Source organism: Chrysemys picta, chromosome 1 (assembly GCF_011386835.1).
Source record: "Chrysemys picta bellii isolate R12L10 chromosome 1, ASM1138683v2, whole genome shotgun sequence".
NCBI classification, from domain to species: domain Eukaryota; kingdom Metazoa; phylum Chordata; order Testudines; family Emydidae; genus Chrysemys; species Chrysemys picta.
This window is the reverse complement of record NC_088791.1, coordinates 145,314,385-145,386,473: the sequence shown is the minus strand read 5'-3', so window position 1 is coordinate 145,386,473 and position 72,089 is coordinate 145,314,385. Positions and strand designations below refer to the sequence as shown.

The window sequence follows — 72,089 nt, the reverse complement described above, 5'->3', positions numbered from 1 at the left end:
GATAAAATAGGGGACAGTAGCATCATGCTTTGGCCTTTCTCCTCCCGCACCTATGCTGGAAGCAACAAGGACACTGGGAAGACAAAGCCTTGAACTGAGGAGACTGGTCCCAGGCTTAAAGGGGAAGCCTGTGTAATAAGAACTTAACATCTAGTGGGGTGAGGAAACTGCTTAGTCCAAATACTGCCTAGTCTAATAAAAGATTTAGACTGTGTGATTACCTTTCATTTTCTTTGGTAACTATCTCTGACCTTTTATGCCTACCACTTATAATCACTTAAAATCTATCTTTCTGTAGTTAATAAATCTGTTTTATATTTTACCTAAAGCAGTGTGTTTTGCTTGAAGTGCCTGGGAAATCTCAGCTCAGTTTACAAAGGCCAGTGTGTGTGTCCTCTCCACATTGAGGGAGGGGCAGACTGGATAATAAACTTACACTGATCAAGTTTCTGACCAGGACAAGACAGTATAGTTCCAGGCTGCAAGGCTGGGGGCTTGGGAGATTTGCTGATGCCTTTCTCTGTGTGATTTGTGAGTGGCGCAGGGAGCATTCATGCAATTTAGCTGGGTGTGGAGGCTCCATGTGCTCTTGTGCTGAGTGATAACAGTGCCTGGAGGGATTTGCTGCTTGTCAGTACCAAAGCATTGTGAGAGACAGCCCAGGCTAGAGAGTTAAGAGGGAACAGTGGTACCCCAGTTCCAGGTTGTATTCTGGGGATCCCATCACAGTGCCTAACTCCAGACTGGAGTTAGATACCCAAGTTCCTTTGAGGGGAAGTACTCAGGACAGACACTGCTCTCCTCAGTATTTCCTATTGGCTAGGTTAAGCATCTCCTCATTCAGTGTGCATGCTTTTGTGGATCCTGTTCATAGGCTCCAAACTTTCCACATCCATTGTGTAGGGAGGCTGAACACCTAATTCAGGGTTTGTGAATTCCAGTGGGTGACTAAGCACCTAGAAGTTAGGGGCTGCAATGGCCACCTACCTTAGAAACCCTCTCTATCCATGTCCCTCAGAGAGCTGCTCTCACTGGCAATCTATTGGGAAAATGTCAGGTGCAGGAGGCAGAACGTTCCTAACAGATGGCCCTAAATGACTGAAGTCATTGCCACAAGAGATCAGAATGAGACCTGGGCTGGGAGTATTCATAGCACAATGAAAACCCAACTCCTTCTCAGCTCAGGGGATTCTTAGTTAACAAAGAGCTTCCTTTTTTGTCCCTACTTCCCTTGCCCGAAATAAGCAAACAGAAAACAACAAACTAGTAACCACTTTGTCTGTTCTCCGGCCACCACACTTAAAATCACTACCAGTATCTCAAAGCAATCAGCTGTGCACAGATCCTGCCGACTACGCCACTGTGACGGGTTGGATCACAGAAACCCCCTTGGGAGCTGCCACCCGATGTGCCAAGACTACCCCTGCTTCTGTCTTCCCTGCCAGCTCAGGACTCCAGCACCCTGTCTTGCTGAGCCAGACACTCCCGTCTGGCTCCAACACAGACCCAGGGTCTGAATCACTTGTCCCAAAGCTGCAAGTTTACCTGAAAACAGCTCACAGTAGTGTGCTTGTTTTTAGCACTCAGATGCCCAACTCCCAATGGGGTCTAAACCCAGATAAATCCGTTTTACCCTGCATAAAGATTATGCAGGGAAAACTCATAAATTGTTCGCCCTCTATAACATTGATAGAGAGATATGCACAGTTGTTTGCTCCCCCAGGTATTAATACATACTCTGAGTGAATTACTAAATAGAAAGTGATTTTATTAAATACAGACAGTAGGATTTAAGTGGTTCAAAGTAGTAACAGACAGAACATCTTCTTGCATCTGAAGAAGTGAGGTTCTGACCCACGAAAGCTTATGCTCCCAGTACTTCTGTTAGTCTCAAAGGTGCCACAGGACCCTCTGTTGCTTTAGACAGAACAAAGTAAGTCACCAAGCAAAATAAAATAAAATGCGCAGATCTATGCCTAATCAAACTGAATACAGATAATTTCCTCACCGGTTCCAGAGTGCTCCCTTTTACAGGCTAATCTCCTTTTAGCCTGGGTCCAGCTATCACTCACACCCCCTGTAGTTACTGTCCTTTGTTTCAGTCTTCTTCAAGTATCCTGGGGTGTGTGTGGAGAGGCTCCTTCTTTAGCCAGCTGAAGACAAAATGGAGGGGTCTCCCACAGGTTTAAGTAGACTCTCTCTTGTGGGTGGAGACCCCCCTCCTCCCTCCTATGCAAAGCCCAGCTCCAAGATGGAGTTTTGGAGTCACCTGGGCAAGTCACATGCCCCTGCATGACTCAGTCTTTGCAGGCCGACACCATTGTCCACATGGCATCTTGCATGTCTCCAGGAAGACTTCTCATGTGGATTGGAGCATTCCAAGATGCATTGTTCCCTAAGTATCTCCTGATCAGGTACTTAACCTGGCGAATTCCTTCCTAAAGAAGCTGACCAAATGCCTCACAAAGCTTACTTAGAAATCAGGCAAGCATACAGCCCATATTCTTAACCTCGAGTAGAAAATGATATATATGTACAAATAGGATGAATAGATATAGTAGATCATAACCCTTACGGAGATATGTTACATGGCACAGGCAGCACAAAACATATTCCAGTTATGTCATACATACATTTATAAGCACCCCCTCCCCATAAAGCCTTATGGGGTACACTGTCACACCCTCCCCCTGAACTTACTGCCAGAGACTTAGACACTGTCCATGGCGGAGGCAGTACCTGTAAAATTTCTGTTTGTTTCTGGTCACACTTCCTTTCAGTACCTTGAAACCATATGATGTCACTCCTAGGGGTTCTAGCCCGTTTTGGGGTTCCTGGTTCCCAGATTCTTGCAAACCGGTTGGGCTGTAGTATTGCTAACAGAATGCAGGCAGCAATATCCGTTAAAGTGGAGGTGTTTTGGCATTTAGCCACCAACGCCATGAGGCGGTGTGCCTCAGTTTAAGATTTTATTTCCTCTCGGGCACGGAGACGGCAGGAAGGAAAAGCCATTGTTTTTCCAGCCTGCCCAAACAACAGCTAAGGCCAGCTCTGAGGATGACAGTTGAGAAAGCAGTTGGAGAGTCTTGAATGGAGAGCACCCTCTTGGCAATCCTAAAATTTTACAATATATAGCTGAAAGAATGTGACTCATGCTTTATACATACTAAGATAAGATTTAAATGAGATTCACAAAACAAGCTGTTTATCTTTTCTATTTTTGGAGCGAAAAGCACCCGACAGGTGCTGGCTGGGCACTGCAGAAGCAGATGAGGGATACTCCCTACCTTGATTAAAAGTCATATTGGGATCTTTTCCTGCAATGTTTGTTCACTATTTGAACATTTTGCTTTAAGGCACTCAAATTATACCTACGTTCTTCTTCAACTAGAACACTTAAGGAATGATGGAAAAAGTGGGGGATTTTGCTGAGTACTGACCTTAATGAAGTAGTTTGTTCCAGCAACCACCTGAGTTTTATATTTTATGGCTACAAAGACTGGATATGTCTTCTTGTCTTTCTCTTCCAGCTGTGGCTTCACCTGTAGAAAAAAAGAAAGAGGGTTAGGTGGTGTAATGGGGTCAGTACACCCCCTTCTCATCATTTGTCTACTGCCTCAGTTACTTCTTCTCAGCTTCCCACAGAATGCACATAGACTGACATGCAGCACATAACATTTCCCTTCTTTGAGCCTTGCTTATTAACAAACAATTCAACTCAACTCAGATCTTCCAGCCTCATTCCCTAGGCTCCACAGTCCCTTGCAGCCAGGCTTCACAGCCCTGTGAAAACTAGGATTGCTGCCTGGCCTTTCCTGAAATACCTCTTGCCTGAAGCTCCTGCTTTCTGCAAACATCTCCCCCAAAACCCCTGACCATCCACTGACCTCAGAGTCTGTCTGGCCCAGTTCCCTCTTAAAGGAGGCACCACCTTCAGTTTGCCATCACATGACACTTGGGCACTGTGATACAGAAGCCCATTGCTGTCTAGTGGCAAAGAGTTCACTGTTCTCTACAAGCAATTCCTGTCTAGACCTGACAAACTCACAATACCTAACAAACTGCTTTCTTGGTATTCACCCATGAATGGTAGCATCTGAGGTCTCTGGTGAAAACTTGTAACTTATCAATACCTATAATCATTGTGAGATGTGTGTACGGATGATATTTAAGGAATAATGTCACTGTATTGAAAATTATGCCTTTATGGTCTTGGAGGGAAAGTGAGTGACTAGGGAATAATATGTCTCAGTGATGGACAATTCAAGCAGGAGGGAGTTGTCACCCATCCTGGGCTAGCCGATTATGTATTGCATTACTCATTGTCTGCCTTGGCACCAACCCAGAAAAATCAATGGAAAAACCATCAAAGAAAAACTAAGCATTGAAACCACCTGAATGTGAAAAGGAATGATAGGAGAATGAATGGATTGCCCTGTTTGGTGACTAAAGACAAAAGACTGATTTGATATATTGCAGGGTGGAGAAAGACACTCTGTATATGTTAAAAAGAACAGGAGTACTTGTGACACCTTAGAGACTAACAAATTTATTTAAGCATAAGCTTTTGTGGGCTACAGCCCAGTTCTTCAGATACATACTACTCCTGTTCTTTTTGCAGATACAGACTAAGGCCTGGTCTACGCTACGAGTTTAGGTTGAATTTAGCAGCTTTAAATCGAATTAAGCCTGGACACTACCACACGATGAAGCCCTTTTTTTTGACTTAAAGGGCCCTTTAAACCGGTTTCTTTACTCCACCTCCAATGAGGGGATTAGCACTGAAATCGGCCCTTGCGGGTCGGATTTGGGGTAGTGTGGATGGAATTCGACCTTATTGGCCTCCGGGAGCTATCCCACAGTGCTTCATTGTTACCGCTCTGGACAGCACTCTCAACTCAGATGCACTGACCAGGTAGACAGGAAAAGCCCCGCGAACTTTTGAATTTCATTTCCTGTTTGCCCAGCGTGGAGAGCACAGGTGACCATGCAGAGCTCATCAGCACAGGTAACCATGATGGAGTCCCAGGATCGCAAAAGAGCTCCAGCATGGACCGAACAGGAGGTACGGGATCTGCTCGCCATATGGGGAGACGAATCAGTGCTCCTGAACTCCGTAGCAGTAAACGAAATGGCAAAATATTAGAAAAAGTCTCAAAGGCCATGAAGGACAGAGGCAATAACAGGGATGCACAGCAGTGCCGCATGAAAATTAAGGAGCTAAGGCAAGCCTACCACAAAGCCAGAGAGGCAAACGGAAGGTCCAGGGCAGAGCCGCAAACATGCCACTTCTACGCGGAGCTGCATGCCATGCTAGGGGGTGCAGCCACCACAACCCCAACCGTGTGCTTTGACTCCATCAATGGAGAATCACGCAACAAGGAAGTGGGTTCGGGGTACGAGGAAGATGATGATGAAGACAATGAAGATAGCTCACAGCAAGGAAGCGGAGAAACCGCTTTCCCCAACAGCCAGGATATGTTTATCACCCTGGACCTGGAACCAGTAACCCCCAAATGCACCCAAGGCATGCTCCCATAGTCTGAGGGCACACAAGGGACCTCTGGTGAATGAACCTTTGTAAATATTACAGATGGTTTAAAAGCAAGTGTGTTTAATGATTAATGATTAATTTGCCCTGGCAATCGCGGCCAGTACAGCTACTGGAAAAGTCAGTCAATGTGTATGGGGATGGAGCGGAAATCCTCCAGGTACGTCTCCAGAAAGCTCTCCTTCATGTACTCCCAAAGCCTTTGCAAAAGGTTTCTGGGGAGGGCTGCCTTATCCCGTCCACCATGGTAGGACATTTACCACGCCAGGCCAGTAGCACGTAGTCTGGAATCATTGCATAACAAAGCATGGCAGCGTATGGTCCCAGTGTTTGCTGGCATGCAGACAACATCCATTCCTTATCTCTCTTTGTTATCCTCAGGAGAGTGATATCATTCATGGTCACCTGGTTGAAATGGGGTGATTTTATTAAGGGAACATTCAGAGGTGCCCGTTCCTGCTTGGCTGAACAGAAATGTTCCCCGCTGTTAGCCACGCGGTGGGGGGAGGGGTGAAGTGATCATCCCAGAGAATTGTGTGTGTGTGTCGGGGGTAGTTGGGTTTGTGCTGCATGTTAACCGCAGCCCCTCCTTTTACATTGCAAACCCATTTTAAATGGCCAACCCAATGGGTGCTTGGTATGGGAAATGAGGGCGCTGCTGTTTGAAACCATTCCCACATGTTATGAAGGTTAAAAAAGCCAAAAGACTGTGGCTTACCATGGCTGCGTGCAATCCAAATTCTGTTGCCTGGCCCTGCGTATGTGATCTCTCACACCAAACCGGCAGGCCCTCAATATAAGAGGAAAAATGCGACCTTGTACCTAAAGCACATGTACTGTGTAATGTGAACAGCAAAATTTAACATAAAAGAGTGTACCCACTGTTCTCTAAAATGTGTCTTTTTTAACCACCTCTCCCTTCTCCTCCACCAGCTGCAAATGTTTCTCCTTCACAGAGGCTAGTGAAGATTAGAAAGAGAAAACGGCGGACTTGAGGTGATATGTTCTCGGAGCTCCAGATGTTCTCCCACGCTGACAGAGCACAGCAGAATGCATGGAGGCAGTCAATGTCAGAGTGCAAAAAAGCACAATATGAACGAGAGGAGAGGTGGCGGGCTGAAGAGAGCAAGTGGTGGGCTGAAGAGGATAGGTGGCGTCAGCTTGCTGACAGAAGGCAAGAGTCGATGCTCCGGCTGCCGGAGCATCAAACTGAAATGCTCCAGCATATGGTTGAGCTGCAGGAAAGGCAGCAGGAGCAGAGACCGCCGCTACAGCCCCTGTATAACCAACAGCCCTCCTCCCCAAGTTCCATAGCCTCCTCACCCAGACGCCCAAGAACACAGTGGGGGGGCCTCCGGCCACCCAGCCACTCCACCCCAGATGATTACCCAAGCATAAGAAGGCTGGCCTTCAATAAGTGTTAAAGTTTTAAAGTTTTAAACTGCAGTGTGTTCTTTTCCTTCCCTCCTCCCCCACCCTTCCCGGGCTACCTTGGCAATTATCCCCCAGTTGTGTGATGAATTAATAAAGAATGTATGAATGTGAAGTAACAATGACTTTATTGCCTCTACAAGTGGTGCTTGAAGAGGGGAGGGGAGGGTGGTTAGTTTACAGGGAAGTAGAGTGAACAGGGGCTGGGGGGGGAAAGGGTTCATCAAGGAGAAACAAACAGAAATTTCACACCGTAGCCTGGCCAGTCACAAAACTGGTTTTCAAAGCTTCTCTGATGTGCACCGCACCCTGCTGTACTCTTCTAACCGCCCTGGTGTCTGGCTGCACGTAATCAGCGGCCAGGCGATTTGCCTCAACCTCCCACCCCGCCATAAATGTCTCCCCCTTACTCATCACTCTCGTCTCCGCGCAGCAATCACTGCAATCGCCTCCTCGCCTGGTTTTCCTTTGGCATGTTCTGGCTCTGCATATACTCCAGGACAATGCACGTGGTATTCATAGTGCTCATAATTGCCGCGGTGATCTGAGCGGGCTCCATGGTCCCAGTACTATGACGTCTGGGCTGAAAAAAGGCAGGAAGAAACACAAACAACTGTCACACAGAATGGCCCTCCCAAAGATTGAACTCAAAACCCTGGGTTTAGCAGGCCGTTGATTTCACGGAGGGACGGGGAAGCAAATGAATACAGAACAAATCTGGTCCATCTATTTTTTACATCTTAAGCTGGCAGCAGACGGTGCAGCATGACTGATAGCCATCAGCATCTTCTGGGTGCTTGGCATAAGATGCTGTATTATGACTGCTAGCCATCATTGTCAAGACAGTTCAGTAGGACTGCCGGCAGGACTGAGTCTCCAGGAGATAAAACATGTCTGCCCAGGTGCCTCTGACCGAACTCACTGAGGAATACGACGACGATGGATACCAGTCGTTATATACCATCCACTGCCAAAAGGCAAGGAGCTGCTCCTGTATAGCAATGCAGCCCCACGTCTGCCAGCACCCAGATAGCCGATGACGGCTACCAGAATTCCCATGGGCGGCAGAGACTGCAGGAACTGTGGGATAGCTACCCACAGTGCAACGCTCCGGAAGTCGACGCTAGCCTCGGTACTGTGCATGCGGTCCGCCGACTTAATGCACTTAGAGCATTTTATGTGGGGAAACACACAATCAACTGTATAAAACCGATTTCTAAAGTTCAACTTAATTTCATAGTGTAGACGTACCCTCCCACCGCTTCTACTCTGAAAACCATACACATTGACTAAGCAGGGGGGCTTCATGAAATCATAGAATATCAGGGTTGTAAGAGGCCTGAGGAGATCATCTAGTCTAACCCCCTGTTCAAAGCAGGACCAATCTCCAGACAGATTTTTGCCCCAAATCTCTAAACAGCCCCCTCAAGAATTGAACTCATAACCCTGGGTTTAGCAGGTCAATGCGCAAACCACTGAGCTATCCCTCCACCTGTATGTATAAAGCATGAGTCACACTCTTTCAGCTGTATATTGTAAAATTTTAGGCTTGCCAAGAGGGTCCTGGCTCCTTGGGGCTAGCAAATGCAGCAAAAGACTGAAATGTGGGCTAAGAATCTACACTATTAGATAGGAAAGGTAACTGAAGTGTAGGCCCTAGTTGCAGTTAATATGGAACCATTTGTTTCCATCACTCACACTTGTTTCCATTTAATCTGTTCTTTCTTAAATAAATTTTCTTTTGTTTTATTGTAAGTGAAGTGAAGTGTTGGGTGTGCTACAGGAGCGGTGATCTAGTAAACCTGGGGTCCACTGTTCCTTTGGGAATGAAGGAACTGGGATTTCTGTGGAGTCCAGGGATCAGGGGCTGGATACCACAGAGGGACACTTCAAAGGGACTCCGAGGCTGGGGTGCACCTATGTTCAATCTGCAGGGCAAAGGCAGGGCTGGTACAACCCAGAGGAGAGTGCCTGAGTGGCTGACAGGCTGGTTGTGTTAGGGAGCTAACACTCAGCTGGCAAAGGCAAGACTCCCTCATGCTGGAGGCAGGTTTGGGTAGATGTGTTTATGCAGGGGAACAACTTTAAACACTGTGGATTTTTAAAATGTATTCAATGCAAGTACTTCAAAAATATGATGTAGAACAAGGAGTGTTTCCCATTGTAACATACATCTGAAGGGAAGGGAAGTTTGGGGCTCATCAGTGAATTGACAGTGACATTATCAATGACCTTTTCAAAGGCTAAGTACCCACTGTCACAGTTCAGGGCAACTGCACCTGCAGTCGCCCCTTATGTCCACCAAGGGGAGGCCCTCAGCTTTTCAGCCATCAACTGTCTTGGACAAAGGCAATGTCTCTCTCCCTCCTGACCAGGGAGTTCAGGCTGCACAGCTTCCTAATCTACACTGTGATATCTCCAGCAAGCCAGACTGCCTAAACAGGCCAGCACCTGTGCTGCTTTCTCTCCACAGGCTCTGGAGTGCGAGCAGGGACAGGTTATCACACAGATCTTTCTAAGCAAGCACATTTACTCTTAAGGTAAAAGCATTACACAGGAAACATTAAGACAATAAAAACCTACACACATGCTAGAAATTTACCAGAGGTCACCCCAGCTCCAACCTAGGGATCTGGTAGGTTAAGTCCTTCCAACCTTTCCACAAGGATTGGACAGAAGGTCCTGTCCATTTGCTGGATCAGATAAAAGGCCTCAAGTCAGTTTAAACTATTTATCTAAAAATCCTTTGAACCAGTAAATGAAAGTCTCTCTCCAGGTGGTGATACCTCTCTGGAGGTGTTATAATCTGACTGAATTTGCCTCACCTCCCAAACACTGTTTTTAGTTCCTAGAGGGCTGTGGTTCCCCTCCCCCACGGAATTACATACAATCCCTCAATCATACATACATTTTTGCATTTTTAATTCAATGAACTCCTATAATACTAATTTAATTCAACATGGTTTGTCCAGGATATTGCAGGTTAGTGTTATATCTGTCACAATCAAGTGACTTTTTAAATTTTCCATAAGACTATTGTGATCACACTCACCTGATGGGGTCATTGGAGTGCTATGGTACATCAGCCCTTCTCAGATACAGATGTATTGTGTCTCAGAGGATAGCATTAAAGAAACTTCAGCTGTGAGGCACCATGGACTGCACAGCTAGTGGGTCCCAAAAAGCTCTGATACACAGCACAAATGAAATACTAATTTACTAAGGCTGCAAGAAAAGGACAAATATCCTAGGCTCACTAAACAGCTCAGAGTAGTTCTCAGTTTATCCTTTATGGGACAGTTCAAAAGAAGGTTGGGGTCCTCAGGCTTCACTGTCTTAATATCTTAATCCATTCATGCAGTAGAGGTAATTGGTCAGAGTTCAATTCCGCGGTATGACTCATTGGGGGCCCCTCTGCATTCCTCTTCCACACTGATGCACCACATTCTGCTTGAGTGTCAACTCTGGAGCAGCTGTTCCAGTGTGTCACATGCTGCCACTCTCAATCCAAATGCTGCAATCACGACGCTGCTCCCACAATCCCAATACACCCACTCTTGACTAACTATTCTCCCAGTTCCCATGGAACCTTTCCTTTCTGCTGCTCTCAGCAGTTTCACCACACCACACCTAGACTTTCCACTTCTTTGGAAGTGTTTTATTAAGTGTCCCCTCAGCGCCAGCTGTCCTTGTCTCAGAGAAATAAATTGCCATCCCCCACTGCAGCCATTCATGAGCTTCCCAACCTCCAAGCACTATTTACCTATCAGTTATTTATTGAGAGGGCCCATCCCTTCGAGGGAGGTCAAGCAGCCAGCTGCCAAGTCCCCAAATGGACAGTTTGAAGCCCTTGGCTCATGCCTAACAGATGTAGGACAAGGAAATTTAATAAGTAATACATTCCTGATCAAATGTATTGTTGGTTGTTTCTGGACTCAGGTAGGATAAGGGCAGAAATGAAGGTAACGCTCAGGGGTCAACAATGGTACAAGAAAACCTCCCCAAAATTGAGAGGACTAGGGGCTGCTGGGGCTAGATTTCACCAGGGATCTTAGGCACCCTGGAATTCTTACCCCTCAATTAGGCACCCAGGTTCCCCTGTATTGTATGGGGACACTTAATTGCCTAAGAAAGGGATTCCCAGAAGCCAGTAGGCAGAGTGGGGAGCCATCTAAGCTAGCCAGAAGTAAAATGGAGGGAAGAGGGGCAGGGCCCAGGGCCCAAATCTACAAAGGTACTTAGGCACCTGACTGACAGGCCAGAGAGAGGCACCCATGTCTGCTTGGGATTCGTGCTTTCAGATTGCCAGATGAAAAGTGCCTTGTACTTAATGAGGAAATCAGGGTTAAAATCATTTCCTCTTAGAAGAGCTTTTGGCAAAGCATCATTTCCATTTGCTGTGATTTTAATTGTCTGCTTTGGAGCCTCTTTTAGGAGCATTTGGATACTACAATGAAATCCAACGTAATGACAGCATTATAGATGGGGAAACTGAGGCAGAGAGTGCTGAAGTGACTTCCCCAAAGTCAGGCCATACAATGAGTCTATGGCTGACACAGGAATCACATCTGTCTCATGACTACCAGTTCCATTGCACTGACCACCAATCCATTGTGCTTCATTCATTAGCTAACTGGGAACTTTGACCATTTCTTTAAACGCATGTAGTCAATAAAGACAGGTATATGCATCCGAAGAAGTGGGCTGTAGTCCACGAAAGCTTATGCTCTAATAAATTTGTTAGTCTCTAAGGTGCCACAAGTATTCCTGTTCTTCTTTTTGTAGTCAATAAAGGCAATTCATGTATTTAAGCCAATCAACAGTGACATTTTTCTGCTGGCAGACACTTTCCCTTTCCATAAAGAGGTGCATGAATGGTGGGGTGAGAGCCACCACGAGTCTTCTAGTCAGCAGTCTGGTAGTCAGATGATGTTTGTTGCTAAAGAATACCATGGAGCTCCCCGTTGACTGACAAATGCCAAATACTATTCAAAATCTACCTCTCCAAGGCACACACAAATCTAAGCACAAGACAAACATTTCACCTTTTAGAAAATAAAGAGCAATGAATGATTTTGTTGACATTTTTTAAAGATCACTGAACACGTTAGTGCTTTAAATGAGGGGTTTTCAACCTTTTTCTTTCTGACGACCCCCCAACATGCTATAAAAATTCCACAGCCCACGGGTGCCACAACTGTTTTTCTGCATATTCAGTAGATTAAGATCCAGGCCCGGTGGTAGGGGGTGGCAAGCGGGGCAATTGCCTGGGACCCCAGGCCACAGGGGGCCCTTCAAAGCTAAGGTGCTCAGGCTTCGGCTTCAGCCCCGGGTGGCAGGGCTTGGGCTTTGGCTTTCTGCCCTGGGCCCCAGCAAGTTTAATGCTGGCCCTGCTCTCTGGTTTATTTAGGCAGACCCCCTGAAATCTGCTTGCAGCCTCCCAGGGGGCCCCAGACCCCTGGTTGAGAACTGCTGCTTTAAATCATTCCAAGTACATGACACTTTACTGAAAGTAGTTCAGGTATCGTAGATATCTGCCCTCCGGAGGCTATATTCTGGTCTCACTTAACAGGGGAGTAAATTTAAAAACCTCAATTGACCCCTGTGTGAATGAAAGCAGAATCTGACTTGAAGATTCACCTTTTGCGCCATATTTGTGTCCACTGAAAACTAAGCATTGTGGCTTCAATTCTGACACATTCTGGGTGCACACTTAAACTTGGATTCTCAGATTTTTTGGACAGAGATCATCTGTTATGTTTCTACAGTGAGCATACACACAACAGCAGTAATATTTTGTAGTTCTATAGTGCCTTTCCTAGAAGAATCTCAATGTGCTTTACACAGCAGAGCCAGGCAGGCCCAGGACATTTCCCCCTCACCCCTCACCCCAGCCCAAATAACCTTCAATGGGACCCTGGAGCCAGCCCTGGCACCAGGCTTTTGTTCCAGGAGGGGAGAGATGGGAAGAAAGAAACAAAACAAAAAAAATGCAATATTGTTAATAGTATAGTTAATAGTTAAATATCACTATGTGTAAAGTGCTCTGTGGACAGAGGAAAAGCGGAAAACAAATAACACCCAACTCCCATAGTTATGGTAATTGGTTCAGCCTGAGACGGTAATTTCTGGACTTACCACCAGTTTAAACATATGCAGTGGGTGGGTGACTGTTCTTGTGCTTAGGGAAGTGATTGTAAGCACTGAGCTATGCCCAATTATATCTGAATATTAGCCTTAAAACTACCACACGCTCTCCCTCGCTTTCATTGCAACAATTCATGTTTAACTTAAAATGTGGTTTTCTCAGTATCTTAAATGTGCAATGGCAGCAGGCCTTTTATTTTAATTACTTTATTTTTCTATTGTTTATTACAAAGCGGAAAGATTTTCTATCTGTTTAAAGGATAGAGTTAAGAATGCTGGTATATGCTGCCTCCTTACCTCTCCCCTCCCCCACATCCTTTTTTTCCCCTGTGTTGTAGTTTTTATTTGAAGAAATATGACCCAGTCTTCAAAAGAAGGATGCAGGTAAATTTTTCTTTCAAACTTTTAACAAAACCTATGGACATTTAGCAATTAGTCGTCTTTGTTTTCAATTTTGAACCAGGAATAAAGTGTTCTTTTTCTGCATAATTCCTTTAGCATTTGTCTAACTGGTAGCGAGACCCCAATGAAAGAGGTGCCTAATCTTTAGAACAATTTCACTTATTTCGTTTACTCAAAGTAATGTATTTCTTCACAGCCTTTTATATTTATTGGAAATTAGCACCTATTGGCTTACACTGTATCAGAGGCTTCTTAATTTTAGTAAAGTTTTTGAAGGACAGATAAATTTATAAGACTATTTTAGCAAAACATACAACACACAAACACAAAACCCGCCCACCCCGTATTCTGCCCTATTTCCTAAAACAATTCAGCATGCATTCAAGCCAACTTGTGTTCTATTTGATAGATAAACCATTGGAAATACACATTCAAAATAGCTGTATATTATTAGTAGTGGCTTAGAGAGGTTCCACGAAGGGAGGCCATGCCGCCTCGCTGCGCCACCTAGCAGCTGAAGCCAAAGGACGGGGGATTAGCACGGTAAGTGTCAGCAAAGAGTGTTGGGCCCTGGCCCCTTGGGGTAAGGCAGGGAAATTGGCAGTCTTTAGCCCAGCTCCCTGTCTGGGGCAGACAGCAAACACAGTCAGGCTCAAGCCCTCTGGATGGGGCAGACATCAGACAGAGGCCGTCCGACCTAAGGTGGTTAGCCAGCCACCCCAGGGGTAGGGTTGACAGCAGGGGGTAGAGGGACCTGGGCCCTATCAGTGGTGGGGAATCGCCAACACAACTGGACTAATGTCTGGTTTCCCTACAGTGACCAGACAGCAAATGTGAAAAAGAGGACAGAGGGTGGGAGATAATAGGTGCCTATATAAGAAAAAGACCCAAAAATTGGGACTGTCCCTATAAAATCGGGACATCTGGTCACCCTAGGTTTCCCTGGGCTACTTCCTACCCTTACCAGTTTGTAGGGCTTCATTGCTCCTAGGTTCTCAGCAGTGGCGTAGCCAGGTTCTAAGAGCAGGGGGAGCGAACACATAAAAAAGACGCCACCCACTGTGAAATGCTTCAAGATGCTCAGAGAGAAGCATAAGTTGAAAGTACTATGATGAAGGACCCGTGTCATATCCTTGTAAGTGCCCCCTGCTGGCCACCCACTAAGATTGCTCTGAGGGGCATTAAAGCCTATGAGCTCTTTATCCCTGGGATAAAGAACAGAATCCAGCCACTGCCCCAATCTCGGGATCCCTAGGCCCACTCTTAGGGCACAGACTTTGGTGCATGTTGGAAGCTGCTATCCAGCTACCTAGTCCCTCGGTTGCATCTCTGACCCCTCTGACTTCCTGATATTTAAACACACCTCTCTCCCAGAACTCCAAAAGGTGTGATGCTTCAGTTTTAGCATTTAACCCCTCATGAGCATGCAGTAGTTGTGAGGAGCGAGACACTTTCCTGAAAAAAGAACAGGAGTACTTGTGGCACCTTAGAGAGTGTGCCAGTCCTTTAAAAAAAATGCACTTCCATCCTTAAAAAAAAAAAAAAAAGTACTGGAACATGCTTCCAATTCCACCGCTAAGTGATACTGGCAGTACCCAAATGCCATTGCAGCTCCTCAAAAATGTGCTAGAATGGCGTTCTGGAGTGTTCCGGCGCAATTCAAGCTCTGGTGCTGAGTGACCTCTCTCTCTGGAGGCCCGTTACCTAGCTTCTGTAACCTTGCTCTTTCCTGCCCAGTGCTTTCTCTTCCTGTATGACTCCTATTTGTTCTCCTCCTGGTACAGTTTTCCAGGGCTCCTACCTTCCCTCCCTCTCCCTCCTAGAGTCAGCTAAACTGGTTTTCTAAGGGCTTGTCTATACTTACGCGCTGGTTCGGCGGCAGGCAATCGAACTCAGAAGTGCTCCCCGTCGACTCCGGTAATCCTGCTCGCCGCGAGGAGTACGCGGAGTCTACGGGGGAGCCTGCCTGCCGGGTGTGGACCGCGGTAAGTTCGAACTAAGGTACGTCGACTTCAGCTACGTTATTCACGTAGCTGAAGTTGCGTACCTTAGTTCGATTTGGGGGTTTAGTGTAGACCAAGCCTAAGGGAGCAGCTCACTCATTATCCCAGATGTTTACATCTGAATAGGGTCCTTAAGTCCTAAGCACCTTCTTAATGCATGTGTTGGGTGCATACATGCTCCAGGGCCTGTCAGCAGTACTGGCTCCACTTGTAGAGAGACATTCATAATACAGCAGTTTTGCATAATCAGCTTCACAATATCAAGCAGAATTCATAAGTTGTACAGATCTAGCCCTAATCCATCACAGGAGGATACTATGGGACACAGTTGATGCACAAAGGATAGCTCTTCTATGGCCAAAGAGGAATGAGAAGCAAGCATAGCCATATAAAAAGGTACACTAAGTACTAAAGACTAATAGGGAGTGATATTTAGAAAAAAACAGGAAATCAGCAAGACTTAGGGCCAATAAGCCCCGAAGTCTGCTTTCAGGTACCCCCATGCCTCCCCAATCTCATGTTTGGGAATATGGAAGAATAACCAGGGCCGGTTCTACCATTAAGGCAAACTAGGCGGTTGCCTAGGGCGCCAAGATTTGGGGGCGCCAAAAAGCAGTGCCCCCAATTTTTTTTTACAGCGTTCCTCCCTGAGCGCGCGGTCGCCGCTCCACTTCTCCCGCCCCCCAGGTTTGCAGCGCCAATCAGCTGTTTGGCACCGCAAGCCTGGGAGGAGAATTAGAGCGGGGGTGGTGTGCTCGGGGAGGAGGCGGAGCAGAGGTGAGCTGGGGTGGGGAGCTGCCGCATGGCTCCCCGGGGGTGGGGGGAGCTGCCAGAGGGGGCGCCCCAGGGCAGGGGGGGAGCTCAGGGTGGAGAGGGGAGCTGCCGCAGGGCTGGGGGCGTGGGGGGCACAAGGTGGAAGTTTCGCCTAGGGCGTGAAACTTCCTTGCACCGGCCCTGAGAATAACCACTTCAGTGTTACACCCCACAATGTAAATACCCCGCTGACCTGGGCCAAAGAGGGCCATGCTTCCGGAGGACCTAGTTCGCTGTGTCACCAGGGGCTCAGGGACGCAAGCGGGGGCCAGGCACCTCCCACAAACTCTGCAGCCTTGCCTCAGCATGCCCAATAAAGAGCTCTCCCCCTCCCTGCCCCTATTGGACCCCTTCCCAAATCCCCACCCCCCTGCCCCACGTAGACTCCACCCCCTCCCTGCCCCTATTGGACCCCTCTCCAAATCCCCGCCCTGGCCCCACTTCTTCTCCAGCACGCTGCATTCTCCCTCCTCCCCCCGCTCCCCCCGGCTTGCCGCGAATCAGCTGCTCAAGCGTTGGGAGCCAGGGGGAGAAGCAAAACGCTGCAGCGCCCTCAGGGGAGGAGGCGGAGGTGAGCTAGGTGGGGGACTGGGGAGCTGGGCTGCCTGTGGGTGCTCCAGCCCTGGAGCACCCAGGGAGTTGGCGCCTAAGGCACCACTTTTGGAGAATGTGCAGTGGGGGAGCGGCCGCTCCCCCTGCTCCCCCCCAGCTACTCTCCTGGTCCTCAGTCTCCTCAGGCTACTTGGCAGCCGGCAGTCCCAGCAACTCCTCAGGGTACTCGATGGCAGTCTTAGTAGCTCCCCTTTCTCAGGGTCCTGCTTTTGGGGCAGAGGTTGGCACAGCTCAGTCCTTAGTGTAGGGACCAGTATCAAGGCAGAGGTGTCTGGCTCTTTCCCTCGCTCTGGCTCAACTGAGCTGGAGGTCCTGCCTCTTATACTTCCTGTTCTGCCCCTCTGCTTCCAGCACAAGGGGCAGGCCTGGCCTGGTTCGGCCCACCAGAGGGAAGGGGCTGGTTCCTCCCTGTCAGCCTTGGAGGGAGGCCACTCCACCTCACTATGTATTTTATAGATAAGTCACCCATTCACACACACACATTCATACTTGTTTTTCAACATTATTTTATACCAAGCATGCATATACAGACAGCCTAACTTAAAAGAAATCAAACAATGTAAAATTTGCTAATACACCCCATGCAGACAAAATGAAGGCTTAGTTTAAACTATTTTATGTAAAATAGTTGATTACACTTTTTATCCCCCTCAACACACACAAGTGCTACAAGTCTGTTCACTCTCCCAGTCATTTCAGTGATTCTGTCAGTGCAGATGAATTTTCATAAATTCCAACTCAAATCATGTTCAGGAAAAGAAAAAAGTCAATTAGTTTTAAAATGGCCTCTCTGATTGAGTTTTCCTTTATACTTTGGGAAAACAGTATGTGCTCATTAATATCAGTTGTTTCAGGGTATTGAATGTAAGCAATCGGCTGACTTCTCCATTAATATCCGGGGACTCATCAAGCTAAGGGGCAAATGTTTTTGCCATTTTAAGTTTCTCTACAAGTTGAGAGACAATATCCGCAGCCATGTCTTCAGTTGTACAGCACACAGTGTCATTTGATACGGGAACTTTCTTGAAAGTATTGGCTGCTTTTTATCAAGCACGTGTTCTGCAAGCTCCCCAGCAACAGGCAGAATCAGAGCTTCTTTGGTTTTGCTCCAAGAAGGGAGAGAGCGTATGAAGCTTTGAAGCTTTTGTAGAAACAACTGAAGCTTTTTTCATTTTAGCTGGCAAGTCGGGACCCAGAAAGCTTTCTTTGAAAAATTTCTACTGGCTCACTCGCATGCACAGGGTGTTTATCTTCAAATGTTGTTGAAAATATGCTGGCTTCATACTGTTATTTGATAGAGGTTTTTCCCTGAAGGAAACACAAAGCTCCATGTGGATTGCTATTTGTAGATGTGAACCCAAAAGCAACATGTTCCTCGCAGAACTGACTATGGAGGGGTTTCAGTCATTTTGAATTTCTTAGAATTCTCACTGTCACCAGTACTGTTTATCCACTTTTACATCCTAACCACATACGCACCATGACAACTTCAACCTCAGTAAAGTGTTTGCTTGAATCAGGAAATGACATAAAATGCCTGTCTACTGCAGTGTGCATACACAGGTTACCATATATAATATAGTGCACTGTTTAAATGTAGTGGCTGTGTGTAGAATATTTTTGTATTTATTTGTCTTATGGTAGGGCAGTGTTTCTCAACTTGGGGGTCATGCACCCCAGAGGGTCATGGGTCTCTAAGAGTCAGAGCCCGAGGTTGTGGGGCTGATAGCCTGAAGCCCTGAGCCCGCAGTGGTGGCGCTAAAGCCCGGAGCCCCAAGTCCCCGGTTGCGGGGCTGAAGCACAGAGCCCCAAGCCCAGGGAGGTGGGGCTGACAGCCTGAGCGCTGAGATAAGTTGATGTACTGCTGGGAGACCTCTGGGTACCCCCAGGGGTACATGTATGTGATGCTTTGTACCTCAAACCAGAACCTTGAAACCCCCATATTCACCATGATGATATGATTATGATATCTTTTGTCCAAAGTGTGCTTTGTGAGGTATCATTTTAAAAGTCTTGACATGTTGAACATTAGTAGCTTGCTGGACTGTGTGCAATCATTGTACGTGAGGCATGAAGTATTGCTATATATGTTTCAGAAATATGTTGTGAAGTTGGGAACACTCACAACCAGCCTTTCAGGTACAACAGTGGAGTAGCCAGACAGAAGTTAATGGCTCATCAGCACCTATCAACAAAAGAGTCCACTATCCCAGAAACTCTATACAATGGATACTTCTCTGAGAGATCTCGTAGACAATGGAGACTGCTTGACCAATGGGGACTGCCTGATCCCCACATACCAGCAAAAGATCATTCCATCAAGGTGGAAGAAATTATAAAAGAGGGGAAGTGACATCATCACTTGGCCTCTCAACCCCCCACCCCCAACCCAGAGGAACATCTAGAGGGGCAAATGTTCTAAAGACTCTGAATGGGGCAAGGGGATCCCAGTCTGAAAAAGAATCCTAGCCTGTGTATTGAGGATCTGTAGCCTGCTTATACTATCTGCCAGGGTGAGACACTGCTTAATTCAAATCCTGCTTTGTTTTTAGAGCTTAGACTGTGGGCTGAAGACTCTCTGTTTTTGGTTCACGGGTGGCTGGGAAAGCATTCATGTAGCTCAGTTGGGTGTGACCCTGCCTGTGGATATCCCTGTAAGTTCAGTGCCTATCAGAGGATCGTACCTTGACATCAGCATCACTGTGTGAGAGGGAGCCCAGGTTGGTGGGCTCAGCAGTCCCACAGTCCTGGTTGCACCCCAGAGACCCTGTCATAGCGTACCCCTGGTTGAGAACCACGGCTCTCTCTCTCCTTTAGTGCTAACCCAGTCTAAGCACTGGGGATCTTTTGCTTATGCTTAGTAATTCTTCACTCTCAGAATCCAAGCAGCATAAAGATACAGTTCCGCCTTCTTATGGCTTTTTATTCCTTCCACCCCTCCCCCCCTTCTGCTTCGAGTTGCAAACTTCGCTGATGGGAGGAATTCAGTTCCACGGCTCCTCTTCATGGGTATGGAAGGGAACAAGCAACAAAATCTTTTGTTCTCTTATGTTCCACAACAGCTCGCCTGGCGTCGATGGGCCTGCTTTGTAGGGCAGGACATAACAACTTCTGTTGGAGACTAGTATTTACCACTAGTTAATGTTTCTCTCCTATCTGGTGATTTACACAGTTAGAGAGTCTTCCAATGCAAATGTTCAAATATTACCTATGATATGGGATAGAGATGTTTTAAGGGAGATTAATGCAGGCAGCAACTTACAAGCATTCAATAAAGCCTAAACACTAGGCACTGAGCAGGAGAGGTGGAGACAGTCTGTCATGAAAGATGACATCCCCTGTGCTGAGCAGCAGATCTAGGACAGGATCACATGCACAGAGTGGTGGAAATCCATCACCATGGAGACCTAGGATGCCCAGAAGCTAGCCCAGAATTTCATAGGAAGGCCGTGTTCCCTGAGCTGTCTGAAGAGCTCACCCATGCACCTCAGGACATCAGATGAAAAATGCAATGCCAGGCCAGAAGCAGGTTGCTACAACTCTCTGGAAGCTGCCATCCCAGACTGTCACAGATCTGTGGGTAACCACGCTCAGGTTGGCAAGTCAACTGTTGTTGCTGTAATGATGGATGTTTGCCAGGCAGTTATTGCTGGGTTGCACCCACATGTGGTGAAGGTGGGCAATGTCCTCTGTGAAAGTGAAATGAATTATATTAAAGAAATAGAATGAATTAAAGAATGCTGTATGTACCTTTAAGTAGAAATGAGAAATGCTGCAAGCCAGGGGGGCAGGAAAGCAGACATTAACTGCTTAACTTGCCACTTCAGGGCAATTGGTGAAGCATTAGTCTTAGATCGATAAGAGTTAACAAGGAAGCAGGATATGCATATTGTGCTCCATGCATATTTTACAATTTTGCTCTCTCTGTCCCTTTGTTTAGTACTCACCCTTTTATCTGTATAAATAAGACTGTTTGAATCTTGCATGGAGGCTCACATTATCTGAATGTATTAGCAGAGCGCTGTGCTAATAAAACAGAGTGGTCTGACAAACTATGAGTCCTGAGTCTAACTTTGACACCTCTAAATAACTGCTGGCTTTGAACAAAGAGAGTTCCCAAACTGTGCTGCGGCTATCAGTGGCACACACATGCCTGTTATCTGGGCCCCTCAAGGTGCATGAGTCTATCAGCAGAAAAATTAATTACTCCTTGTTATACAGACCTTAGAGGACTATCAAGGGACATTCATGGACGTATACTTTGAATGCGTCGTCAAAGTGCATGATGTCCAGGTATTCCAGAGATCTGGCCTGTCTCAGGGCTGGTCTACACTACCACTTAAGTCAATGTATCTTATGTCACTCAGGGGTATGAAAACGACGGGCCCCTGAGCAACGTAAGTTACATCAACTTAAAGCAATGTCTCCACCGTGATATGTCAGCAGGAGATGCTCTCCCACTGACCATACTTCCTCCTCTCGCGACGGACACTACAGACAGTCACTTTCCCCAAGGGTGCTGTATTTGCTCCTCCTTCACCTGGAGAACTCCCTTGCGAAACTCCCTGTTAGCAGCCCCTGTTTGCATATGTCCATAAGTTCTTATGTTCTTATGTAGAACCAACAAACTCAGGATGATCTAGGAGATGCATTAGCACAACCTATGAGTTATTTAATGACTGGCAGCAAAATACAAGCTCATCCACTGGTGTGGCACAACAGTGGTAGGTAATCTGCTGTCAGCTCTGCGCTTGTCTCACATTGTGTAAAACAAAGCCTTCAGCTTGTTTGCATGCTTGAAAATGGCCCCGAATAAAATGATGCATGATTTCACATCTTTCATTTCTTCTGTAGCAGTAACTGCTAACAATGCAATGTTAATCAGTTCAGCAGGACAGGTAATACATAGCAGCTTTCTTCAGTGTTCACATTACTGAAATTACACACCCTATACCAGAGGTGGGCAAACTATGGCCCGCGGGCCACATCCGCAGCCTCAGTTTGCTCCGCCGCTGGCGCAATGCTCTGGGCAGCAGGGCTGTGAGCTCCTGGGGCAGCACAGCTGCAGAGTCCAGCCTGACCTGGTGCTCTGTGCTGCGCGGTGGCGAGCTGCCTGTCCTGGTGCTCTGGGCGGCGCAGCTGTAGCGCCGCCTGCAGCTACTGGTGCTCTAGGCAGTGCAGTAAGGGGGCAGGGGGGGTTGGATAGAGGGCAGAGGAGTTCGGGGTGGTGGTCGGGGGTGTGTCTGTGTGGATAGGGGTCGCGGCGGTCAGAGGGCGGGGACCACAGGTGTTGAATGGGGGCAGGGATCCCAGGGGGGCAGTCAGGAAGGAGAGTAGGAATTGGATGGGGTGGCAGGGGACAGTCAGGGGCAGGGGTTCTGGGGGCAGTCAGGGGATAGGGAGAAGGGGTGGTTGAATGGGGCAGGAGTTCCAGGGGGAATGAGAGGAGGGGTTGGATGGGGGGGCAGTCAGAGGCAGGGGTTCTGGGGGTGGTCAGGGGACAGGGAGTGGGGGGGCGGGCGAATGGGGCAAGGATCCTGGCGGGGGGGCATCAGGGAATGGGGGGTTGGATGGGGCAGGAGTACGGGGGGGCTGTCAAGGAGCGAGAAGCAGGGATGGATAGCGAGCGGGGGCCAGGCCACACCTGGCTGTTTGGGGAGGTACAGCCTCCCCTTACTGGCATTCCATACAATTTCCAAAACCCAATGCGAAACCCTCAGGCCAAAAAGTTTGCCCGCTCCTGCCCTATACTGTTTTCCCTCTGCTTATTTTGAGCTCATGTCTCTCCAATACATCTCTCCATTTACCAAGATCCTCTCCTCACTGCATAGACTATCATTTTAAAACAACATGCACCAAAGTGCCTCCTTCTGTATGTTTATTGTGAGGGTCTCTAGGACCAGGATAAACAAAGGCTCTATGCTGATCCCTTATGCACTCCAACCTTTAATGATAGTTCATGTGTTTCAGCACCACAAGTTCTGATTGGTAGTGTTGCACCTACATATATGGCTTTAATAAGCTGCACAAGTTCTGCACAATCTTCCTCCTCATGCACCACCGGATGACTTCCCTTGGAACTCAGTCAGAGGCTTTTTCCAGATCCATGAACTTCATGTGAATACTTTTCCTCTGCCAGAAACAATTCCAAGCCCATTTGAAAAAGGAAGAGAGTTGGCATCAGGTTGGCAGCAAAAATTTACATAAATTGACACTATGAGTCCTCAAATGAATCAAGAAAATGAGGGGGATTCTAGAAACGATGCACAGTGCCCCCGCCCAAGTGTGGTGGAAAGTTGGCCAGGGCTATGGTACAGCTTTGGACGTGTGCAGTTAAAGAAGCTCCCCAGAAAACTAAGATCAGACAGGCAAGCTGGAATGTCGGCACACTAACTGGCTGTAGCATGGACCCAGCAGAGACACTGAAGAGGAAGATACAGATAGCATACATCCAGGAAACAAAACAGAAAAGGGAAAAGGCCAAAGTGATTGTTGAAGAATACAAAATACTGCAGGGGCTCCAACTCAAGACATGGAGTAGGCATAGAACCTTGAGAGTAAAATAAAGGAAAGAGGCTGACAGTAAATAGAATCAGGTTAAGGATGGTCAAGCTGGCTTTTGAATATGGCCTGCTAAACATAGTTAGTGCATATGCATCCCAATCTGGCTGTGGGGAGGATGAGAAGACAAGTTTCTGAGAAATGTTAGGCACTGCTCTTCAGCAAATTCCAGGAAATAGTTATCAGGGCCCACTTAAATGGACATGTTGGATGAGACAGGTATGGATATGAAGTACTATTAATACAACTCTCAGCAATTGCTGAATCCTCCTTTGTAATCAAGGTTAAAAAATTTCCTCTCAGTCAGTAAGTTCCTTCTCCTCACCCCAATATGCTCTGGATCTTGGCAGCACCATTTTTGCTGGATGGATTCTGAAATGAAGTTTGTTTTCCAACAATGCTCTGTACCCTATATATCCCAGGGTTTTCTAGCCTATTAAATCAACAGTATTAAACATCAGCCTTTCCCTGCTCCTGATGAGAGCTTCATAGAGGCTCCTGTTTTCTCTCATAGCCAGTTGAATTTTCTGACTATCCAGATATTTTACAACACATTGCACTCCATTTCCATTGAATCCATTTCACTCTGTGCCACATCAACTCACAGCAGCTAAAGAAGCACAACACCTTACGGCCTTTTTCCATACTACAAATCTTTCAAACTCTTGGGAGAAATTTTCAATGCGAGTTAGATTCCTAACTGCCATTCGTTCTTTGAAAAATCTCCTCTTGTAGGTCCTTCAAAACTTATTTTTACCACAGTTGCTACTTGCTGGGGTCAAGGTTTTCAAAAGTGACTGCCTAAAGTTCGGCTCCTAAGTCCATACTTAGGTACTGTCATTGTCACAGGCTAGTTGCACCTCTGTCGCCTTTTGGGTCTCTCTGAATGCACCCTTCCCTCAGGCGTTAGGCTTCTTCTCCTTACCTGTGTCTCAGGGGAATCTTATGATTCTTCTACTCTATGTCCACACTTCGAGCTGGAGGTGCAATTCCCAGCATGAGGAGACATACCCGGGCTAGCTCTGATTGAGCTAGCATGCTACAAATATAGCATAACCTTTGTTCAACCAGTTAATAAATAATACTTAGCTCTTATATAGCACTTTTAATCTGCATTTTAATGGCAGCTGGTCTGTCAGGGAGATTGCTCTTTCTTGGGGTTGTGAGGAAGATGGCCCTTATAAATAAAACAATACAAATCAATACATACATCTTCAACAACAGCTAAGAGAACAGAGCGAAACTCCTGCTAAATACACCTTCTGCAAAAATATTATTTGTTTAGAAGTGCCTATGTGGTTTTAATGCCTTACAAGGACTTTTGGTTAAGATCTGGTGAAGAAGCACTGTCATATCTGACATGTCCTCTATTGAGAACTATATCATATCCTTGCAGGGGGTGGATTTGATCGCCCAGGAAATGCTTCTATTTCAAATGACTATAATCCTATTTCTTTTCACTATTTCAAGTGTTGTAAACCTCCATCTTTAGCTCCCTAACAATGACATGTGTTTGTTCTTTACAATGTATTGAGTAACATTGTCATTCTGTAACAGGGTTAGAAGAAATTCTAATTCTTATACTGCTCTATGTCACAGTTGTATTGGTTACACTCCCTTTTCTCTTTAGCTCACAACAGATTCTATGGGCATGAGTCTCTAGTCGCTTACAAGGAATTTATGCCGGTGTAAATCCATTGCTTTCAATGGAACTACGCCTGTTTTACACTAGTGTAAGTGAGAGGAGAACCAGGCCCCTTCTTTGGGATACTGAGGAGGGAGGGAACTCTAGAAAAGGAATTGATTTTTCAGACAAGATTTTTAAATGCATTTTCATTCTATTCATTGGTATAGGAAACATCACTTTGTAGCCTATAAAAAAGAAATTGAGAGAGGATCTTCCAAAGAGCCCCTAAAAGTAAGTCAGCTCATCATGCTTAGTCTTGCTGCTCTGATAACTGGAGAGGCTCAGAGGTTTGTTCTCATGAGGAAGGCTTTTGAACACCCGCAAGTGCAAGAACTCCTCATTGCCAACATGGACCTGAAAGGTAAGAAGAAAGGGACAGTAAGTTCCACAGAATAAAAGCCTTCCAGGGACAGGACATTTTAGCGTGTGTGTGTTTTGGGTTGGGGGAAGGGAAGAGGGGGCTGAGGAGGGGCTGTCTTCTTGCTGGGGCATAGATTAGGAGTCATGAACTCATTCCCTGGCTCTTTCACACATTCATTGGGTGGCCTTGGGACAAGTCACTCAGGCACAGAAAGGCTGTTTCCCATCTGTAAAACAAGGATAATCAGACTTGTTTACCTGGCAGGAGTGGTGTTAATTTATTAATGCAGTGAGGTGCTCTAATCTAATCTGGGACCATAAACACTAAAACGCCTTCATCATCATAACATGGTTGTTGTATGGGGGTCACTACAGGGAAGAGTGGCTCGTTTGGCTCCACAATAAACAAATATACAGTTGGTTTTCCATCTCCCTCTCCAGGGACACAACCAGCAAGTCACCACCTGGGAACACTTTGTTCCCAGTTCCTTTTGCCCCAATCCAGGGTCCCCCTTTCCAGGCCTCTTCGCCTGAGAGTGACCAGTCCTCCCACAGCCTTTCGCTCAGGTCTTCACCCCGAGGGCTCCCTCTCTTCCAGCATTCCACTCCTCCAGGCCAACCTGCCTGTCAGACCTACCCCTCCCCACTCAGGGGAATCCACCCTCCTGCAAAAACCCTCAACTTCTGGGCTCAACTTTCCCTGACTGGGCCAGATCTTCCCCTTTTCCTAGGGGACACTACCTGAGGCTTCTGCTTGACAGGAGTCCCTAGCTTTGGTCTCCTCTCACCAGCAGCCTTCCTCCAAGCTCCTCACCAGCAGCTCATAGTTACTGCTCTCCTTCTAAACTCAGCTCTCTGCCAAGCAACTTCTGCCAGCTCTTCCTTGCTGCTTCCTGTTTCTCTCTCTCTCTGTATGTGTGTGTCTCTCTCTCCCTCCCTGCCATGGTCTCAGACAGTTCTCACCTGCCAATCTTGAACAGCCTCCCCCCCACGGTGATTGCAGTAGGTGTAGACAGACCTCAGCTCACTTTCATAGAATCATAGAATCATAGAAGATTAGGGTTGGAAGAGACCTCAGGAGGTCATCTACCTCAAAGCAGGACCAATCTCCAACTAAATCATCCCAGCCAGGGCTTTGTCAAACCTGACCTTAAAAACCTCTAAGGAAGGAGATTCCACCACCTCCCTAGGTAACCCATTCCAGTGCTTCACCACCCTCCTCGTGAAAAAGTTTTTCCTAATATCCAACCTAAATCTCCCCAACTGCAACTTGAGACCATTACTCCTTGTTCTGTCAAATTACTCCTTGTTCTGTCAATTATTCCTTGTTCTGTCAAGGAGCTAGCTAGATCAAAGCCAACACAAGCGACAACAGCAGTGAGGTCTCAGCAGGACAGGCTAGTTCTGCCCATGCAGGCTGGTCCCGTCTGGCCTTAAAGTCTCTGAGTTGGGCTGGATTGAGACTGGTGACCTATATGTGAAAACCCTGGTTCAAGAGACTGGCAAACAAAGAACTGAAAATGATCTAATGACCCACTGTCTGAGGAGGGGGGAGGGGTTGTTCTGACCTCATCCAAAAACTGACATGAGATTGTGACCCAGACAGAACCAGGTCCTGAGAGAGAACCTGAATTACTTTGAAGCCTACGAGGGTCCTATGTGGGAAACATGTATTGAGTGGTAAGCATGTGTGTGAACTTTTTATTGTTTTATGATACGTTATCTCTGTAATGGTTTTGTTCTGAATAAAAAATACTCTGCTGGATGGTCACTGACTAACTCTGTTACTGCTTTGGAGAGACCAGGATGACAGGTGCTGAATTAAACTCAGACCAGATCTACACTTAAAATTTAGGTCAATCTACTTAGGACGGTGAAAGATTTCGTGCCCTGTGTGACGCAGTTAGGTCGACCTGACCCCCAGTGTAGATGCAGCCAGAAAGGATTCTTCCATCCACCCAGCTACCGCCTCTCGGAGAGGTGGATTGTCTACATAGACGGAAAACCCCTTCCATCTGTGTAGGACGTATTTACAAGACAGTGCTACAGTAGTGTAGCTGCCGCACCACAGTTGGGCAATTGTCATGCTGTAGTGTAAACATGCCCTCAGATGTGCCCAGGTGATCCCAGTGGAGGGCAGGAGGAGCTGCCTAAATCCCTGATCTGCAGGGAGAGGAATGTGGGTTCCACCATGAGAAAGGTGACAGCTAGAGCCTGAGACCTTAGCAGGGTGCCCTGAGCCAGCCACAAAGGAGTCATAGGTGTAGTTACCTCAGGAACTGTGCCCTGGTGGCCATGTGCATGAGATCTGTGACAATGAAGAGGAATTGCCAACGGCAGTTAAAGCAAGTATTGTAGGAGGAAAACACACAGAGAAAAAGTGTCTCCTAGAAGTGGTTAGAGGCAAAAAAGGCATCCTTTAAAAACTGGAAGTTAAATCCTACTGAGGAAAATGGAAAGAAGCATAAACTCTCACAAGTCAAGTGTAAAAGTAAAATTAGGCAGGCCAAAAAAGAATTTGAAGAGCAACTAGCCAAAGACCCAAAAATTAACAGCAAATTTTTTAAAAGTACATCAGAAGCAGAAAAGTGGGGCTACTGGACTATCAAAGTGGTAAAGGAGCACTCAAGGAAGACAATGTCATTGCAGAGAAACTAAATTAATTATTTGATTCAGTCCTCACTGCAAAGGATGTGAGGGAGATTCCCACACCTGAGCCATTCTTTTTAGGTGGTAAATCTGAGGAACTGTCCCAGATTGTGGTATCAATAGAGGAGATTTTGAAATAAATTGATAACAAATCTGGATGACTGGGCAACAAAATGGCAGATGAAATTCAATGTTGAAAACTGCAAAGTAATGTACATTTGAAAACATAACTCCAACTACATTTATAAAATGATGGGGTCTAAATAAGCTGTTACCATCCAAGGAAGTGATCTTGGAGTCTTTGTGGATAGTTCTCTGAAAACATCTCCTCAATGTGCAGCAGCATTAAAAAACCTAACAGAATGTTAGGAACCATTAGAAAAGGGCTAGATAATAAGACAGAAAATATCATAATGACACTATATAAATTCATGGTACATCCACACCTCCAGTACTGTGTGCCGTTCTGGTCGCCCATCTCAAAAAAGATATATTAGAATTGGAGAAGGTACAGAGAGGGGCAACAAAAATGATTAGGGGTATGGAACAATTTCTGTATGAGGAAAGATTAAAAAGACTGTGACTTTTCATCTTCGGAAAGAGAGGACTATAAAATCTTGGTGTGAAGACAGTGAATAGAGAAGTGTTATTTACCCCTTCAAATAACACAAGAACCAGGGAGTCACCCAATGAAATTAATAGTCAGCAAGTTTAAAACAAAGAAAAGGAAGTATTTCTTCACACAACATGCAGTCAACCTGTGGAACTTGTTGCCAGGGGATGTTGTGGAGGCCAGAACTATTACAGGGTTCAAAAAAAGAACTAGATAAGTTCATGGAGGATAGGTCCATCAATGGCTATTAGCCAAGATGGTCAGAGATGCAACCCCATGCTCTGCGTATGTCTAGCCTTTCTTTTCTAGTAGCTAGGTGTAAACAACATGGGATGGATCACTTGACGATTACCTGTTCTATTCATTTTCTCTGAAGAACCTGGCATTGGCCACTGTCAGAAGACAGGATACTGGGCTAGATGGACTATTGGTCCTGACCGAGTATGGCCGTTCTTATCTTCTTAGGCTCTTAGTATGGGGTTGGTGGGTAATTCACTCTCAGTTTGTTTTTGCTGACAGTGAAGATTGTGCTACTTTTCTTGTAATTTTTTTTTAATCCTTGAGGTTGCCAGTTACTTCATATCAAAACTACGAAAGAGGAAGAAGGCAAAGTGAACACCAGAAAAGAAGAACCCTCTTCATATGTTAAGTGAATGTTTTCAAGGCATAAAATGCTCTTACAACAAATCACATGGCCAGGTTTTCGATCAGCCCAGGAAAGTTTATTGACCTGTTAATCAGGCATTTTGTTATGATGTACCATAGATCTCAGCTGCAACTAAAGGAACAAACTATAAAGGAGCCTAAAGTATTTTTTCATTGCGGAAATAGAAGCGGCAGCATTTGCATGTGGGAATAGAGTCACAGAGCTTAAGGCCAGAAAAGAAAACCACGTTGTCTCATCTGCCCTCCTGTATATGGCAGGTAGTGTTGCATGTTTTCAGTTTTTACTGATTTTCACTGATAAATTACCATTTTTTTCATTGAAGGAGTTCAGTTTTTAATGATTTACACCCGTTTATCAATCCACTCAGTATTTTTTCGAGTACTTATTTTTGTTAAACACTAACGCTTTATGTGATTGTTGTGTCCTGCAGCTCTGGGATTGAAGCAGTTCCACTGTGTCAAACACAGAACACACACGCGGTGGAGGTTGGAAAAACCAAACAATGTTAATATTGTGCAATGATTGGCTCTCAAGGAGCTGCTTTCTGCCTATTTATTTGCTTCCGTTTAAAGTGGCGCTGATTTGAAACAATCAATCCTCCACAGATAAAGCTGAAGAATTCTCCTTGAAACTAGATTGGCAGACAGTACTGAAAATGCAAAGTTTCAAGTATCTGGGTTCCAGAATTTGGGGATGTGAAGGAGAATAGTAGAGCTAGGATAATAAATGCCTGGTTCTAATGGAAAGAGATAAGTGGTGCAGAATATGACAGGAAGAAATCAATAAGATTAATAGGGAAAGTCTACAAAACGGTGGTCCTTCCAGTGTTAATGTATGGCACTCAGTGTTGGGCAACAAAGAAGAAACATGAGTAAATGATCCACAGAAATCCGAATGCTGAGATGGACAAGTGGCATAAGCAAGAAAGACTACATGGAGAATGTGTGTGTTACAAACATGCTCAAAGTAACATCCATAAACAAAAAAATGAGGGGGTGGAAGGTCAGATGGTTTGGTCATGTACAGCACAGTCCTGACAAGTATATGGGTAAAATAGTCCAACAGACCAAAATTGATGGGGGAAAAAGACGGAGGCTGACCCAACAAGAAGTGGTGAGATGTCGTCATAAAGGAAGGCCTGTTAGCATGTAGAGTAATAGAGGATATGGCACTTTGGAGGGAGAGGACTTGTAGAGTGGGCCCCCTTTGATGGGATTAACAGAAGGAAGAAAAAGAAGAGCCCTCACTCATAGACTTAAGGTCAGAAGGGACCATTATGGTCATCTAGTCTGACCTCCTGCATAACGCAGGCCACAGAATCTCACCCACCCACTCCTGTAACAAAACCCCAAACCTATGTCTGAGTTATTGAAGTCCTCAAATCATGGATTAAAGACCTCAAGGTGCAGAGAATCCTCCAGCAAGTGACCCGTGACCCATGATGCAGAGGAAGGCGAAAAACCTCCAGGGCCTCTGCCAATCTTCCCTGGAGGAAAATTCCTTCCCAACCCCAAATATGGCGAACAGTTAAACCCTGAGCATGTGGGCAAGACTCACCAGCCAGCACTCAGGAAAGAATTCTCTGTAGCAACTCAGATCCCACCCCATCTAACATCCCATCACAGACCATTGGGCCTATTTACCTGCTAATAATCAAAGATAAATTAATTGCCAGAATTAGGCTATCCCATCATACCATCCCCTCCATAAATTTATCAAGCTTAGTCTTGAAGCCAGATATGTCTTTTGCTCCCACTACTACGCTTGGAAGGCTGTTCCAGAACTTCACTCCTCTAATGGTTAGAAACCTTCGTCTAATTTCAAGTCTAAACTTCCTAATATCCAGTTTATATCCATTTGTTCTTGTGTCCACATTGGTACTAAGCTTAAATAATTCCTCTCCCTCCCTGATATTTATCCCTCTGATATATTTATAAAGAGCAATCATCTCTCCCCTCAGCTTTCTTTTGGTTAAGTTGAACAAGCCAAGTTCTTTCAGTCTCCTTTCATAAGACAGGTTTTCCATTCCTCGGATCATCCTAGTAGCCCTTCTCTGTAGCTGTTCCAGTTTGAATTCTCCTTCTTAAACATGGGAGACCAGAACTGCACACAGTATTCCAGATGAGGTTTCACCAGTGCCTTGTATAACGGTACTAACACCTCCTTATCTTTACTGGAAATACCTCGCCTAATGCATCCTAAAACCATATTAGCTTTTTTAACAGCCATATCACATTGGCAGCTCATAGTCATCCTGTGATCAACCAATACTCCAAGATCCTTCTCCTCCTCTGTTACTTCCAACTGATGCGTCCCCAATTTATAACCAAAATTCTTGTTATTAATCCCCAAATGCATGACCTTGCACTTCTTCGTTTGTTGGTGTAATGAGATTTCAGAATAAGTCGGAACTAATTTGTGGCTCAAATTCTGAAGTCAGGAATGTTCTGTATTCTAAGAGGAACCCAAGGAAGCTGGATCATCTGCGCTGCAGATCTTTTTCAGAAAATAGTAACAGAATGCAGGCCATATATCACATTGTGTATGTGTGTATTATACTCTGTACTGTCTATATTCCTAAAGCGGTGAAATTATGTTCATGTGAGCTTGGCCTCCATGCACTGTAAAACAAAGTATTCAATGCTAAGGAAATATTGTTGCATGCACAAGACAAATTCTAGTACATGACTGACTCACTTGTCACGTGACTGTTTTCAACTAATGTTTGAAATTGGTGAGTAATGCTCACTAATCATATCTCACATGTAAATATCAGCGCACTGGCTGCAGCTGAGATCAGAAAAAATTATGACTGCTGAGCCATTCAGGAAGAAGAGATTAATTGGCATGCGGTGTTTGTTTTGCTGTTCTTTGAGTGGCCTATCATATTTCTTTTTCTGTATACTTATCCTGATCTCCGTTGTAGTTTAGGTTAATATGTATTGAAAAGTTGATATGAAAGCGCCCCCTTGTGCTGATGTAATATAAACAATATGACATATAAATGAATCAGAGAAATTCTGGAAACAGACATAGAAAGCAACATATGCTGGCATCCATACGTACCAACCACCGTGTTAGTTAATATCCGCTCCTGCAAAAGCCATTTCTTACCTCATATCAAGATTATGGAAAATAAGTAATTATGACTCAAATGAACTTGGAGGAATTGTGACACAAAAGGTATCTTGAGACATATCCACTGTGACTTCCTCAGGACTTCTCTATTCTGGGAAATACTCCTCCCTTATTCTCAAGTAAAACTGGTTAATATCAGTGTTAAAGGGGAATTTATGGGGAATTCACAATACTCTGGATGCAGAGAAAGAAATGATTCCAGGATCAAGGTTTCTACAAGGTAGCATACTCCTTACCTGCCCTTGCACAAACAATGCTTTGTACAAATCTGGGGGTGTTGATGTCAAGAAAAATTACTATAAAAATGATATATGAAATATGGTGTTAGCTACTATGGATTTAACCAAGAGATAGCGGTAAACATCCTTGGATACGGAGTAACAGGAGAAGTCTGCTTCCATTACTGATTTTGTACATTTTGAGTTTAAGGTGCTACCCTTCTAATTAATGCAAGAGCCATATTCCATAGGCTGGTTAATCAGGCATTACATGGATTCCAGGACTTTGCTATCAGCTACGAAGATTACATCACTATATTTAGTGACTCCAAGAAGGAGCACAAAGCACAGGTGGGGAAGGTATTGAGAAGCCTCAGGGAGACAGGCCTCACACTCAAGATGTCAAAGTGTAGGCTGGGGCAGCAAAGATCCCTTACCTGGGTCATTGGGTGGGCAGCAGGCTCAGCTCCAGGCACCAGCTTACCAAGCAGGTGCTTGGAGTGGCCACTTCGAAGAGGGGCGGCACGTCCAGCTGTTCAGCGACAATTCGGCAGATGGTCCCTCACTCCTGCTCCGAGCGAAAGACCTCCCGCCGAATTGCCGCCGCAGATCGCGATCGCGATTGCGGCTTTTTGTTTGTTTGTTTGTCTGCTTGGAGCGGCCAAAACCCTGGAGCCGGCCCTGGTGGGCAGAGGCACACATACCTAGCAGCTGTGCTACCTAGCAAAAAATGACAGGCAAATTGAGTAAGTCGCAAGTTGCAAGGCTCAAACTCCACATTCTGGAACAGTCCGTGAAAGTGTCATCAGATCCTGAGGAGGTCCTGCATCTGCTATTCTATTCCAATCTTACATTCAAGGCTGAGATGGCCTGGTCCACCCCACCTGGAATGTAATTGCTCATGTGGGCCTTACTGACCACTAGATCTATGTACCCCCAGCACACTTGTGAGGCCTCGTGCATGCTCCTATTTCAAGCCCAATCTTTCCCACACATGGCCTTGTTCTTGTTGACAAGGAGTGTAAAACCAGCTTCAGATTCTGGTTGAGGGGTGTGTGGTCAGCAGAACTGAGTCTCGGGCGGGATTTGCTGGCATCCTGGGTCCATCTGTGGAGTGGGGAGGGACAGGCGTAGATGGTGCTGGTGGAGGGAGACTGTCAGCGGAATGCTATGCTGTTGATTGTTCTTACCAGCCATGGGAAGGGCATGGGGCGGGGTACTGACCTGTGGTAGATAGTTAAAGGCAAGCTTGCAGGGTGATGGTGGATGATGATGAAGTGGAGATAGATGTCGACTGTGAAGACGAAAATGATGGCAGCGCAGTTCAGGTGTGTGTGTGCGTGGGGTGGGGCGGTGTCCTAGGAGAGGGTGCTACTGGGTGACATGCTGCTTTTCAGTGATGCAGACCCTAACCAGAAACCTCGTGTGCACAACCTGAGGACTTGCACCTGAGTGCTACATGAATTCCAGACAGCAGAAATAATCTTCAACCTTCTGGGATAGTGATGGAGAGGGAGAGTGGAGGCGACTGTGACCTGACCTGCTCCATGTTGGCCTTTTTGGTTATAGCTGTGGCAGCTGCTTAGTGGACCATGCTTCTCTTTGGCGGCATGGGTTCATTTCTTCACCATCCTGCAATTCTGAGACCGGTTTAATATCAGTGGTATCCAAGGGAAAGAGTCAAGACCACATTATCTAAAAATCCAACCAACTCTGTGTCTAGTGCCCAGATCCTCCAAAGTATCAAGGTCTCGAACTCCCACTAGCTTCCTAAATACTTTTGAGGATCTGGGCCTGGGGCCCTAACACAGCAGTGACACCCCTCCCCAGCGATGACAACGGGCCACGGCTCAAATCAACACTTTATTTCACTCTCTTCCATCAGTGTCTCTCTCAAACCCCACCCACCTGCAGCTCGCCTAATGGGGGAGAAGAAGCCTAGCACAGTATGTTGCGTCATTCTTTAGCTACACACCAAGATGTGGATTCCAGATCTAGGGCTCCAGGTCTTGAAATAAACATCTGCTTAGGATATAAGACAGCATGTTTGAATGTGTAGGTGGTGCTGATGTCCCTGGAAGCATCAGGGAAATCGTAAATTCCTCAGTGCAGTTTATATACACTGGTGTATTGACTTCACTCTGAGCATCAAGTTGCACATTCACATAAGCTGCAAGTGTGTTTGCTTGGGGATACAGAAGAATGTATTTACTGCACTGATTGAGAGAATTTTTCCATCCCACAAAGGTTGGGAAATTTAACTATGGCAACAATTCCCACAACCATTGTATTTGGGCGTTTTGACCTTGTATGTTAAGAGACACTGTCAACTTCTAATTTTTGTTTGCAGCCTTCTTGTAGCCATGTTGTTCCCAGGATGTGAGAGAGACAAAATAGGTGCAGTAATATCTTTTACTGGAGCAGCTTATGTTGGTGGAAGTTACAAGTTTTTGAGCTAACGGGTCAAGGAAAGGAAATAGGAGTGTCTGAGGGCTAGTCTACACTAGAAGCACTACAGCAGTGCAGCGGGTCTGGTGAAACGCTCTGTGTCAACAGGGGAGAGCTCTCCCGCTGTCCACTCCGGCACTGAAGTTGGTGTAACTTACGTCACTCAGAGGGGGTGGCTTATTCACACCCCTGAGCGATATAATTTATACTGACAAACAGTAATGTTGACAAGCCCTGAGGTAAATACAAATTGGGAAAGACTGTTAAGCATAAGGGTGAAACAAGTGTCCCTGTTAAATCCATGGTTTTTAGCATCTAGTAGCATTATAAATTTAAGTTCCCAGGCTTTTCATTTGTAGGTGTTGTGCAGATTTCCTTTGACAAGGGGCATTGAAAGATCAGATATGGAGTGATGGCTTTGTGAAAAGTGTTCACCTACAGGTGATATGGTGGTTTTGTCTATTATCATTTTTCTGTGTGAGTTCATTCAAAAGAATAGTGATTGTCTGTTTTCACCCACATAGCTGTTATTGGCACAGTTGATGCACTGGATGAGGTACACCACATGCTGTGATAGGCATGTGTAGGACCCATTAGTCTTAAAAGGTGTGTTGTGGGTGATATTGATCATCGTAACAGTGGAGCTGTGTCTGCAGGTTTTGCATCTGTTGTTCTGGCAGGGTCTGGTGCCACTGTGAGTTGGTGTCTCCTAGTCTGTAGGGAGCTTGCTTCTGATGATGAGTTTGGTGAGGTTTGGGGGGGTTGTTTCAAGGCCAGAAGAGGGGTTCAGGAAAGATTTTTCAGGATGTGGTCTCCATCAATTATGGGCTGTAATTGTTTGATGTTATCCCATGTATGGTTTCCAGTGTGGGATGATTGATGACAACTAGGGGTGTGTGGTTTGTTTTGTTTTTGGGGTTGAAGCTGTTTCTCACTGGGTATTTGGGTGGCCCTGTCCATGATGTGATCTACATCTCTGGTGGCATGTCCTTGTTTAGCGAAGATGGTGTTAAGAGTGTTTAGGTGTGTATCCTGGACTTTCTTTTCGGAGCATATTCTGTGGTATCTGAGTGCTGGTTGTAGATCAGATTTTTCGGTATGTCTGGGTGGTTGCTGGATCTGTGGAGGTAAGCGTGGTGATCCGAAGATTTCTCATGTATTACTGTTGGTAGGGTTCCATGGTTGAAGCTAATTGCATTGTCCAGGCAGTTGATGTTGGTGTGGGAGTGTTCTAGAGAGAATTTCCTGGATGAGTGGGAGCTGTTGAATTTGTGGTGGAAATCTATGAGGGAGTTTAAGTCGTCCGGCCAGAGGATGAACATATCGCTGGTGTATCTCGGGTATAACATTGGTTTTGTGGTACATTTTTCGAGAACTTCTTCCTCAAGTTGGCACATGAAGAGGCTGGCATATTGGGGAGCCATCCCAGTATCCACAGCTATCCCCCTGGGTTGGACAGTGTTTGTTGTTAAACATGAAGCTGCTGTGTGTGAGGATAAAATGGGTGAGTTTGGCTATATGTGTTGAGTGCATTTCTTAGAGCTTTACATTATTTTGTAAGTATTTGAGACAGGCAGTGATGCCATCATGGTGAGGGATGTTGGTGTATAGGGTTGTGACATCCATGGTGGCAAGGTTGTTAATGTTGCAGAGTTTCTGGAGGAACTTGGAAGTGTTTGGAGGAAGCTTGCAGTGGTGAGAGGATTGAGGATGGTTTCTATGAGTCCTGACTTTGCTTGAGTGAAAGTGCCATGGCCAGATACGATAGGTCTGCCTGGCTTCCCCTGTCTGGGTATCTTGGGAAGCACGAAGTTCCATGGGGAGAGTTTGAGGGAGGATGAGATTATAGAGCTTTTCTTGGAATTGTTTGGGGAAAGATTTGATAATGTCTTTAAATTCCTGTGTGAATTATGGTGTGAGGTTGTTTTATAGTTCTTTATAGTAGGTGGTGTCAGAGACTCATCTGTTCGTCTTTTTGACACAGTTGCCACAATTAGGGACTACAATAGTACCGCCCTTAGTCTACTGGTTTGATCACTATCTGGTGGTTGGATTTCAGAGATTATCCCATGGGTGGTACGGAGACTGCGCTGGATGTAATGGATATCTGAGGATTTCACAGTTGATTTTTTTCCCTTGAAGCAGCCAATGTAATGATCCATTGTGTGGTTTTCTCCGCTGTTTGTTGTCCAGTCGGATGATTTTTTTCTTGTGACTGTCGGTGGGGATGTGATAGTTGTGGGTGGTGGTGTCTTTGTTGTGAAAGATTTACCTGAGGCGGAGTTGGCAGAAGAATTCTTCTAGTTCTCTAGGTTAGTATCATTAGTAGAAAGCAGCAAACCAGGAGAAATGGGACAGTCAGGATCACGGACTAAGCATATTCTAATGAAAGGATGTTTTGGGGACATACAGTGCTGAACCTTTGAATAGTTACAAAATAAGAACTAAATCACACATGCTATCATTCAAAGCTGTAGACACAGTCCTCATTTCATACCAGATGTGTGAGTAAAGACAGGCCTTTGTGTCCATGGTAGTGTGTTCCTGATGATCAGTAGAACTTTTATCCCACATTCACAAGGCCAAATTCAACCCTGCCATAAGAATGTGCCACTCCCATTGGTTGTTCTATGAGTTACACCTGTTTATGCCTGGTCTGAATTTAGGCCATGGTCTTTATACCCAACCCCCCCGCCCCCCCCGCCCAAAATCCTTCCCACTTAACCCCTTCATCTTCTGCTTTTTGCATATAACTGTGAAGATCTGAGTGAAGTCAATGAGGCTTAGGAAAATCTGATGGTTAAAGAGTAAAGAGTTAATTCTTTGTGCTCTAAGAAGGCCATAACTGTTTTCAAAGACAGTCAGGAAGGACAAAGAAAGTTGGAAAAAAGCAGATGTTTTCATCAGCCTATGTCAGTACTTAATTTCTGCCAGGGCTTGCCAGAGCTGAGCCCTGGCACCTCTAGGCTTGCCATGTCAGTTATGAAAGTAAAAAAAATTGCTTGTGCCCTAGCACCTAATTCCTTGAACTCCAGTACCTCTTTAATTATGAATTAAGCACTGTCCTCTGTATAAGAAGTCAGTTGATGAAAGCCAGGGAAGAGGAAAGAGGCACATAGTGGGAAGAAACCCTCCCATTGGATTTTCTAAGGTGTGAGGGTCTATCTGAGTTTACAGAAAGGGCTGAAAATTTGTTTGGAATATTTGCCTGGATAAACGACCAACCCAAAGCACCCCACCACCAGAGCAGAAATCAAGGCAGATGATTGGAGGCTGGGATGAGGTAACCCATCCCTCTGACATAGGCTGGGTGAAGTTTTTTCAGACAAATATTTTGTTCACCAAAAATGCAGTTTCAAATCTACCCAAACTATTTGTGAGTGTGTCAATTTTGACTATTTACAAAATGGCCAAAGGAGGAGATGGTGGTGTCCTACCTTATAACGTTTAGTGCAGTGGTTGGGGTAGTCATGAGCGATGTGGAAGATCTGGGTTCAATACATCCTTATCTGATGTGCAGAAGGGAGTTGATTTTGGGTCTCCTGCTTCTCAGGAGAGTGCTCTAACCAGTGGGGTATGAGGTATTCTAAGGTAGGTTTCTCTCAGTCTATCTTGTTGAAGTTGTTCCACTGTGGAGAAATAATCACTGGGCCAGAAACAAAGATTAAACTGTAGGCTATAGTGTCAGGGCACTGAGGTGGGAAACCCAAGTTCAAATGATTACCCTTGCAAGTTGTCTCCTGCTGTGGAAAAATAGTCCAGTTTTTTACAGTGTCTCTTTTATGGAACCACCCACTTGTAACTCTTGCTCTCTTCACTGACCTTCTCTGGACCTACGCCATTTTAAAGAGTGTGCCACCCCCACCTCCTCCAGTACAAACACGCACGTATGGTGTGTGTGAGGTCACACCAGCAGGGGCAGAGCGGCATGCTCTTCAAAATGTCATCCTCTGTCCTGTGCAGCGTGTTACCAGACAAAACTACATCCAGTTTTACATCTGTACAGGACAGGGGACAAAACCTTGAAAAAACAGAATTGTCTGACTTAAAACCAAACAAATGGTCTGCCTAGCACCACAGTTACCTGTTAGGTGAAATCTGAACTACTCAAATGTTGTATTATGTTGTGCTCTAGTGGCTGGACTTTGCCAGAGGATATAATCCTGAAATCTGCTCAGAATTAATGATGATTTGCCTTGAATTCATGTGGTGGAGGCCTGTACTTTCAGAGCAGAGAGGCCCAGTTTTCTGTTCCCCAGGTCTGTGCACATGTGTCCAAGGACTGCAGTGGTACAGCTTAGCAATACAGCCGCAGCAGCTTCAGGCACAGCTGTAACCAACCAATACGCTGGTTTTCAGTAACAAAGAGCCAAAGATATTCGATTGTGAGCAGACAGGCGTCTTTGTTTGGGGGCTCAATGTAAATCTATGTTTCAGGGGCCAGCCCTTCCCAGAATGTGAATAGCAAAAATACACGTTTAATCCTCAAGTCTTGGGCCTACATCTTCAAAAATAGGTACCTAATGTAAGGGTCCCAGAAAAGATTTTCAAAAGCACACACCTGATTTAGAACCACAAGCCCAGACACCTACACAGGGTGGAATTGTGGGAAGGCACTGGAGGACTATCAGCTTGTGAGTGATTAGCCTGCATCCCCACTGCAACGTGAGGAGGTTACCAGCTGGAGAGAGCATGGCAACCGGGCTCTGGCCCAGCTAGTCCAGGGTTCAAAGTACCACTAAACGAGGGTGAGGGGATTTTGCATATGGACAGCAGAGGAGTTGGGGCAACAGTTGAGTAAGATTCTGGGTTAACTCTGCAGTGAAGATGTACCCCTAGACAAAACTAAGGATCACAGTGGCTCATTGTATCAGAGGGGTAGCCGTGATAGTCTGAATCTGTAAAAAGCAACAGAGGGTCCTGTGGCACCTTTGAGACTAACAGAAGTATTGGGAGCATAAGCTTTCGTGGGTAAGAACCTCACTTCTTCAGATGCAAGTAATGGAAATCTTACATCTTACAGTGGCTCATTGTTTCTTGAGGATACCCTGAATGCTACTGAGAGGGCTTTTGCATTGAAAAGTAAGAACACACCTAGTCATCGGCAATGAAAATCCCCCAGAGCAACAAAGGCAGGCTCCAGGTGGCAGGACCAATCCCCAACAATTCACTGGGAAAAAATCATAGAGTGGCTCAGCTTACTGCAGCACAAAGAACCCTTGGATGTTCCCCTAGGAGTCTTAGCAAAACACATGGGAGAATGCTGTGCCAGTGAGGTCACAGTAATTTGGTTGGAGCTTTGCAGTGTGACTGCACACACCCAGGGTAGGCTTATGTGGATGCTAGCCACCTGAGTTAATGTAATGAAAATGCACCGTAGATGTTTTCTGTTTTTCCTATAGGACAGACTCTTAGGAGTGGCTGTGACATATGACCTTGGTGCATAAAGCATGTTACACGTGTAATCTGTACTTTGGCTAAAATCATGTTCCTGTTCTGAAGTTCAGGTTGTATGTACTCTGGCACAGGGGTTGCTGTAATGCGGGTCTGACAGTTCATGGTATGTTTCTACTTTGACTGATTTGGCTCAGAAACATATTTAAGAAACTACTCATAAGCAAACCAGCTCCCATCATTTCTTCTAAATCTAAACACTGGGCTATGGGGTTTTAGATAGTGTTTTGGAAGCACATGCCATTGGGCCATCATCTTGCAAAAGCACAGGCCCCTATGCATATCAGTTTACATCGAGTGAGAGCTTAGACACTTTGTTCATCTCAAAATATTTCTGATACTTCCGTGACAACGTTTTTTTAATTCCCAAAAGCTCATCAATCATTTTTGCAGTAAATCAGCATATCATAAACAGTTAATTTCACCCCACCCAAATGATCAAAGAGCTGCAACTTGTTTTGTGCACTTTGGGTACAGAGAATTCCTGAAGGAAAGTCATGTGAACATATAATTAAAAAAAAAAAAAAGCTGAAGGTGCAGTTTTGCACTTCCTCACTTGAGTTGGGTCTTTCAAAACCCTTAGCTTACATCTGTGACGTTCCCCTCTGGTGTTGTCTGGACCAGTGATCTGCTAGGTCACTCCAATCCTTGACTCTGGGAGCCAGCCTTACCCTGCTCTGCTGTGAGAACCCCCACTCCTGGGACTCTAGCATGTAAGCTGCTCCTTGGATTGTGCAACCCAATGACACTAGTCAATATCTCTGGTCCCAGACACAACCCTAGGAACCTCCGTCTTGCAGTATCCAGTTATGCGCACTGGACGCTGCATGCTTATATGAGTTAATCAATTTAACAAAGAAATTGATATGTATCAGGCTTGTTATCCCAAGGGGAGTCCCTGACACACTTCAAACCAAACACACTGTTTCAGGTAGAATAAACAAACAGATTTATTAGCTACAAAGAATAATTTTAAGTGATTATAAATCAAAACATAACAAGTTAGATTTGGTCAAATGAAATAAAAGCAAAATGCATTCTAAGCTGATATTAACACTTTCAGTGCCCTTACAAACTTAGATGCTTCTCACCACAGGCTGGCTGGTTGCTGTTCAGCCAGGCTCTCCCCTTTGATCAGTGCTTCAGTTGCTTGGTGTGGTGTCTATAGACGTAGGTGGAAAAGAGAGGAAGAGCATGGCAAATGTCTCTCCCTTTTATCATGTCCTTTCTTCCCTCTTGGCTTTGCCCCCCCCCCCTTCAGAGTCAGGGAGCATTTACCTCATTGCAGTTCTAAACTGACCAAAGGAAGGGGGGGTGACTCACTCAGAGTCTAACAGATCCTTTTGTTGTTGCCTAGGTTAGCATCCTTTGTTCCTCTGAGGCTGGGCTTGGTTTGTCCCATACATGCCCTGATGAGGTGTGAACTGCCTCTTTGTTCTTGGAGAGTTTTTGCCTGGGCTTGCTTTAAGCCATGAGGATACATTTGCAGCCTCATAACTATATACATGAAATTATAACCTATATCATCACAGTAACAATTACTATAACATCATTATAACAACCATGCTCAGTGCATCATGAGCCTTCTGAAGACACCCAACATGACAAACTTTGCATTGGATACCACACAATCATTTTATAAAGATGAACGTGGGGGTGTAGGGTGTTAACCCGAGATACAGAGCATCACAACATCCATAACTAAAGGTATGCTTGCATTTGAATTTAAAATGTGTCCGAAATCCAGTGGTGAACCAAGGTCCACAGCCTCAGAGAAGGAGAGTTATTGCTTTGTGGTAGGCACTGCTGACCTTTTTATTTGTGTGCAATGAGCCCATGACATCCTCCATTCTCTGTTCCCAATAGCAGCAGGCTGGGTCCTAATCAGTCAAGGACTAGGTAAGGGCCCCTCCATTTAGGAGCTGGGAATAGAATCATAGAATCATAGAATATGAGGGCTGGAAGAGACCTGAGGAGGTCATCTAGTCCAATCCCCTGCTCAAAGCAGGACCAACACCAACTAAATCATCCCAGCCAGGGCTTTGTCAAGCCGGGCCTTAAAAACCTTTAAGGATGGAGATTCCACCACCTCCCTAGATAACCCATTCCAATGCTTCACCACCCTCCTAGTAAAATAGTGTTTCCTAATATCCAACTTAGACCTCTCCCAGTGCAACTTGAGACCATTGCTTCTTGTTCTGTCATCTGCCACCAAACCCAAGGTAAAGGAACTGGAAGCACAAACTAAAGCAGCTATGTTGCAGGGATTGTACTTGGTGGCTAAGTCATTACAGGCAGATTATTGCTTAAAATACCCCTTCCTTTTAAAACAGGGGTCAGCAACATTTCAGAAGTGGTGTGCAGAGTCTTCATTTATACATTCAAATTTAAGGCTTTGCATGCCAGTAATACATTTTAACATTTTGTAGAAGGTCTCTCTATAAGTCTATATATTATATAACCAAACTACTGTTATATGTAAAGTAAACAAGGTTTTCAAAATATTTCAGAAGCTTTATTTAAAATGAAATTAAAATACAGATCGTATCAGTTTAGTGTGATCCTTGCCCTTGCTTTTCCGTGCTTAGTTTTCCAATGTCTGGCAGGTATTTGGGTACTTTAATCTGCACACAGGCTTCTGAGTGATCAGTTGTTAACCGGCTGGCAGGAGGTCAGTGGCTGGAACCCCAGATCGGCAGCTGGGGTGAGTGGAGCTGGCGGCTGGTAGGCCTGAGCAGGGCCGGAGGCCTGGACCATGTCTGTCAGGGGGCCCGCACTGGAACTCCAACCGGAAGCAAGGTGAGTGGGGCTGTGGCAGGGACCCCGGCTAACTAGGGGCCAGCAGCCAGAACCCCAGAGCAGCGACTGAGCGACTCAGCCCGCCCCCGCTCTGGGGTTTCGGCCGCTGGCTCCTGCCAGCTGAGGTCTCAGCCTGCAGCAGCCTGAGGTTCCTTCATCCAGGACGGCAGCGGGTGCTGAGTGGGACTGGCGGCGGGACCCCGGCATGCAGGAGCTGGTGACGGAAACCCCAGAGCGGCGGTCGGCTGAGCCGCTCAGCCCGCCGCCGCGTGCCATCAAAAATTGGCTCTCGTGCCACCTTTGGCATGCATGCCGTAGGTTGCCGACCCCTGTTTTAAAAATTCACTTGCTGATTGCAGGAAAAACAGAAGAATTACCTCCACACTTTCCTGTGTTTTGTTCTATAGGCTGGCCTGGTTTCAATGGCTTCTACCCTTAAGGGAAAGGGTGAATTATCCCATTGTTTATTTATGAAATTCATGAGGTGGTGTACCTCAGTTTCCCTTCTTGTACAGCAGACCAGGTTTATAAAGGCCAAGGTTTAAGTTTATTCACAGGTAATAGCTGAGAGGCAGCATTACCATGGGACCTTAGAACATTAAATTTGTTTGTAATTATCATTTTTAGCATGCTTAAAATCCCCCCCCCCCAAAATCATACATGTTACACATTGGTACGGGGTTACTTACTAGCATTAAATTTATACTTATTAAAGTGACAGTTTGATTACTCAGAGCCACCCTAAGGCTCAGTGTTTCTGACATTGCTTCTTTTGTACATTCCACCCCTGCCTTTGCTGCAGAGGTAGGCTGTCTTTTAACTGTTTGTTCTTTTCCTGCAGTTCTTAGCTGCTATTTGTTACCAAAAAAAAAAAAAAAAAAAAGATCCAGACTCTCTCTTCATTCTCCTGGTTGTGGCAGCCCCAGCCATGGCCAGATTCCCTGATCCTTATTTAAAAAGATATTAAACTTGATCAAAACATGGAAATACCCAAAGGGTTAAATTCTAAATACTAAAGCCAAATCACACTAGCTGCCATGTCTGGAAAAAAGGGTCTGTCAGTGTTGCAACTTTGAATGAGAGATTCAAATGGAGTTTTAGTGGCATTGTTTTTTTTATGTAAAAAACAAAACAAAGCCAATTTTTCTTAAACCTCCCAACAGGATTTTACAAACCATGAGTGTTGGTTTAGGTCCTTAAAACCTTACATAATTACCCAACATATTTACACACACAAAGTTCTCTTTCACCTAATATCCCTTGCACTGCTTTAATTATTTTACACAACTGTACCCAGATTACATTCCCATCTTGTACAATCGGAGGCAGTCAAGTTTTAAGGAAACCCCTTATATTACTTAGTGATTTTGATTAAATAGTCCAATAGTCAAATAATTTAGATTAGATTGTTTCTCTAAATGCATTATTTACAGACCATTTATGTGGAAAAAGGGTCAATTTCCCCACAGAATAGCTGTAAAGACTCCTGGGGACAAAACATAGTGGTGGTAGTAGCCACCTGACCCCTTGTATAATTTGTTTAAGTACCAGGATTCCACCCAACATGACTGTACCCAGTTGCACAAATAATTACATTTACATAACTGGGTTTTATTATCAAACCAAGAATTTCCTACTTATAACACCAAAACTGTTACTCTTTAACATTTCCACAACTCCCAACTGTTTACTTCCCTCTAAACTCTGTAGTACTAATTTGAGCAAAAACTACTTTTAACTCTTCACTCACTTTCTTTAAATCACTTACTTCAGCATTCAATTCTTTAAGGTGGTGCATTTTGCCTGTAATGACTTAGCCACCAAGTACAATCCTTGCAACACAGCTGCTTTAGTCTGTGCTTCCAGTTCCTTTACCTTGGGTTTGTTCAAAAAGGCAGTAAAACATTTGTCTCCAGGGTCGCCAAAAATTTCAATGGAATATAGCAGACCTCTGTCATGCTTTATCCAAAAAAAACCCCATTTCACATAAGTATCTGAAGTACCCTCCATTAAAATGTTAGAAAAACAAAAATGTGAAAGGAGAGTAGGGTGGAAAGCAAGCAGTTAACCCTGTGAAGTTATTTTAAAGTACAGACTAACAGCAGCAAATTAAGCAAACTAAGGAGGAGGAGGAGGAGAAGAAGAAGAAAAGGATATTGTTAGCTCTGAGCAAAGAGTAGGGCTCCCTAGGTTAAAAAAGTTGGGAACCCTTACCCCTAGGGTTTTTTATCCTGGCTCAGAGAAGAATGGGGGTTGTTTCCTGCTCTTGAAAACCCTGAATTTGTTCCCCCAGTGTCTGTTGCTTTTGTTTGCATGTCAGGTGTATTACAGGATTGCCCTTGCCTGCTGTAGTTAACAGTTTCTGGGCAACTCCATGTGTTAACCTGCTCGCTCTCAGTTTTTCACTTTTAACCTTTTTTTTCTTCATTTAGCAGGCCCAAATATACCTGTAGTGCACACACCTGGTCCCACCTGGTCTTACCCCGTACAATTTATGGTTATGTTCCGTTTTGGAGGGCCGTGAGTCTGTGGTCTTGGTACCACCTCTTTTGTATCCCATGGGAGGGGTAAAGAGTGAGGTTGTGTACTGGTCAATGCCAGGCTTTTCCTTGGCTTCTATATTTCTTCTACCTCACCCCCACCCCCACCCCCACCCCTCTTGTCCCTCCTAACTGCCTGCTTGACCTTGGCGTGAGAGAGGAGCCAGGCAGCCTTCCAGTGTATGCTCATATATTACACTCTCACCATACCCTGTAACACTTTTAACTCTATTCCTTATCTCTTTTCTCATTATACTAACAAACCCATCCAGCTGGGCAGAAGCAACACACGGTGTCTTTGTTCTTTATTCACACATATAAGTAAGGATATAAGAGTATCAAAAATCAAACCCAAAATACTATCTCAGGTTAACAAACAGGCCTATATACTAACAGCACCTATTAACTTTGTGGTGCTTGCTGTACATTTATGATTATTACACTGTGTTTGTCACTGAGCCTATGGGTTGTGAGTGTACAAGACCACTAGTTTCATTGCCTGCAGGCATTATATGCCATGCGTTGTGAACTAATAAAGATGAATAGTTTCCAAAATAAAGAGTTTTATTCAATAATGAAAACAAAAAATTTGAAGAACATAATAGTAAATACTTTTTAACTTCAAAAAATTTGGGAATCATTAATAAATAAAAAAGGGAAAGGAACATGGATGTCCATTGTACCTACACGTACATCAACCATCAGTGTAGGTGAAGTTGTGGTTGTCCATGCTATCCCCTGGTGTGGAGAGGCAGGGATAGGTGTGCATGCCCTGAGACCATGAAGAATGTAGGGAGGTGCTATGCTGCAGTTCTCCACTGACTGCAATGGCAGTCGAGCCAGGATTCTTGAACCTGGAGGTCCATAAGAGGCTGCAGCTTATGCTCAAATAAATTTGTTAGTCTCTAAGGTGCCACAAGTACTCCTGTTCTTTTTGCGGATACAGACTAACACGGCTGCTACTCTGAAATCTGACACATTCCTAAGAAGCGCTAGGCACAGAACACTCCTGCAAACACATTCCAGAAGGGCAGTATCAGAACACCAAGAATGGTACAAGCACGCTCCCCGAAGATAACAGGGACATGCTGACCCCGCTTACTGATAAGGTCAGGATGATGGATAGAGATGTTTTAATCGAATCAACATGTACAAGGTGATGGGTGGTAGCTAACTACCTCAGAGGGGCAATACATAATTTGTTTGTATCGAGGTATAAAGTGGTATCTCAGAGGGAGTGCCATTGTCTAGCTGACGGGACAGTGGAAAGTCCCGCCACTGACTGAGCTGGTCCATTGTCACGGACATACATGTGTTAGTGTACTTGTAACCATTAAGCCAAGCCATTCTCACTGTGCTTTGTCGGCAATAAACCTGACCAAGTTCCTTCACTGAAAACCAAGTCTGTGGATTTATTAGGAAGTTCAGTCGGATCCTGCGGTACAGGCTGACTGGCCAGAGCCAATGCAGCGAGCAAGAGAGAACACACATGCAGCCAACATCTTACCACAACCACTAAAATTAGAGGCTTTTCTTGTAACCACACAGTGGTTGCTCTGACTCCTCAGAGAAAATTGCCTTTACCAATTCCAGTTAGACAAATTGCATCCTGAAGGCATTTGGTCTCCACTCCACATAGAAGGCCTGACCCTGAACAGAATTGGCAGCATTTAGTATCTTGAAGAACTGGCCCCTAGTCTTTTATGGACCAAGCAATTATTCATGTGTCTTTACATACAGAGCTAGAGTGTCTATAATGGAGACATAAATCCAGCCATAAACCAATGTTTTCAATGCAGCAAAAGCTGTTTTATCAGGCATGCTGGGGGAATGGGGGAGTGCCAGTAAGTGAAAAATGCTGGTTAACTTAGAGGGTGGGAGTTTGGGTGCAGGAGGGAGCTCGGGGCAGCGGGTTGGGGAATGGGAGGGGATGCTGGGTGCCGGATCCGGGGGGCACTCACCTCGGGCGGCTCCCCACAAACGGCGACCTGTCCGAGCTGCTCCTAGGTGGAAGTGCACTTAGTGGAAGCTGCTCCTAGGTGGAACACTAATGACAGGCCACCAACACCACCTAGCACCCGCACACTAAATCCAACAACTGAAATTAGACCAGAGGTGACGTGTGTGTGTGTGGGGGGGGGGGGTATGCTGGGTCACACAACCCCCAGATTTCTGCCAGGATGGGAGTTGGGCCGACCGTGGCTGAAAGGATCTGCCTCGGAAAGTAATTCTTGTAATTTTTTTTAATCCTTGAGGTTGCCAGTTACTTCATATCAAAACTACGAAAGAGGAAAAAGGCGAAGTGAACACCAGAAAAGAAGAACCCTCTTCATATGTAAAGTGAATGTTTTCAAGTCATAAGATGCTCTTATGACAAATCACATGGCCAGGTTTTCGATCAGCCCAGGAGAGTTTATGACCTGTTAATCAGGCAGTGTGTTATGATGTACCATAGATCTCAGCTGCAACTAAAGGAACAAACTATAAAGGAGCCTAAAGTATTTTTTCATTAGGGAAATAGAAGCTGCAGCATTTGCATGTGGGAATAGAGTCACAGAGCTTAAGGCCAGAAAAGAAAATCACAATGTCTCATCTGCCCTCCTGTATATGACAGATAGCGTTCCATGTTTTCAGTTTTTACCGATTTTTGCTGATAAATTACCATTTTTTTCATTGAAGGAGTTCAGTTTTTACTGATTTACACCGGTTTATCAATCCACTCAGTATTTTTTTGGGTACTTATTTTTGTTAAACTCTAACGCTTTACGTGATTGTTGTGTCCTACAGCTCTGGATTGAAGCAGTTCCACAGTGTCAAACACAGAATACACACACACGGTGGAGGTCGGAAAATCAAACATTGTTAATATTGCACAATGATTGGCTCTCGAGAAGATGCTGTCCGCCTATTTATTTGCTTCCGTTTAATGTGGCCCTGATTTGAAACAATCAATCCTCCACAGATAAAGCTATGTAATCCCCCCTATCCACCTGGTTACCGCCTTTGTGCCAATCTCTTTACTAGTTTGGATAGACAGGACTGGGTTCTTCTGGATCCCCACACAGCCAGGCCTGCCCTTTCTGTGGCTGGCTCCAGACTACCCGCAAAATGGCTTCTCCTCTCTCTAGGGCTCCCAGGGAAGGGCAGACTTGCTCTTCTTCCCAGGCTTTCCCTTGTCAATCATTTCACTCTGCCCCTCCTCTGAGCAGGCACACTTGCAATCCTTCCCCAGACTAAGAGGGGCCCCTGTTGTTTTACATAGTGCCTCTCTTAGAATCATAGAATATTAGGGTTGGAAGAGACCTCAGGAGGTCATCTAGTCCAATCCCCTGCTCAAAGCAGGACCAATCCCCAACTAAATCATCCCTGCCAAGGCTTTGTCAAACCAGACCTTAAAAACCTCTAAGGATGGAGATTCCACCACCTCCCTATGTAACCCATTCCCGTGCTTCACCACCCTCCTAGTTATATAGTGTTTCCTAATATCCAACCTAGACCTCCCCCACTGCAACTTGAGACCATTGCTCCTTGTTCTGTCATCTGCCACCACTGAGAACAGCAGAGCTCCATCCTCTTTGGAACCCCCCTTCATGTAGTTGAAGGCTACTATCAAATCCCCGCTCACTCTTCTCTTCTGCAGTCTAAATAACCCCAGTTCCTTCAGCCTCTCCTCATAAGTCATGTGCCCCAGCCCTGTAATCATTTTTGTTGCCCTCTGCTGGACTCTCTCCAATTTGTCCACATCCCTTCTGTTGTGGGGGAACCAAAACTGGACACAATACTCCAGGTGTGGCCTCACCAGTGCTGAATAGAGGGGAATAATCACTTCCCTCGATCTGCTGGCAATGCTTCTACCAATACAGCCCAATATGCCGTTGGCCTTCTTGGCAACAAGGGCACACTTCTGACTCATATCCAGCTTCTTGTCCACTCTAACCCCAGGTCCTTTTCTGCAGAATAAATATTGCAAAAGAAATCCTTCAATCACATTGTTGTTACCATTTATGGCATTATCCTGGGGCACTCAGTTGCTTCTGGACATAGATAGCACAAGTGGTGAACTCCTATTGGGCAGCTATGTAATATTGCGATAGTGAGCAGCCGATGTTCGGGTATAAAGCCGGTTGGAGAGGGTATGTCCTGTCTGCAGCAGCAGCTGGATACGAAGGTGCATTGATAGCTGTCAGAAGCTGAAGCCAGAAGCCAAGGTAGAAATTGTTATTTGTTATTATGCTTTGTCTGGAAAGCTGATGAAAGCACCTAGAGAAGAATGACAGAGTGTTTGTGGGTTTAGTATGCATGGTTCACACGAGCTCACCACATCCCCTGAGATGATTCTGTAGGGAGGAGATGTTAGTGCTACCACCAGGCATGAGAGTGCACCTCCTGTATTTTGGGAAGGTGGTTTCTAAGAGCACAACTTCTGACAGGGGGAGACCACACCACATACTATAGGAACGGGAGAGAATATTTACTTTGTAGGAAGAGATGGCATATACTACAGGAATGAAGAACAACTCTCTTTCCCTGCTTTGTGGCTGCTTCTAACTTACAGATACACACACAGCTCCTCACAAATCAATCCGCAGCCCTTGTGTTTGCATCCAGTCTAGTCTTCGGGTGGTGGCTTCCATTTTTCCAGTGGTCGTTAAACAAATGGGTATTTAACTGCTATGTTATTTAGCCTGAGTGAAAGGTGGATGCCATGCCCATAGCTTCAATGAGGTGTGTGACTGCCTGTAGATCAAAGACACGCTTGGTGGGAGCCACTCAACCTCCAGCATAACAGTATGTTATAGGCAAGAAATGCTCACAGTAAGAGAAATGTCTGTTTGTGATCTTTAGTTCTTCTGTTGAAGAAGAAGAAGAGCAACCTGTTTGTGCTGGGCTTTGTGCACATCAACATTAAAACATTTTCAACGGCCAATTGTCTCAATAAGATGGGGGTGGGGTGGGAGAGAGAGGGGGGATTGGCCACTGGAGATTTTTATGTGAATTCAGGTGACTTTTAGCTTTGCTTTACAATCCTTAAGTACTTAATCATCACGAAGAAGAACAAGGGAGGTATTAATATTCCTCTTGTGCAGATGGGGAAACTAAGGCACAGAAGTTAACATGAAAAATTTCAGTTGAGTGCCTGAAGTTAGGCTCTTAAATCCATATTCTTGCAGCTTTGTAACAGTCTAATCTTCACAGGTTTCCTGAATTGGGGCCAGTAGGAGGAGGCAGACGAGCACACACTACAGGAGGTGAGTACATACTGCATGAATGTAGCTGAGACAAAATAGGAATTTGGCTCATAGGAAATTGTAATAATTTGACATTTGTTTATGTCCCAAATTGGAAAAATATCAAAAATTTTCACAAAAGAATTTGTTTAGTAAATGTTGAAACATTTTGTTTCAAGTCAGTTTGACATTGAACTGCATTTGCTTATTGCCTCATGGGACAGGTAGTTTGGGGTACCTCATGCTTTCATTCTTCCCTATGGGGCAGGTTCCCTGCCAAGAATACATCTCCCTGATGCGCCATGTGGCTCTGTCAGAAGGGAGACCACAGAGCATCATGGGAATGTAGTCTGGGGAAGGGTCCAGGTAATAGTTGAGAATGGGGGCACAAAGCACCTGAACTATGACTCCCATGAACCATTAAGGCACTCTAGGCGGAAGCGGTGTACTGTTGAACAGCCCAGAAATGAAACATTTTGTTTTGATTTCCCCCCAAAAATTCAGCAAAATTGAAAATTTCCCATTGAAAATTTAGATTTTTTAGAAATTGTCCAAAAATCATTTCAATAGAAAATGCCCAATCAGCTCTATGTACAATGGAGACCCTGGCCAGGCCCCATTCTCTGCCACGACCATCCACTTCTGGGCTCTTCGGCTCCCTTTCATCACACAACAGTGGAATTATGTCAGCTTTATACAGCTATAACCTGGTGCTCATCAGAGTTCCTATCCATAGGGAACGTTGCTAATTTATGTCAGAATAAATCAGCATAAATCCTTCTATTGTGTATGTAAGATTGCATTACACCGGTGGTGAATCTGCAGGGCTGGCTCCAGGCACCAGCTTGGCAAGCAGGTGCTTGGGGCAGCCACTCCGGAGAGGGGGCGGCAGGTCCAGTTATTCGGCGGCAATTCGGCGGACGGTCCCTCACGCCTGCTCGGACCTTCCGCCGAATTGCAGCCGCAGATTGCGATTGCGGCTTTTTTTGGGCTGCTTGGGGTGGCCAAAACCCTGGAGCTGGCCCTGTGAATCTGGCCCAGTAAATGCAAACACTTTACACCAAAGCACTAGATTCTGCAGGCTCAAAATCCATTCTTCTTTCGCTCCCTGCTTTCATCATGACCCTGTCTCTCTTTCTCGATTCTCTCACATTCCTTCCCTTTCTCTCATCTTCTCTCTCTAGCTCTTCCCCCTTGCGCATAGCCCCTCTCTTCTTCTCCTGTGTTGTGTCCTCTCTCTTCAGTCCCCTTTCTCCCTGCTTCCCCATCCGTTCCCAGCCAACTCTTTCCCAAAATCCCAGAGGGGAAGAGATAGCAGCAGGGGGTATCTGTTAAAGGTACACTCCTCCCTCCTCCCCAGCATGTGGGAAATCAGGGGTGGGCAGTGTCTTTTTCTCTTCATCCAAAACCTCAGTCTGAAGGAGGAAAAGCCTTGTGGATATTGGGGTTTGCTCTGCCTCCCCCTCCCAGTCCCTGGTGGGAGGAGCCCTGAGATGGCCTCTCCACTTCTCGCTCATCAACATTTACTCAGAGCTCACAGGCATTTTCTGTCAATTTATATCCAGTGCTCAAAGTCTGGACGCAAACGCTGAACTTGATTTATGTGCTTGCTCACTCTCTCCCTCTTGTCTCCATGTGGAGAAACTTTTCTCAACCTGTGAACTGTGACCCCAAATTGGTTCACCAGAATGTACCAAAGAGTGGTGTGGGAGGCCTGATGGCAGAAGGGTCCAGTCCTGCCCCGGGGAGGTGGGGTTGCCCTGGGGGGTTGCAGAGCCTGTCTCAGTCACCTCACTGTTTCAGGGCTTTATACAGGCCCTTCTTGTTCCTGTTCAGCTGAGCCTGCTTCCAGTTAGTGGCCCCTTCGCAGCCTAAATCTCTCCCCTGCTCATGCTTAACTGGTTGTTTGGACCTCTCAGGGCAAGTGTGGGGAATACAGCCCTTCACAGGTTCCTGCAGCTATGGTCCCATGGGCCTGACTGGACTTGCCTTCCTGCTCTGGGGTTGCCGTGCTGCTCTCCTTTGACCCAGCCAACCCTCTGTCATGAGGGGCCAAATTTCAGGGAGTGGGGCTGAGCCCCATGTGCCAGGTCACAATGCCACACACAAAAATACGGGGGTGGGTGGACTGGGCCCAATCTGAGCAGTACGGCATCCCCAGAGGTCACAATGCACTGAATGGGGAGCCAAGCCCAGCCACCCCACGGAACAGGAGTCACAGGAGCTGCTGCTATGGTGCTCACCATGTACTTGCTTAGTATTTATTACATCCATGTATATATTGTATATCATGGGTGAGAAATATTTAGTAAGCCAGATGTGTTTGCACTAAGATAGGGTTACCATACGTCTGGATTTTCCTGGACATGTCCGGCTTTTTGGGCCTCAAATCCCCGTCTGGGGGGAAATCCTGAAAAGCCGAACATATCCGGGAAAATAGGGAGGTGCTGTGCCGTTGGCCGGGCTGGGGCCGATGGTGCTGGGCCGGGGGTGCTGGCCCAGGGCCTTGGACCGGGGGTGCTGGGCTGGGGGTGCTGGGCCGGGGGCCAGGGCCGGGGGTGCAGGGCCGGGGGCCGGGGGCTGGGCCGGGGGCCGGGGGTGCTGGGCCGGGGGCTGGGGCCGGGGGCCTGGGGGAGCGGGGCTGGCGGTGCTGGCCCGGGGCCTGGGGCCGGGGGTGCTGGCCCAGGGGCCGGGGCCAGTAGTGCTGGGCCGGGGGCCGGCAGTGCTGGGCCGGGGGTTGGGGTCGGGCCGGGGGCCGGCAGTGCTGGGCTGGGGGCTGCGGCCGGGCCGGGGGCCGGCAGTGCTGGGCCGGGGGCTGGGGCCGGGGGTGCTGGCCTGGGGGTGCTCGGCCGGGGGCTGGCCCAGGGCCGGCACCCCAGGGCCCGAGCCGAGCCAGGCTGGAGATGCTGGGGCTGGGGCCGGGGCCGGCCGCCGGAGGGAGCAGACTGGGCTGCACCTCCCCCTCCGCCACCCAGCTTACCTGCTGCCTGCTTCAGGCTTCCCGCGAATCAAATGTTCGCGGGAAGCAGGGGAGGGGGCGGAGTTGGGGCGGGGACTTTCGGGAAGGGGTGGAGTTGGGGCGTGGGTATGGGCGGGGCTGGGGGCAGGGCCGGGGCCCTGTGGAGTGTCCTCTTTTTGGACACTCAAAATATGGTAACCCTACACTAAGGCTATTTACTGGGTTGTGACCTGTGAGCTTCTCTGAACTGGAAGAGACATTTGCTTCATGCTCTGAGAACTTTACAGAGATGAGAGCTGGTCAAAAAGTATTTGGAAAGAAAATTTTTCTGTTAGAAAATGCTGATTCATTGAAATCAACGCATTCTGCAGGAATGTGTTGGTTTTGATGAAATTTGAAACAAAGCTTTTCAGTGAGCTGTAAAAATTCTGGTTCAGTCTTACTGGAATCATAGAAGCGTAGGACTGGATGGGATCTCAATAGGTCATCTAGTCCAGTCCCCTGCACTCAAGTCAGGATAAAGTAGTAACTAAACCATTCCTGACCCGTGTTATTCTAACCTGTTCTTAAAAACCTTGGGTGACGGTTGAATCCACAACTTCCCCAGGTAATTAACCATCCTGACAGTTAGGAAGCTTTTCCTAAAGTCCAACCTAAACCTCCCTTCCTGCAATTTAAGCCCATTGCTTCTTGTCTTCTCCTTAGCGGTTAATGAGAACAATTTTTCACTCTCTTCCTTGTAACAACCTTTTATGTCCTTGAAAACTGTTATCATGTCCCCCCTCTGTTTTCCCTTCTCCAGATGAAACAAACCCAATTTTTTCTATCTTCCTTCATAGGTCACGTTTCTAGACCTGTGATAATTTTTGTTGCTCTTCTCTGGACTTTTTCCAGTTTGTCTACATCTTTCCTGAAATGTGGCGCCCACAATGCTCCAGCTGAGGCGCAGGTTTTCGTAACACTTTGGTTGCCACAATTTTGCAGCTGTTTGATCTCTAATTTGAAATGTATTATATATTAATTTTAATTATATTATAGAAAGGAGGTCAACTGCCACCCCAGCACCTGCTTGTGGCCAGGAGTGCCTCTGCAGTGCCTTGTTTTCCCCTTTTTCTGGGCTCCTTCAGCAAACTCCACACAGTCTCTCTTTCAACACAACCCTTTTGGGGACTCTGTCTTTTTATTAGCATTATTAACTTAACAAATTTCTCAAAACAAACACAAAAGAAATCCTCCCCCCAGGCTTAAGCTGGGCACAGCCCCTCTTCCCTGAGGTATTGTCCTTTCCTTGGGGACCACTGCATCCAGTAGGACAAGCCACCCTGTTATAATTATATGATACCAGCTACCAAACACAGTAGCAGTTACCACTTTTATTGCTTTTATTTTATATTATAATTTTAAAATATTCTACCCTAATTCAATAGAAAATAAAATAATATAAAAATAATATACTAAACAGTCAAAATTGGAGAGAAAAAATTCAGTTTTATCAAAACAAAACATTTCCATTGATGCAGACTGCAATTCTTCATAGGCTGTGGAGTTGCAGGTTGGGAGCAGGCAATAGACCCTGGAGGAAGCTGGTGGGGGGAAAAGACCCTACTTTTATTCCCGCTGGCTAAACGTTTGAGGAAGGAGTTTGCCCATTCCCTCTATACATTTGCCCATGCTCCCACTCATTTTGTTTGATGGTTTGTGTATTTATCTGTTGTTTCAAATGATGCTAATTTCCTGATTTTTCATCCCAGCACAGAGAGTCTCCACTGAGTAGGGGTTGCCTCCCAAGCTGTGACTCTCTGTTCTCTCTCCACAGCTTCTCAGTCACTGCTTCTGCTCCAAGAACCAATTGTAAAGATCCTGCCACACCCACCAAAATGAATGGGATCATCATTTATGAGCATATAAACTTCCATGGTAAATCCAAAGAATTCACTTGTGACATCGCTGACTTGAAGCCCGTAGGGTGGGACCACTGTGTCTCCTCTGTAAAGGTCACTGGCCAACCCTGGGTGGCCTATGAGCATCCTAATTATTCAGGCAAGTTCCTGGTGTTTGAGGAAGGTGAATACAACTTTGTTGGTAAAGATATGAATGACAAGATCAGTTCTCTCAAGCTGATTACTGAAAACCTGAATAATCCCAAGATCACCCTGTATGAACATGCCAACTATGAAGGGGAGATCAAGGTGGTAACAGAAGCAACTAGTCTGAGCAAGGGATCTTTCAATGACCGAGTGTCTTCCCATAAGGTACAGAGCGGTGCCTGGCTATTGTGTGAACATGAGGATGGAAGTGGCTTGAATTATGTTGCCCGGAAAGATGAACAGCTTCTAAACTATGAATCGATCGATTTCAATGACAAGCTTTCATTTTTGCGTCCCCTGAGAGCTGGCTTGTGCTAGTTCCGAAGGGCTGCAGAGCCTGCCATCCTGCGGTGCCATTGATCGGCTGAGCCTCTACAGGGAGGTGCAGAGTTAGAGCTCTGCCCATGCTTGCACTTCATTGCTCCACACACCACAGAATCAGTGAATTTGGGAAAGCGCAGCTCATCCTGTGCATTGCTTTATAACCTGGTATCCTGCTGTTTGTCCCCCAAGGCCGTGCCAGAACTTCCTCCCGGACCTCACCCTCCCAGTCTCTTTCACGCTTTCCCTGATCGGCAGCTTCATCTGGGGTGTTCCCTCCCCTCCCAGATCCTTTACACAGCTCTAACTAGGAGGCTTATTCAGGGATCTGCTGGCCCCTGTCTGCCATTTATTTTCCTTTCAGTCCCTTCTCCTGGGATAAGACGACCTCTGGAGTTCCCTGAGCTCTACATTTCTATGATTCTTTGATCATAGAGGGACCCCCAGAGGTGTTTGAGCCAACCTTGGGACTATCCTGCCCCATTATCTCCATGACACCCAGAGACAGATTGAAAGGAATGTCCACATGGAGGAAACAGAAGGAGTCAACCAAACAGATCATCAGCAAACCTCGATCACCACAGTCTAAAGAAAGTGTGAGATTTCCAGTTTCTACAGCTTCATGTGGGGTGGGAAAGGGGATGGGGAGGGGATCATGTTCTTTGTGGAGATAGGAACTTCCAGCACCTCCTAGTATCAGCACCCACCAACAGGGAAAAAATCATGGTGTGCCACTGGCTAAGAGATCTCACACAGTGCTTGTCATCTGCGCCCTAACGTGCCATGTCAAGGTTGATCGAGTTGATCACTATCTAGGATGGGAGAAGAAGAACCGAGCATGAGGTGCACCAGAGCACATTGCGCATAGCACCAACCCAGGCCATCGATCCAGGAGTAAGCTCCAGCATGGAGGTAGCTCCACAAACCCGCTGTGTTTCCTACCTCTTCCATCCCAACATGCTCATGTCGGCTTCCAAGGAAGGATTGAAGGGTTTCCAGTACGCTAGCTTATCTGAGTGATTTATTGTTAACCTGCTCCAATAAAATGATTTGCAGTGAAACTTGGGCTAATGGTCTCCTGTTCCGATAGCCAGTAAAGGTTCAGGCCCCAGGAGAGCTCCTTCCTGCGTAGTAACTGCCTTGATCCAGACTGGACTTAGCTTTTCAGAGCAGAAGGAACTCAGCGCCAATACGTTTCCTCTGGGGATGGCACAGCTGGAGGGGAGCTGTGACTCTGCTTCATGATGCCCCCTCTTCCTGGTCCCCCAGAAATCTTTGTGTGGGTGGCTCACAAGGGTCAGTCCCATGGGTGGAGCTGGGTCAGGTGAAGAGCAGGAGCAGGACGGCCTCATATCCCCCATGTCTTATGGGGCGTCCCATTGCAATAGAATGTGCAGCAGAGTCAGCAGAGTGGCGTATGGAAAGTTCATCTAACTGAACTCTAATGTGTAGATGGATGTTATCAAGAAGGAACCCTTGTAATAGATTCATAGAGTTTAAGAATGGAAGGGACCATTATGTTCCTCTGGTCTGACCTTCTGTGTGACAGAGGTCACAGGATTTCTCCCAGCAATTCCTATAACACGTGGTTGAATTCGATCAGTGTTTCTCAAGCTTTGCAGGTGGGAGACAACTTCTTCAATGTCAAAATTCTCTGCAACCTCTCACATTGATGAAAGTAATAGTAAACATTATTTACTATTATTAGTCAATGATAACACTGATATACTCACAGAATTTGTGTGTGATTTGAGAGGCTGGCAGAGACATCGTGAAGGGTAAGGGTCAGTGGGGAACAAGAATTTATTTGCTTTAGTTTGTAATAACATTTCCTATGCCTTGCAACCATTGGCTTTGGTGATCCCCCTGAGAAACACTAAACTAAACCATATCTTTTCGAAAGACAGACAGACTCTGTTTGAAGACTCTAAGTGATGATTAATCACATCCCTTGGTAACATTCAACAGCCTAGTTGCTAATTATTCTCAGTCTTAAAAAGTTGCATCATATTTTCAATTTGATTTTTTTTAACTTCAATTCCCTCCACCTCTTTTGGATCTCATTCTGCCTTTGATCAGACATCTTCACTCCGAGGAGGTACAGACTGATCAAGTTGTGTCTTAACTGAACACATGATGAGGGCAGAATCTCAGCTTTCACTTAAAAAATGTAAATTTTGAGCAAATTAACACTTTGAAAATGTGACCCAAGTGTAACAGATGCAGTGGTGTCTGCCTGGGTCTTCAGAGAGCCTGAAACAACATCTCTGAGGGTGTGAACTGTCCCACTCATCCCCATGGGATTTTCACTCCCATATCCATCGCTCTGGGGGTCCCCGCCAACACCACCCAGTCTGAGAACACTGTGTGGCAGAGGAGTGCAGCAGGCCCGGTCACCTACCCATCCAAGCAGATATACCTCACCTATGAAGATAAGTACTGGGGGGAGGGAGGGAGAGGGAGTCAGCTGCCACTCCTGACTCTCCAAGTGGGGAGAAGGGATCCCCATCTCTGCTGCTGCTAAGGGTGGGAGGCCCTGCTACGAGTCCTGCCATGGATGAAGGGGCCCCATACAGCTTCCCCTCCAGAGGGGAGGTGGCCCCCTTGCCACTGGGTGTTATGATAAATAATTTTTCAATGGGGTCAAGAGATGCTATAGTGTGATTATGCACAAAGTAATTTCCAGGAATTTAGAAAACTCTGCTTCCAGGAGTTGCTTGATGAGGGAGAACAGTGTGTGTGTTTGGAGGACGGAATAAAGCTCCTATGTTGCATTGTCTTGCTCTCTCTTGTGAAGTGCTTGAACACTAAACATGGCATCAGAAACGAGTCAGCACCTGCAGCTCTGTGCAACCAGAAACAAATAATTTTAAACCAAATAAACCCATCCAATCATGCAATAACAACAACAAAGAATTATTGAATCAGAGGACTGGAAGGGACCTCAAGAGGTCTTCTAATCCATTCCACTGCACTCAAGGCAGGACCAAGCACTATATAGACCATCCATGACAGGTATGTGTCCAACCAGTTCTTAAAAATCTCCAGGATGTAGATTTCACAACATCCCTAGACAATTTATTCCAGCGCCTAACCACCCTGACACTTAGGAAGTTTTTCCTAATGTCCAACCTAAACCTCCCTTGCTGCAATTTAAGCCCATTGCCTCTTGTCCTACCTCCGAGGTTAACGAGAACAATTTACTTCCCTCCTCCTTGTAACAACCTTTTATGTACTTGAAAACTGTTTATGTACTTGAAAACCCCTCTCACTCTTCTCTTGTCCAGACTAAACATGCCCAATTTTTTCAATCTTCCCTCATAGGCCATGTTTTCTAGACCTGTCATCATTTGTTGCTCTTCCCTGGATGTTCTCCAGTTTGTCCAAGAGAAAACAGTAACCCTAACAGCATACCAGTCCCCTGTTCCTGAGCAGAGGGACATGAAAGGCGATGTGTTTAACAGCTTGGCTTTCTTTAGATCACCATGGACTGAGAGGATCCATGTAAATTCCTAGACTCAGTGTCACAGTTCAGGACAACTGCACCTATATTTCCCCTCTGGGGTCCAGCAAGGGCACCCACACTAAACTCCCAGTTCCTTATACCAGTGTAACCCTTCTGCCAGGTGAAGCCAGCAGCAACAAGGGCTGGGTTCAGTATCTAGGGGTTCCTTTCAACAGTACAACACAAAACCAGCTCGAGCCCTAACCCAGTGACCTAGGACAATTACACACCACCCCCTGGATGCCTCTAAGAGGCAATACTTCCGCTCTCGCAAGCACAGAGTCTGAATGTAGCAAAAACTTTTAATAAACTCAACATTAATTTAGAAAAACACCGCAATTAGGGTTCATAAACACAAACCATGAGCAAAAGACCCAAACCCAAGTAAGTTGGGCAGTGTCCTTTTCCCCTCAGGTTCTTAAGTCTAGCAACCCAAAGTCCCTTTAACGTGCCCATCCCTTCTCTGTACCCCACTCACACTTGCTGTCCTTGGCCAGTGCAGTCCCAGAGTTCAGAGGTTCATCACAGAGATCACCTCCCACCCTGTGAGGAGGTGGGTGGTGATGTTGCACTCCATATGTTTTATGGAAATATGTTTATAAGTGTGAATATGATGCAACTGGAATATGCTTTATGCAAAAGGTCTCTTGTAAGGTAGCATTACAAAGCTTATAATCTACTGAATATATTCATTCTATTTGTATGAATGTATCATTTTTGCATCTGAAACTAGAAATATGAAGTATAACTCTGAGGTCCTATTGTAATTATGCAAAGTGTGGGCTATTAATGGTGGTGTAGAATCTTGATGGCTCCCATTGACTGGGACAATTGACTGTAAATGGCTCTGTTTCCCAGCAAGCCTGCCTGTGTACATGTAGGCCAGCCCGTGGATTATGAAAAATGAGGTCTTACAGTGACATGTGACCATGTCACCGGATACTGGAATCCAGGGCCGGTGCAAGGAAGTTTCACGCCCTAGGCGAAACTTGCACCTTGCGCCCTCCGCCCCAGCCCTGCGGCAGCTCCCCGCCCCCCGTCAGTCCTGAGGTGCCCCCCCCCGCGGCAGCTCCCCCCACGGGGAGCCGTGTGGCGGCTCCCCATCCAAGCTCACCTCTGCTCCGCCTCCTCCCCGAGCACACCGCCCCCGCTCTAATTCTCCTCCCCTCTCAGGCTTGCGGTGCCAAACAGATGATTGGCGCAGCAAGCCTGGGAGGCGGGAGAAGTGGAGCGGCGACCGCGCACTCGGGGAGGAGGTGTAGGAATGCTGTAAAAAAATTGGGGGCACCGCTTTTTGGCACCCCCAAATCTTGGCGCCCTAGGCAACCACCTAGTTTGCCTTAATGGTAGCATCGGCCCTGCTGGAATCCATCTTAAACGTGGTGCTTTTCCATTTAGGAAGAGGAGTGGGGACCCAGAGAGACAAAGGATTCCTGCCTTGTGCCAAAGCTATAAAAGGGGGTGAAGCAGTACAAGGGGGGCCCCAGTCATGAAAAAGACCCTGTTTTTCACCAAAGATGCCTGTTGGAACAAACAAGGACTGTCCCAGGGGAAAAGATTGGGCCCAGACTAGGAAGGAGTCTAGTCTGTGAAAGAAGCTTATTGAAACACCTCTGAGGGTGAGATTTACCTGTAATCAGTATCTTAATATATTAGGCTTAGATTTGCATGTTTTGTTTTATTTTTCTTGGTAACTTACTTTGTTCTGTCTGTTATTACTTGGAACCACTTAAATCCTACTTTTTATACTTAATAAAATGATTTTTATTTATTAGTAAACCCAGAGTAAGTAATTAATATCTGGGGGAGCAAACAGCTGTGCATATTTCTCTATTAGGGTATGTCTACACTACGAGAGTAGTTCGATTTCACTTAAATCGAATTTTTGGAATCGATATTGCAAAGTCAAACGTGTGTGTGTCCACACTAAGGACAGTAATTCGACTTTGTGAGTCCACAGTAATGGGGAAAGCATCGACATTGGAAGCGGTGCACTGTGGGCAGCTATCCCACAGTTCCCGCAGTCCCCGCTGCCCATTGGAATTCTGGGTCGAGCCGCCAATGCCTTCTGGGTAAAAAAATGTGTCGAGGGTGCTTTTGGGTAACTGTCGTCATCCGTCCATCACTCCCGCCCTCCCTCCCTGAAAGCGCCGGCGGGAAATCAGTTCACGCACTTTTCTAGTCAGTGACAGCATGGACGCCACAGCACTGTGAACATGGAGCCCGCTGCGACCATCGCTGCAGTTGTGGCCGTTGTCAACGCCTCGCAGCTTATCATCCACCTTTCCCAGAGGCAGATGCAGATAAATCAGGCGAGGAGGCTACAGCACCGCGGTGAGGGCCTGAAGTCTGAGAGTAGCACATACCTGTCAGAAAGCACGGGACCCAGCGCCGAGGACATCACGGTGGCAATGGGTCATGTGGATGTTGTGGAACAGCAATTCTGGGCCCGGGAAACAAGCACGGACTGGTGGGACCGCATAGTGCTGCAGGTCTGGGATGAATCCCAGTGGCTGCGAAACTTTCGCATGCGGAAGGGGACTTTCCTTGAACTTTGTGAGTTGCTGTCCCCTGCCCTGAAGCGCAATGACACCCGGATGCGAGCAGCCCTGACTGTCCAGAAGCGAGTGGCCATAGCCCTCTGGAAGCTTGCAACACCAGACAGCTACCGGTCAGTCGCGAACCACTTTGGCGTGGGCAAATCTACCGTGGGGGTTGCTGTGATGCAAGTAGCCAAGGCAATCGTTGATGTACTGCTGTCAAAGGTAGTGACCGTGGGAAACGTGGAGGTGATCATAGATGGCTTCGCCGCGATGGGATTCCCAAACTGCGGTGGGGCTATAGATGGAACTCACATCCCTATCCTGGGACCGGACCACCAGGCCAGCCAGTACATCAACCGAAAGGGCTACTTTTCAATGGTGCTGCAAGCACTGGTGGACCATAGGGGATGTTTTACAAACATCAACGTCGGATGGCCGGGCAAGGTTCATGACGCTCGCGTTTTCAGGAACTCTGGTCTGTTTAGACGGCTGCAGGAAGGTATTTACTTCCCGGACCACAAAATAACTCTTGGGGATGTGGAGATGCCTATAGTCATCCTCGGGGACCCAGCCTACCCGCTAATGCCCTGGCTCATGAAGCCCTATACTGGCGTCCTGGACACTGAAAAAGAACTCTTCAACTACCGGCTGAGCAAGTGCAGAATGGTGGTGGAGTGTGCTTTTGGCCGTCTCAAGGGGAGATGGAGAAGCTTACTGACTCGCTGTGATCTCAGCGAAACCAATATCCCCATTGTTATAGCAGCTTGCTGTGTGCTCCACAATCTCTGTGAGAGCAAGGGGGAGACCTTTATGGCGGGGTGGGAGGTTGAGGCAAATAGCCTGGCTTCTGATTACGCCCAGCCAGACAGCCGGGTGATTAGAAGAGCCCAGCGGGACGCGCTGTCATCCGGGAGGCTTTGAAAGCTAGGTTCCTGAGTGAGCAGGGTAACCTGTGACTTTTAAGTTTGTGTACAGAGAAGCTGAACCTGCCCCCGTTTCTTTACCCAGTTAATGTTGACTATCCTCTCCAGTTACATACCCCCTTCACCCCCTTCCAACACACGTTTAGAAATAAAATCACTTCTACTTTGTTAATGAACACCGTTTTCTTTATTACTGTTTTCGCGGGAATGTTTTAAACCTGGGACGCAGACTGTGGTGGGGAGCGGGTGTAGTGTAGTGACGCAAATGACGCTTCTAAACTCCAGGAATGACAGGCTCCGCAGTGGTGGACTGGTTGTTTCAATGGAGCCTGTCACCCCTCCTGATCGGGACTGTGTGTATGTGGGGGCTATGTGACTTTGTGGCAGGGGGAGGACGGTTACAGATCCCCTGCTGCGTGGCTCTGTGATCCAGGATAAGGACCACTGCATAAGATCTGTAACTGCCCTCCCCCGCCACAAAGTCACAGAGCAACCCACCCCCCACCACAGAACATGAAAACCACCTCCCAGACTGACCAGGGTAACTAGTGACTGCACTGTGTATGTGCCCTGCTGCTGGACCTGCCCCCGCCTATGTACCCTGCTAAAGGTGACTGTCCTGTCCAATTACCAACCCCCTTCCCCCCCTTCAGACAGACTCTCCTCCAAAAGAACATGATGGAAACAGTAATTAACAGAAACGTATTTTTTATTAGCAACTACACATGAAACTGGGGGGTGAAACTTGGACGGGGGCTTGTGTGAGGCGGGAAGGAAAGGACTTGTCAAATTTTGGGGAATGAGAGCCTTCTACTACTAGAGCAGTCTGCAGGGGTGGAGTGAGAGTTTGCACGGACTCTGCCGCCCCTCCTTCTTTGGACTTTGGGTGAGGGGGGTATGGGACTTGGTGGCGGGGGAGGGCGGTTACAGATAGACTGCAGCGGGGCTCTGTCCTCCTGCCTCCGTTCCTGCAGAACATCCACAAGGCGCCGGAGCGTGTCTGTTTGCTCCCTCATTAGTCCAAGCAGCGTTTGAGTTGCCTGCTGGTCTTCCTGCCGCCACCTCTCCTCCCGTTCCATGTGTGATCGGTGCATTTGGGACAAGTTCTCCCTCCACTGGGTCTGCTGTGCTGCCTGGGCTCGGGAACAGCCCATAAGTTCCGAGAACATGTCCTCCCGTGTCCTCTTCTTCCTACGCCTAATCTGCGCTAGCCTCTGGGAGTGTGATGCCAGGCTAGATTGTGAGACAGTCGCAGATGTGGCTGTGGGAATGGGAAAAAGGGAGTAAATTCCTCAGAAAGATAAATGTAGTTGTGAACAAAGAACATAGTCTTTCTCTGTGAACAAGACCATGCACAGCACCTATCACATGCGCACTCAGGACAAGGTCGAATTCTCAGCCTTCGCATTCAGTGCCTGGGGTCTTGCACTGCAGATCTGAGAAGCGGAGCAGGACACCGGAATTTGTGTAGCAGGCAGACATGGTAAGCCGTAGACTTGTGGCTGCTTAAAACTTTAATAGTAGCACTGGCCTCCTTTCACATTGAAAGCAATGCCAGTCCCTGCTGCCAGCAATCCGGCAAGCAGGAACTCTGCCCCTGTCCCACCCCCTCGCGGCTGTCCCCGGGAACGATCCCTGTAGGCTGCCCCTCTCCCGCCTCCACCGCGTGGCTGCAAACCGGCGGTTACAGTTCTGTAAAGGAACGGGCAAGCAGTCCCAATACTAACATTCCCCTACCTAATTCAAAGCAGGTCACCATGAGCGACATCACCCTCATGAGGATCTCAGACACTGATAAAGAAAGAATGCTTCGGGAAAGCCTCCAAAGACCAGGGCTGTATGCCGCCATGCTCTGCAGGGCAATGATCCCGGAGTACTTGATTGTCTCCTGGCGCAGAAACGTTTCATACCACGGAGGACCCAATAAGGCCGCTCTCCCCAGGAACCTGATGCAAAGGCTTTCCAATTACCTCCAGGAGAGCTTCCTCGAGATGTCCCAGGAGGATTTCTGCTCTATCCCCAGACATATAGACCGCATTTTACTGTAGCTGCACTGGCAGGGACTAAACAGTAGAGTGGCTTGGGCAGAACAATCATGCTAAACCGGACATTGTTAGATTTTTTTTCAATAGTTGCACTGCCCAGGACTGAAACGTTAAGCACCTAGGGCAAACTAATCATGAGAAACCCATTGTTGTTATTCTTAATATTCCTGTTCTGTTAAAAATAAATGTTTAGATGTTTAAAACACTTACTGGCTGATCCTTCCCCAGATTCTGTGTCCGGGTTAACGGCTGGGGACGGTTGGTAGGGGATCTCTGTAAGGGTGATGAAGAGATCCTGGCTGTCGGGGAAATCAGTGTTGTAAGCGCTGTCGACTGCCTCGTCCTCCTCATCTCCTTCCTCATCTTCCCCGTCCGCTAACATGTCCGAGGAACCAGCCGTGGACAATATCCCATCCTCAGAGTCCACGGTCAGTGGTGGGGTAGTGGTGGCGGCCGCACCTAGGATGGAATGCAGTGCCTCGTAGAAATGGGATGTCTGGGGATGGGATCCGGAGCGTCCGTTTGCCTCTTTGGTCTTCTGGTAGCCTTGTCTCAGCTCCTTGATTTTCAAGCGGCACTGCGTTGCATCCCGGCTGTATCCTCTCTCTGCCATGGCTTTAGAGATCTTCTCGTAGATCTTTGCATTCCGTCTTTTGGAGCGCAGCTCGGAAAGCACGGACTAATCGCCCCACACAGCGATCAGATCCAAGACTTCCCGATCAGTCCATGCTGGGGTCCGCTTTCTATTCTGAGATTGCACGGCCATCTCTGCTGGAGAGCTCTGCATCGTTGCCAGTGCTGCTGAGCTCACCACGATGTCCAAACAGGAAATGAGATTCAAACTGGCCAGACAGGAAAAGGAATTCAAATTTTCCCGGGGCTTTTCCTGTGTGGCTGGTCAGAGCATCCGAGCTCGGACTGCTGTCCAGAGCGTCAACAGAGTGGTGCACTGTGGGATAGCTCCCGGAGCTATTAGCGTCGATTTCCATCCACACCTAGCCTAATTCGACATAGCCATGTCGAATTTAGCGCTACTCCCCTCGTCGGGGAGGAGTACAGAAGTCGAATTTAAGAAACCTCTATGTCGAACTAAATAGCTTCGCAGTGTGGACGGGTGCAGGGTTAATTCGATGTAACGGCGCTAACTTCGACATAAACGCCTAGTGTAGACCAGGCCTTAGTGTTATAGGGAGCGGACAGTTTATGAGTTTACCCTGTATGAGTTTTATGCAGAGTAAAATGGATTTATTTGCGGTTTGGATCCCACTGGGAGCTGGGTGTCTGGGTGCTAGAGATAGGTGACCTGCTGAGCAGTTTTTGGTTAAAGACTGCAGCACTGGGGGTGTGGACAAGACCTGGGTCTGTGTTGCAGCAGATTAGCATGTTTGGCTGAACAAGGCAGGGTTCTGGATTCCCAAACTGGCAGGGAAAATGGACTCAGAGGTAATCTCAGCACACAGCACTCAAGGGGGGTTAAAGAGGCACCTTACATGCTCCACTGCTCGGCCACTTGCTCATCGCCCCAATGGCCAATTGCTGCACCTCTGCAGGGCTCTGCTCTGGCCCTCTCCACAAGCCGCCCTCCTGGCCACTTGCCGCATCTCTCCTCCAGCCGCCCTGCTGGCCGCTTTCTGCACCAGCTGCCCAGCTGGCTACTTGCCAAGATGTCTTCAGCCACCCCCCACACACATACAGACACTTAACACAGCTCTCAGTGATTTCAGCTTTTAGTGGGGGAGCCTCACTGCTGGGACTGGGCAGTCTCTTGCAATAGAGACACTGTCCCAAAGCAGGTCTAATACCTAAGTATCAGTGATTTCAGCTCTGCAACGTGTAACAAGACTCTCAATCGAATCTAAATTAACTCTTTTATTATACCACAGAGAGAGGAAGGGTCAAACAGGGCCCACACCACCAGGTACAAGTCTCTGTCATCACCCTCTCTCAACTCATTGGGCTTTGGAACCCATGTCCCCTGCCTAGCGACTGTCATTCTATTGAGGGTGAGTCCCTCCATCGGGGTACGCCAGGTACAGTTCTGCTGCCCTTGGTTCACACAACAAGGATAACAACTCTTTTTTACTCCTGCCCCAATAACAAGGAGTCTGGGGATCCAACACCAGACACAAGTGATCATCTGGGCAAGCAATCCCATCCTGCTGAGCACCTGGACAAGGTGGATGTGTACATACAAACGAGATCAGCTCCTGAAGTCTTTTCCCACAGCTCTCCATTAGATGTCAGGGGAGAGCTCATTCAGACTCTGCTTACACCAGTACTAGTATAAGGAGTAATAGAGAAAAAGGAAGCAAAACTAAGGCCAAAGCCTACTACAGCCATCACCTCTCTTGGGTAGAGACCCAAGTCTCTCTCTCTCCTGACCTGGGTTTATCCAGGCTGGGCAGTCCCTGCCTACACTTTGTTATTCCCATCAAGCCACACTGACTAAATGGCCAGCATCTGAACTTGGCTTTCTCTTCAGAGGCTATGAACAGGCTAATTCCCAGAAGTTATCACACAGGCCATTATAAGCAAGCACATGGTGAAAGTGTTATAGAGAAAACATATCCAAAACAATAAAAGACCCTACACGCATGCTAATAAGCTTACCAGGAATCATTCCACCTCCAACATGGGCACTGGCATGTATCATCCTTGAAACCATTCACAGAAAGGATTGAGGTCCCTCTGGGACAGATGGTTTGCTGGATCAGAAAGAAGTCAATTTAAACTCAGGCTATTTTTCCAGAAGTGCTTTCTTTATCTGTTGGTCTCTGGGAAATCCAGTTGGAACCAGTATATGAGAGCCTTTCCAGGTGCTGGTACCTCTCTGGAAATGAGTGAATTTTCCTACTCACCCTCCATTGTTCACCCTTCTCCAGGGAATTACATACAATTTCTGATACAGGGACACAGTAACATGTCCCAAAGATATTGCAGGAACTTAGGATATCTGTCAGACACAACAAAAGCACTTTTCAACCCATAAAAATATATATGAAAGATAACTTTGCAACAAGCGTAATAAAAAAATCTGGAGAAACAATAGGTTGATATGTTGCTTAAGCATACAAAATGGCTGGCTCATGCCATTATCTTATCTTAAAAGCTGAACTAATATATTAATAAGAGGGATGAAAGATGCAAGAGCTGAAATGAAAAAGCTCGGAGAATCCACACTAACTCTGCCAAGAACTATAAATGTGTGCAAAGCTAGTGAACACCAACACACCCAAATGCAGGGCATAAGTAGAGTGGACACAAGGATAATTCACCAAGTAGCACAAGGAAAGGATGAAAATACAAGGAAACATATACCAACATTTGTGCGAAAATGCTCAATTACAAAGCAGAAGAGATCAACAAAATGTAAAGGAAGACGCATGTGGAGAAAAACCGGATCATGGAAAATGCCCTTCATATGGGGGGAATAAACGTTGCAAGAGAAATCACTATGCCAAAGCTTGCAGACAAGAAAAGTAAAGAAAATACATGGCAACCCATCCTTGACTGCAGAGACATTCTCACAGAAGGCATTAATAGCAGCCCCGTTCAATGCTTGATGGCAAGACCATGTTTATCTTGGTGCTTTTAGACTCAGTGTTACTACAACCAGCAGTGGTATAAGGAGTAATAGACAAAAAAGAAGCAAAACAAAGGCCAAAGCCTAGTACAGTCAACAAGCTAAAGACCTCCCAGAACTACGAATGGAGACACTTTCAGGATCAAACTATTTCCTCAGGACAAATCTTGGACTTGGAACCAAGCTACACGTGTTGAACAATAAATCCTCATTCATGTAACATAGCAGTGGAGGGGCACATATTACATCCAAACTGCAAATACCTACACTCACTATGAACACAAGATGTGGATGTGGAGGATGATGAAATATGCACTCTACTGAGACCTGAGCAGCAGGACACAAAGAAACACAAGCTAACAAGAGACCACTAGATGATGGAACAGATTTTCAAAACACCACCACACCAGAAGAACTAAATGTAAAGTAGTCTTTTGTTGTCCCAAAAAGGGTTTTCAGTCGCACCAACATCCTCCTCCCTGCAAGGTATACACAAAACTTTGTATAGTACTAAGATGTCAAAGAACAGCCTTCCCAAACCCAGAGAAAACTTGCTTATCAGCTAAGGTATTAAAGAGTTAGTTAATTGAAAAAAGAAGAGTTGCTGTTTATCTATGATGACATAGACGCCATGTGTAGATAGTAGAATGTTAAGTATGCAGGCAGGTTATGGTATTGATGTTTAATTCTCCAAAACATGACAAAAGGGATGTTATGATAAATAGCTTAGCAGTAAAGAGAGCTACAGTATGATTCTGTATAGGAATTTAGAGAATTATAGTTTCAGGAAGTGCTTAATGAGAGAGAACAGTGTTGATGGAGGAAAGAATAAAGGCTAAATATTGCTCTGTCTTGGCTTTCTTTCTTTTGATGCTTGAACACTGAAAAATTGGGACTTTAATTTCTACTTTGGCCTTTCCTCAAATGATTAAAATGGTACAAGCTTTGAGTTGTTTAATTGCAAATGTTTTGTTTCTAAATGCAAGCATTTTATAGAATTCCTGCATTGCACTGTTATGGGCATAGCAATTCACCTCTATTATAAATATAAATTCCAAAAGCCTTTTTATATAACGGGTTACTAATAGTAGAAGCCATTTGAATATATCTATGTTAAGTGGGAATTAATCAATTACCTGGAGTCCTGAGGCTCTCTTACCTACTAGAGTAAGAAAAACAAGAAAAACCTGTCCTTGGATTGTTAATAAGAAGCTATGCAGTTTAAAAGACTATTATTAAACTTTGAAAAATTTATTTTTAAGAGAAAGACTCCAGCATAAATTAGGCATGCTTGGGCTCAGGATTTTATTTATTTGTGGAACAAATAAATTATTTTAGAGGAAAAAAGTGAATGGGAAAGAAAGTTTTAAAGAGTAAAACTCTGGAGAACTTTGAAAGCATTTTTCCAAAAGAGACAAAAATCATAGAACATCCATTGAGAAGTATTTATTACACATGCATTAGCTGTCTACAGAGTCACATTCGGCCATAGGAAGACTAAGTTGAAGGCGGTTTCACACCTCACTGTGAAGAACATGAGATTTTGGATCATTCTCATCTCCTCTAGGAACCTTGGACCTGGTTTCATAATTCTCCCTCTCATGGACGACAGTTCTTTAGTTCCCGAGGAATACAGCTGTTGAGGGGGGTTGTTGCCATGGATGCTGTGATGGTCTCTTAGGTGGGCTGGGTCAATGCCATGGAGGGTCTTCAGGATTAAGACTGAAACTTCTAATTTGACCCTGTGTTCAATGACTCTGTGTTCTGTGAAGAGCCAGTGTGTTTAACAGAGCACTGAGTGCAGGTGCTCACAATGGTTGTTGTTGGGAAGACAAGTTACTGTGTTCTGGACCAATCAAGCTCTTTGACAGATTCAAGTGAGGGTACATCTACACTGCAGCGGGGAGTCGATTTAAGATACGCAAATTCAGCTACGTGAATAGCGTAGCTGAATTCGACGTATTGCAGCCGACTTACCCCGTTGTGAGGACGGCGGCAAAATCGACTTCTGCCGCTTTTTGTCGCCGGCGCTTTCTACCACCTCTGCTGGTGGAGTTAGAGCACCGATTCGGGGATCGATTGTCGCGTCCCAATGGGACGCGATAAATCGATCCCCGAGAGGTCGATTTCTACCCGCCGATTCAGGCGGGTAGTATAGACCAGACCTGAGATACAGAAATCCAACCTGTCACCAGCCATGCATCTGAGTTACATGTGGCAACTCCTATTTCTTTGTGTGTGAATGGGGCTGACCTGCGAAGAGAGGTGGGGAATATTATTCATACTGAGGTCGGTGTATGGTCCCTATTGTGCCAAGATGTGGGTGACCTACTCAGAGAAACATAATACCTGTCTGTAAAGACTGGGATGTGGGTGGCCTTGTCTAAAGGTAGGGTGGGAGGCTGGCTAAATGATCTGGACAGAGGTAGTGAGGTTTAGTGGCAGAGTCATGAGTTGAGTTATCAAATCCAGGGGGAGATCTAGAGCCGGAAGCCAGAGCCCAGGGTCAGAGGACAAATACTAAGTCCAGGAAAGAAGCTAGAGCCAGGAATCAGGGGTTGGAGCCAGAGTATCAGCTGGAGTGAGGGCAGGAGCCAGGAGTAGGAAACCAGGAGCAGCACCATGGACAAGGAGCAGGAGTAGGGTTCTGGAGTGAGGCTAGGAGCAAGACAGGAGCTGAGAGAAGGATCACAAAAAAGGACAGCTGCAGGCATGCAACACTACTGAGGAGCCAGGACTCAGGCCTGCTGCAGGGATTAAGACTGGGACTGCTGGAGTCTTCCGCCAATCAGGAAGCTTGGT

At 46.3% G+C, this 72,089-nt stretch overlaps 2 long non-coding RNA genes across 2 annotated transcripts; one reads left to right on the top strand and one right to left on the bottom strand.

Annotated features, from left to right (window-relative positions):
* Positions 1 to 24,610: 24,610 nt before the first annotated feature.
* LOC135976514 (uncharacterized) lies at positions 24,611 to 48,186 on the bottom strand. The gene is made up of 2 exons (XR_010593697.1): positions 48,055 to 48,186; positions 24,611 to 25,561 (listed from the first exon to the last, which is right to left on the bottom strand). It is a non-coding gene; the product is annotated as an uncharacterized LOC135976514 (long non-coding RNA).
* Positions 48,187 to 50,119: 1,933 nt separating this feature from the next.
* Positions 50,120 to 57,749, top strand: LOC112059962 (uncharacterized). The gene is made up of 3 exons (XR_010593696.1): positions 50,120 to 50,301; positions 51,290 to 51,342; positions 56,097 to 57,749. It is a non-coding gene; the product is annotated as an uncharacterized LOC112059962 (long non-coding RNA).
* The last annotated feature ends 14,340 nt before the right edge of the window (positions 57,750 to 72,089 follow it).